The following is a 52,087-nucleotide window of genomic DNA, read 5'->3' on the forward strand; positions in this document are numbered from 1 at the left end:
GTGTTTGTCATTGGGAGAATCCAAAAATTATGACGAAGAAGAAAAATTCTTGCTGTTGATTAAATGTTTTCAATGGGAGTGAACAATAATGAGGTCTGTCAGTTATGTTCATGGTTCTCAGCAAATTGTGTCCAGCTGCCTCCTTCCTCATACAGTATATAAATCCTGCTTGTAGACATTGTAACATCTTCAGAACAGTGTTAAATGGCTATTCATGTTTACAGTTGGTTATACAGCATGTCACTTATACAGATAGTGTACAAAAACAAATTGTGCAGCATTCATCCAATTCTGTAGTAAGTAATATAAGCCATGACCAGATGGCTATAGTGGCCATAAATAAAACTATTTTGTACAAGTGTTATTAACAGCTAATTTGCAACATCAATTGTCAGTCTGACGTCCACTAGCAGACCTGCATTTCCAGGCACAGCACAGTACACACTGCCTTCAAAGCATATAATTATTACATGCATGCTGCAAGTTCATCCAAATCTAGTTGATGGAATCAACCACCCACTTTTTTAAAACAAAAATCTGTCGTCTTGTTTGAATAATTGACCCTTCAAAAACAATAAGTGTCGGTTGGTTGCTTTTGAAAATGTTAGCCATATTTGTATCTTATGTAAGATGATTCATTTTCGGAGTTTATTTTGACTGAAAGTAATAGTATAATATAGTAAGAAATACATTTGATCCCTGTTTTTAGTAGTACATGTACATGTATGTGTGGTCATTGTATACAGACAGAAGAAGGTAAATAAAGATCAAAGAGAGACACATTCTGAAACTTTCAAAGTAGCACTTTATTACAACCCGTTTACAAACTCCAACAACCATTCCAACTGGGACAAACACTGTTTTTGTTTTGTTTTTAATTTCTTTTAAATATCCTAATTATCAACTGTTTTTTATTTTGGGTCCTATGAGTCTTGTATTGAAAATAAGAATGATATTTTCAAGCTCTGATATTTTAAACTTCAAAAAGCAAATCCCTTTTCCACCAAAAAAAATTATCGATAAATCTGTGTTTTTCGATATTTCTTTTCTTAACCCTAAAGACCTGTTAAACTTCAAAAGACCAAATTTTTACAGTTGAAAACACTTTTGTTAACGCCAGCAGTCTTGTTATAAAAGAAAATATGCAGCTTATGTTTGTTTCAAGCTGTAATCTGTAAAACGTGCCTTGAAACTGAAATCAAAACTTGCATTTAATATACATTTATCGAAGTTTCTATCCACCCAGGTTTTTATCCACTATGATAAAAGTTTGTGCAAATGTATGAAACAATTCCACCCCCTTCCCCTCCAAAAAAATCAGAGATCCCACCTCTTGAATTGACAAGTCCAAGCATACTGACATTGCTCCTTTGGAACACTCGAGACAAGTATTATAAGCACTGCTATAAAGGTTGGACTTGCTTTTTGTAGAGTCGGATAATTATTTTGCAATCGCTAAAACTCAACTCTCGTTATAAACCACACTTTTATAAAGAGGTTCTGCTTATAAAGATCAAATTCTGAGGGCCAAAATCTCAGGTTCTCTTTGTGATTCTTTGTTTCGTTCTCCTTTTATAACAACATTCCTGTTATAAAGAGGTAATTTGGCTAGTCCCATCGACCTTGTTATAACGAGAGTCGACTGTACACTGTACTTGTTAATTTTATAACACACGGCAGTATTTACGGGGTGACAAACGCAATGTGATGATTTTCGATTCCAATACCCAATCTGACAATGAAATTTAAAAGCACCTGCTTGCTATTAACTGAGTTTTTTGTGGTCTTGTACAATAGCCCAGTTGAATGTATCTAACCCAAATAAACACATGTTAAAAAATAAATACACTGTTAGTCCTCTTGGCAATAAGGTAAACTGTTTAAGAAAAAACAAATCAGTTTAATGGCCTTTAAAGCTTTAAAGCTACAATAACTACTGTGAACTCAAGAACAAATGAACAATGAACAATGTAATTTCCTTTCTCGAAATGTATCCGACTTGATTAAAACATGAAACTTCTGCCTCACTTTTTCTGACAAATTGTCGGTACATATTAATATTCCAGTAATAGTCCAGTAAGAATTGACAATGACCCAGAAAATCATACTGTTCACAATCATATTATTTCAGTTTAACTCTTTTACACTGCCAATATCCCAAAAACATGTTAGTAATAATTGCTGTATCATACATACTGATGGCATGCTGCATGTACATGTATATCTGCTTTGTGTAGGTATCAATGCATGTTACATACAAAATGTAATCTGAAGACTGCAAACAGAACTAGAAGACCTCCATGTCCTCAAGTCGTTGGACATTATTTTTGCATTTTATCAGATAACAAGTCATGCACCATGTGCACACCAACAAATGTAAAAATTACTAATAATTATTTTTGGGAAACACCTCCAGTGCCAAATTGTACAATACTGGGATAGTTTGAAAAAGGTTATCATTGGGGTTGCTTATTTGACTGACACTTATAACTTTTCCATCACCAACAAAAATGAACTTTAAAAATCCAATTTTGTAGATCTGATCCATTTGACAAATGATATATTTGCGCAGCAAACAAGGACAATCGTCAGTAATTCCTAACTCTGAAATCCCACTTTCACATAGCTGTAGGTACTGTGATACATGCTTTGAAAATGCTGAAAGAATATGTTACCTTAACATGAAAACTTTCAATGGACGTCTCCAGCATACTGCACTTATCATTCCTAGTTGCATCACTGTTAAATTGATCGTTCACAAATGCCACTTACAAACCACGTTAGCCACGAATATTTGTAATGTGATCTCGATGCATTCTCTTGTTTTGCTAAGTGTGTTTAAAAATCCGGGCATCCAAGGATTTATATTCAGATGTCTGATTTAGATACACTTCATGTCAATTATTCGTGAAGTCTAGCCTTACCTACAAATTTCAATTTAAAAGTTTGGCAATACAGTCCCGTACAATTGCCTTAAATACCATGGCATTAACTCTAATGTGTAACGGGTAAAGTGTGAATCCGTGCAACGTTTGATTTGTTCAGTTTTACAACAAACACTAGCGTATACCTGGGCAAAGTTGGAATCATGACCTAATTAGAGTATGTTGAAGGCTTTCTAAGTTTCTACTAGTACAGGGCGTGCACGGTCGAAGCAAGAATCGTATTTGATTTGCAATGTTTTGTGGGTCTTGCAAACAAGAACAGAACGTGTAGCACGTAAGCCTAGAGTTAACGTTAGAGAGATTTTCACACAACTGAAAAGGGTACAGCATTGAATCAATTCCTGTCTAAAGGAATTGAGCGCCATGAAATCGACAGAAGCTACCACAATGTACTACTACAAGTCTACAAGCAACCAGTGAAGTTGATAAATTGCGGTATCTTAAAGTTACAGAACATTGTCGGACTGTACCTGCAAGGAGGTGTTTTGGAAAACAACTATAAGAAACATTCCCTCTGTCTGCATGCAAAGTTTACTTTGAAAGGATTACAACCTTTTGTGCATTTTGTGATGAAAGCAACACATTTTGCATATTGGGGCATCACTGATTGTCATTTGAGGGACATTCTTTGTTTTCGTATTGCAGTGTGCACAAACAATGATGCTAATTAAGGACTACATGTATTAGCATTCTGGGGCAATCCAACGCTACTTCATTACACTTCCGTACTTCAACCACGAAGGTAACTTAGCGCAATTTTTATTCAGTTGCGTAATGTCATGTTGACATGTCATGAATATGACCACTACAGGTGCTAATGTTATGCATATTTTATGCATATTTATGGCCTAAATGAATTATTTTGAAAATGTTTAAATAATGATTTATTAGGCGATGCTCCACAGACCATTCATCCAAAAATATTACATGTCAACACCCATCCCGTGTTACGATAGAAGTAGGCGAATGAAAACAATGTTTTGAATCCCCACAGTTGCTGTTGACAGACACAAAATATTTCATTACTTGGACCTTTCGAAACTTCCACAATTCAGTGAATGTGCATAAAATATACGCAAGAATAGCAACATCTAAACGAGAAGCAATCACAGAATCAGCAATTACCCATTGTCTAGGTTCGTTCACAATGTATTTGTCTATCTTTGTGCCAAATTTGGTGCTATGATCACAAATTGCACAATTACTGCCAATATTGTTGTTTACCTTTGTGTTTTTCCATGGAGCTTCAAATCCACGCTCCATGGTCCCCATCATAAGTGCACACAGAAACAAAGTCATCGCTACAGCACTCTGTTGCATTTGCATTTTGCTGCTCAATATGGAAAATTCCATTTGTACAGTTGGCTTGTTCATAATTTGCAGATTCTCACATTGTATCTGAGACTTTGATGAGAGTTGTAAGTACAGTACATTTGTAACAATTTTACACCAACCCAAAGCCGTAACTATTTCTGATTGCCGTTACGAACGTTGGTGTGAATGCAGATGAGTCACATGACCTGGGCAATGTGATGCGGTGAATACAGGTGGATACCCTGGGCAGCATGTCATTGTGAAACTCCAAGGTTGGTTGGTCTTCATACCCCCTAGCCCCATAAATGTGGCCTATTTACTGGACTGCCTCCGTAAACATAGGCCACACATCCACATGTACAAAAATCGTGTCGACTTTGCCAAATTTTGATTTTCACATTTAGGCTTAGTTTGTAGGGGTTTTTTGCTTGAGAAGCATACTCACCCTCTTTATAGGCTAATCAGAAAGTGCTGCCTTTTTCAGATGTATATTTTTCGTGAAATTTCCAGATTCATTTTTACACGTTTGCGTATCAAAATTTCAACACGAAATTTCACAAAAATTAGACATCTGAAAAAGGCAGCACTTTCTGACTAGCCCATAAAGAGGGTGAGTATGCTTCTAAAGCAAAAAAATCCTACAAACTAAGCCTAAATGTGAAAATCTAAATTTGGCAAAGTCGACACGATTTTTGTACATGTGGATGTGTGGCCTATGTTTACGGAGGCAGTCCAGTAAATAGGCCACATTTATGGGGCTACATACCCCCCAGCAATAGCTGTTTGGATCCCGTGAAGAATTCTAAAAAATCTTCTAATGTGAATCCACCAGCGTCAGCATCTAAAAGGTAAAGAAATGTTTTTATTAACTTCAACTTTGGAAGTAATGCCATAAACTCCCACACTGAATTCTTTCATAGTATAATTTTTTTTTATCTATTATTGATGCTTGGTAACATTTTCTCTGTATATCCACCTTGTCCCTATTGTGTTTGAATGATACAATATCAGTAAGTGTTTAATAGCCATGGTTCCAGTTCCTTTTAAATTCCAAGAATACTTTCCTATTATGGCTAGGGTACAATACTGCAGATGATGCATTGGGTGTAGTATAAAGTGGCACCCAGTAATATATCCACATTTTGTCTAGAGGGGGAGGAACATGGCCATTTTCAAGGGGGCTAGTGAATTTTTTGCCCCAGAAATTTCAGCATCCACTTTTAACAAATGTCATTTTAAAAGTGTGAGTGTCCAAGTAAAATAATGTCCAAAGCAGATGGGGGCACTTTGTCTACAGCTCAGCAATGTTAACAAAAGTATGTAACCCTTACATCCAAACTAGATGCATATCACACTACACTTGGCATGCAAAACAAATTCACCCAAAAAAATTCTACAAAACAAGAACAATATGAATATCGAGGAGGGAGGGGGGAACAGGATGTGGGTAGGGAGCTGTTGCTAAAATGTCTAGTCCAAACATAGGAAGTGTTCTTGGCCCCTTGTTGTTCAATATTTACCCGATGGACCTGTTCAAGATTACCAAGAATTCACTGAACGACTACGCTGACAATGTAAACTCCGATTGTGATAGTTGATTGACCTCAGTCGCATTGACAGGGTACTCCATACTGCCCGATTTCTTTATGATGGCAATGCTCTGTGTGATCTGGGCCATGGACGTAATGGCAGTAATGTATTTATGCTGTACAAGATACGGTCCAATCCAGTGTTGGAGCAAAGGCTTTGACCCTCAAGGCCAAGGCCAAGGCTTTGACCCTCAAGCCTCGAGGCCAAGGCCAAGGCCCTGTTTTATGAAATGACCACTGATATAGAACTAATTATAGTCACATGAGTGACACATCATCACGCAAGGGCGGATCCAGAACACAATTTGGGGGGGGGGGGAAGAAATGTTGTTCCCCCCCCCTCCAAAAAAAATAAGTGGTTCAAAAAATTACGGCTTGGGCAAAAAATTTTGGATTCGAGATGCTCTGTGGTGCGATTTGAGGCAATTTCTGACCACTTTAACCAATGTTTTTTGAGGAAAAGATGGTGGGGTACTCATTGCCTGCCTTTATTACGACGTCACATAAAAACAAATGGTTTCGGGTTTTTTTTGGGGGGGGGGCATGGCCCCTTTTGGCCCCCCTGGATCCGCCCTTATCATCACAAATTGCTCGTTACGAAGAACAACATTTCTTTAATTGCAATCAACATGCTCGCATAGGCCTACACCGTTTTATGACTGCACTGTATCTATTAAAGTATAAGTTCAGGTCTTCAATATGGTTTAACTAAACAAAATAATGATTTACTTCTATATTGACACACAATTCTCCCAAGTGTAACAAAAGGGGATCCAAGAAACTGATTTGCGAAATTTATATTTGCTGGCCCAACATGGTCAGAAATATCAGCATTAAAAACAGATACATGCAAATCTTTAGCACTTATCAGGGAGACATAATATACAACCAATCAGATCTATTCCATAGTTATATGCAATTAAAGTGATCATCTCATTAGCCCCACAAGTGTACGGAATATTTTTGCAGCAAATCTACTACAATGGTAACAAAATGTGATGCTACACAAGTGGAAGTGTGGCCAACACACAAATCTATAGGATGCTTCCCTCCTCCATGGTGATACGATAAAAATGGTAACAGCAAAATTTCGAACAGATTTATCTGGAAAATTCAAAAATCTATGGGCCTTGAAGAGCCTTGACTCAAAATTGCAAGGCCCTGAACCCTCAAGGCCAAGGCTTTTGCCCTCAAGCCTCGAGGCCAAGGCCAAGGCCCTAAAATCCAGCCTTAAGGCAGCCTTAAGGCCAAGGCCCAGCATCAAGGCACTACATCACTGGTCCAATCTGCTTCATCCCCTGAACAATTATGTCCCTGAGCCGTATGTGCCGTCAAGAAATACTCGACTTGCATCGTCTCTGCATCGGCTTACTCTGCAGCCGATGAGATGTCGCACCAGCCAGTTCCAGCGTTGTGTCTTGCCCAGTGCCGTACAGCTATGGAATTCCTTACATGGTGACATATGTGCAGCAGGCAGTGTACATACTTTTAAGTCAATGGGCCAACAGGTGTGTGGGGGTTGCTGTAAAGCAACTGAAAGTGCTTGACATCATCGCCATAGACAAACAACGACGTGAGGCTAAAATAATCGAAGTCAGTATTCCTGCAGACGGCAACATCAGAAGGAAGTTTGCCAAGAAATGAGACAAACACTAAGACCTTAGGATGGAGATCCAGAAAATGTGGCATGTCAAGGCCACCATACATCCTGTCATCGGTTCAATTGGTCTCATGCTGAAGGAAACAGTTCAACAGGCTGAACACCTTAGGGTAAAGACACACCTTCTCCAACGGACAGTCATCCTCCAAACATGCAACATCATCCGTCGCTTCCTAAAACCAAACCATCTAGCTCCTGGTGCATCATCAACTGCGATGGAAACCTACGACGGACAAAGTGGCTAAACTGCTTTTTCTTTGGACTAATCATAGTCTCCAAAAAATGTAGTCCACTGGCTGATAAGCTATGTTTACTAGAAATAATAATAATAATGAGGATTAGGGGCAAGGGGGTCCTCTGAGGGGGAGATGGGAGGTGATGCAAACTGTTAATGATACAATCAATAACAAAAATAGATCACAATCTGTCATTGACCTCACCTCCAGTACCACATTTCTCCAAGAAATCTAGGAAATGCATTGTTGTTGCTTCCTCTTTCTCTCTGTTGTTGCTTCCCTCTTCACTGTATTTGATATCAAAGAGGTCAAATACCTGGTCTGCATCAAGTTTGCGGTCAGCAACACTGCCAAAGATACTCCGTATGCAATCTAGATAAATAACAGACACCAAAGTATGACAGATTGCTACATATGGAGAAAAATCAACAAATCTCCAAACTTTAACACCCCAGGTAAACTTGTGGGTCTTTCCATTGTGCTGGTTGTTCATCTTGTTGAATATCTACCTTACTGTCACTCAAATTGGTTTCCAAACTGAAATTTATAAGAGTCATTTCGTGTAATTACTTCATATATGTGTCCACACAAAAAAAAAAAATGCTTCTATGCTTTGTGGTATGAAAGAACTTGGGGAACAAGTAACCAAAAAATGTTTTTTAATCTGTTATTTTGCCCGTTGCCATGTTACGGGCCATTACGTTTTTTGGCCATTCATTTAGGCAATTTTGAGGTTGCAAAAATTCATTTTTTGCGTTATTGTCAAAGGTCGTCAAGCCAAACTGCGAAGTAATGTCAACAAAAGTAACTATATCACGACAAAGTATCATCCTTACCCTTACAAGAAAAAATATAAAAACTCTTCTGAAAAAATCCCCTTTATATTAGTCCCTAACCGTACAATACAGCATGTTTTTGCAAGTAGCAAAACTGCATTTTGTAACCCATTTTTAACCATCCAAAGTGGCACTTGCCAGGGCACTCGAATAATTTCCCTTCAGCTAAGGTAAGTTCAGACATTGGTCTTTTCATATCTGGTGAGAAAATCTTGGGTTATTGTATATCCTTTGTATGGGCGTAGCCAGCGGGGGTAAGGGGGATATTTACACCCCCCCCCAATATTTTCTAAATACTGTCCTTTTCCATTCAAATGACCTTTTTTCACCAGCGCTTACCTGCCCCCCCCCCCCAATATTTGTGAAGAGTGCCCTTTTTTTTAACAAGTCCCCTTTTTCTGAGCAAGTGCCCTTTTTAAAAAGAAGTCGTGCCCTTTGTTGTCCCATAGGCCGTTCCGGGTGCCTTTTGGGGGGGGGGGGGGGGAATTACGTGCATGTATCGCCCTCAAAAGCACCATATAGTGTCTATTAGTGTGCACAACCGTCGGTTTTGAAGAGCGCCCCCATCGATAGATGGTACCAGCCCACCCCCCTGCCGCCCCTCTTCCTACTCCAGTGCTCATTATGAGCAATGACCCCTCCCCTCCCAAAGAATTCAACATGTTTTATTGTTCCCTCCTTTGTTAACTTCCAATACCTTGGGGAGTGAATATCATCTGTCCGCTCTCAAACCACGTTATATTTGTATACTATTTTACCTGGATATGACTGGGCATATTGCTTCATGCCATAGAAGTCCATTCCTCTTAGCAGTGTGTTCAACTGTGCATGCTGGTCGAATATCAGGTAGTGTTTGCATGCAGCACCGATTAGTTCTTTCTTGTTGGCAAGATTTAGCACCTTCCTCCAGTTGACCTCCGTCAACACGAGGTCACATCCTTCCTGCTGACATGCATTTTGAATGTCCTCTTCTGTAGTGGCGTCATTGACCTGTTAACACACAAAAAAAAAACCATCAGTCCACATGGAAACATATGCTGATGCGGGTCCGGCCCCAAAGACTTTAACAGGTAAATTCGTCATAAACCAAATTTTCCCCTCAAATATTAAAAACAAAATATGGCTTGTTAATGGAGCACCCACACTGTTGAAAGGGCAACCATGGTTACCTTATAATAGACAAGTGGCTGTCCCATTTACTACATTCAATTACAAATTACAATAAAAATGAAATTGAACTCTCATCAATTTGACAATGACCTTAATCAAAAATGAAATCAATAAATACCAGAAAAATAATTGGAAAGAATTTTGTATATGGGATTGCCTTCACTTATTTTGCAAAAAATGACTCGTCGAGTAACAAGAAATGCAAATCTATTAAATAAAGAGACTGACTTTGTGCACGAGGGCTAAGGTGTGTGTAACCGACAGACAACTTAATATCACTCAATGACATATTTAAGCCCACATGACTTCAGTGATTAATAAGAAAGCCTTTGACCTTGTTTGGCAAGAGGGTCTGTGTGCAATCCTGAGAAAATTGAACGTCAGCAAGGGAATTGTGAATGCCATTGAAACCCTGTAGAAAGCATCTCAAAGTGCAGTCCTATATGGAGATCAGATCAGAGAATGGTTCCAGACACGGCACAAAAAGGATTTAAGGCAAGGCTGCCTTTTGTCTCCAACAATCTGCAACATATTCCTTGAAAACATCATAACAGAAGCTCTACCAGATTTTCAGGGCTCAGTCAAGAAAGGATGTATAACAGTGTCAAACTTGAGATTTGCTGATGACATGACCTTGTAGCAGGATTGGCAGAAGAACCGAGAGAGATAACAACAAAGTTGAAGCGAAGTGCAAGGAATTATGGGATGGAGATTAGCCTCAGTCAAAAGCAAAGTTATGAAGATGGGGTCAGATGAAGAAGTCGAAGACTCAGTAGTCACCCAGTTTAAGTAACTTGGCTCAACAATCACAAAGGATGCAAGATCTGTAGCTGAAAAATCAAAATGAGGATTGCAACTGCCACCTCAGCCTTAGCAAAATTGAAACACCTCTGGGGTGACAAGAACATCTCCATGGCATCAAAAACGCAGCTACTGTGGGCCCTGATAACATCTATCTTCTCTTATGGTTGTGAGACCTGGACAATAACAGCAGAGACAGAGTAGAAAATCAACGCCTTTGAGATGAATTGTACGCGGAGACTGCTGCAAGTTCATTACTCAAGCCACACCACTAACCAAGTTGTACGTGAGCTAATGGACAGCTATATTGGCAAACGAGAGATTATTCACAGTCGTCAAAAAAAGAGAAAACTCCACTGGTTTGGAAACATGGTCAGATGGAAGCGGAGTCTCGCAAACACAATCATGGAGGGTGGAACAGATGGTAGAAAATTAAAACAGCAAAAATGTGGGCAGACAACATCAAGGAGTGGATTGGTCTTAACTGGGCAGAACTTCTTAGAACAGCAGAAGACCGAAACAAATGGAGGAACTGTGTGACAAAAACCATCATAACGTCGCCCCTACGGCCCTAAAACTATGGGACAGAAGGAAGGAAGGATATATCCTTCAATACTGCATCCTACCTTTTGAAGCCCATTTCTCCTTGATGCTTCAGCAATCCAGGAAATATGCAGTGTTGGGTTTTCTTCACTGATGAGTAGCTCAGCTATTACTGGGTGTAAGAATGGTAGTGACTGCCTCCCATGCAGCACCGCGGCGGCAAATATTTTTCCAACTGCATGCAATGTGCCGTCAGCAATGGCACTGGCACTCCCCCTAGGGAGCATCATCCCTGAGAAAAACAAAATATCCATTTCATCTGTAAATCAATAGACAACATCTGGAAACACTAGGCTAGTATAATATACAAATAATGAATGTTTAGGAGTGCAATGGTGAGAATATTTTCATGAGTTGAAAGATTGAATTTTCCATTGAACGAGGTGAAGCCGAGTTGAATGGAACATTCAAACTTTCAAGGAATGAAAATATTCTCACCATTGCATGAATGCAAAACATGCAATCAATGACAAGATTTAACTGGGTGTTATATAACAGTAATCGACAATGCAAAAATAATTGCATAACATTATATCAACCTACTAACAGTTATTTGTAGGTACTCAGCTGCTCAGCAAGTGCCAGTGAAATGGCATTATCAACATAAAGAGCTCCGTTATCTCCCACCCCCTGTACATTATTTTTCAAGCACACAAACAAAATGTGGCAATTGCTTTTTGAAAAAAATGTCTCAACACATAGAGTGTGGTTGTCAGGTCAACATGAACAACACGACCTCTTGATGTCATGAGTGAAAAAAAAATACCAACTAGCATCCCATTTGTGGTGGATGGTTACATTGGATGGAAATACTAAAACAGGAGATGGGAGTGAACTTCCGTCGAGTAAAACCATTTCCCAAGGGGATGACAAACTTGAACATATCTAAAATGTATGCTTACCAGGATCGCCACATAGAAAATGATCCCTTAGTTGAGGAAGAACAAGATTGAAGAGTTCCCTGGTTAACCCTCCGGTGTCAACACCACTCTCACCAACAAAGTACACGTTCAAGGCATTGTCTCCTTTAAGGCTCCTATTCTTAAAAGCTCGGAGTGTGTCATCTTTAACATGCCTCCTACGGACAACAACTCTAGACGTATCCTCGCTTGATGTGCACTGAGTTGCGTGCCACTGCAACAAGCTTACTCGCATTGTGCTTTGGTCACTGCGTGTGTAAAAATGAACATTAAATCATTTTATTGCAATATTTAATAAGTTAAACTCCAAAAAAAAGGAAGCATATGAACAGGACACATATGGTGAAACTCATTTTCATATTACCATCACAATGCAAAAATATGTTAATCTGTCCTTTTAGTGGAAAAAAATGGGTCTTTTCAACGCTTACAAAATTTCTTTCACTTTCAATGGGGACTTTTTAATGTCCACTATTAAAGCTTCAGGGGCATATGAGGCTTCTATTGCATTCAGGACAGGTACAAGGTGTACAATACCAATATGGGCGGTTTAAAAAAGGGCAAAGCAAAATACACCATATCCATGCATGTCAATTTACACCATGGGTCTGAGTAATTTGATGATGTACATTGAGGACAGGGAAGAAAGCAATGCCATATCCTCAATTGGCAAACTCGCCTTGATTTGAAAACTTGCAGAAAGAGCAATAAGAAAGACATGTACTAAACTGGAAAGCACTAACAAGGTGAATATCAACGTATTTCAACAGGTTTTTTTTCTCTTTTCCCCCCTTTTTTAGATAAAAAAAGGCTGAAAAGTGGCATCTCTTTTAATATTTTTCTCTATATGAATTTCAGTCAGTGCTGTACACAACCTTTAATAAAAGTAGCCTGGTGGCCCGCCAAGCTTGGCAAAACTCCTGTCATGTTTACAATGCTGCCGCCAATCTTTAAAATTCAGATCCAAACCAGGCATCTGTTTGGACAGGTGTATAATTTGTGCATGGCAGTTTGAAGGCAGGGACACTTCCACAGTTTTGACCTGTATAACCTTAGGATGGTTTAACAGGTCCATTTCAGATCTAAATTGCATGGTCTGCATATTAATATTTTTCAAATTTTTATTTTTACAGCCCCTCCAAGATCCCCCCCTTCAATATGGGCCATTTATCAGCCTTGAGATTTAAAACTTTATCCCATCAACCACATTGACAACTGATCTATTTGGCATTGCCACAGTTGTTAGGGTATAGTTTAACTTTTATGACACTGACATGTGCAATTAAACTTACACTGTTGCAGGGACATCTTCTGAATTCAATGTACTTGGAATTTCATCCGGTTCTTCGAGTTCAGGAGTTTCGTCCTCCAGCAAGTTCATATAAGTCCTATAAAGAAACAGTGAACAACTGTTAACATCCAGAAACATTCATCTGCTGCCACTACAAGACCCACCCTTCCCGAAGGCACTGAACAATACAAAGGAAACATAAGAAAACGCTGTTTCCAAAGATTCAACAAGTGCTGTGAAGGGTATGTGAAATGTCATACAGTGGTGTTTTCTTCATTAAAGTTTCACATGAACAACAAAGAATGATATGCATTAAGTCCACTGGGCTGGTGGGACTGAACATGGGGTTTAGAAAAAAGAACATCTACACCATTTCACTAATAGATTGAAATATAGTCATTTCTGTCCATCTGAGGCAAGAAACTAAGGTGCTGCATCGAAGACGTATAATAAAATTATAAAATTTACTGTGGCGCAGTGTATTATTTACAGTGCCTTAGGTATGATGGACATGTGCTGACAGAAATTTTAGAAATATGCTCTTACTGGTAGAATGGGGAGAAACATGCAGTTGGTGGCCAAGTGACTGTACTTGTAGTTGGTGGCCGAGTGACTGTACTGGTAGTTGGTGGCCAAGTGACTGTACTTGTAGTTGGTGGCCGAGTGACTGTACTGGTAGTTGGTGGCTGAGAGACTGTACTGGTAGTTGGTGGCTGAGAGACTGTACTGGTAGTAGGGCTAGTGAACTTTTTTTTAAATGGTTGTATTTGTTTAAGAGATTGCTTTCATTGTGAAGCCCACCCAAAAAGAAAACAAATGATGGTAAAATTGCAAAAATTGACCCGTGCAATCCAAAGTTATGGCCAAATATATGTCGATCAAATGACGTTATTTTGTATAGGAAATGTGTACGAAAATGGTGTATTTTTGTGAAATTGAATAAAAAGGCATATTTGAACATCTGTTGTGGTGTAAATAAACACTTTGGTAAACTTCAACTTGTTTTTGTCCATTGTTTATCACAAATACTATTGGTTTCAGTTGGTTTTGAGTTAATAAAAAACTTGATATGCAATAAAATGATTGTTAAAAATGTACTTTTACACTAAAAATCATGAACGGCAAGGTTGAAAAATGACTAAGTCCTACCCAAAAAGCACTAAAAGTAACAAAACTTCCATTCACTAGAACATATTTTCACCAAATTTGGATGACACAAGGATTGTGTGTAGATACAGCATGTGGACCAAAAAAAGACCAAAAAAAAATCTAAAATCTAAAAAAAAACCTTCTTTTTTTTGCTAATTTTTGGCCAAAATGGAGAAATTTCAGTCTGGCATGCGTAAACGTGTAAACTGGCCCAAGCCGAAGTCCAATTCTCAATGCCCCAAATCCCCAAATTTGACAAAAATTTAAACAAAGATATAAAACTTGGGTATCCCATTTAGGTTATAAAACGAAGTTTCTCTCATATTTGGGTTATTTTATCCCATTTTGGTGCAAATCTCATAAGCCTAGTAATTTAGTAAAAAAAAAGTATGCGCTGTGCGTAATGATTTTCCTGCGTAATTCCAATGGCCTAACGTTACATCAGTGCCCATCACATTTGTACACAAAAATCGTACATGCTATAGCCACCCAACAAACTGTAAAAACATCAGATTTCACTCTCAAAAACGGCCACAAAGTTATTAGATATGCTACCTGAGATACAAGGAGAGATCGATTATTAAGATCGAGGAACTACGATGTGGGCAAAAAGTGAAATGATCGCCGGTACTGCGGTAGCAAAAACACTCCGAGTTCCATTTCGTTTACACCACGTGCGATGGAGTCTGGACGGTTTCCGAAAACGAAGAACTTACACCGGTATCCACTGACATATTCTGACCGTACGGGCCATGAAGGGAACCAGTGTAGAATATGCATTACGCGACGCCTCACGTGACAATGTTTTGGCTGCACTCGATCTCAAACGTGATAATTTTCTGTTGCGTTTACATTATCACGTGCCGGGAACGAAACAGTGATGCTCACACGACGCGCGCTGTCAAACAGAAGGCGCCATGATGAAAATACATCGCGACACAAATGTGTCTATAACTCTAAAATACAATCATATTTTGAAGGTTTTTAAAAAAGCATTTCAAGCTTCGATATCACTTATTACAATTTTCAAGGTTCCATTATTATTTTCAATGTATTTCGTGATGAAAAAGTTTTGGGAAAAACAAAAAGAATCGTAACTTTGCAACGCGTAGGCCGATTATCATGGAACGTGGATGGTTGAATGGCATTTTCAATAAGCTTTCGACTGACGTATGGTTTCTTGACGTCTGCTATGCTACACTACTGTCAAGACCGAGTTAAACACAGTCACCAGGGCAGACAATTCTTGCCGTGGATCTTGAACGCATGGACCGGTCTGTGCGCGCCGCATGGCCCGTGAACGTAACATGTCATGCGCGCAGCATTTTTCGTACTCGGAGTTAAAATGAGACTTTTCAAACAGCAAAAACAAGTGTAATTTCGACTCAAATCACAATCACAATGGGAAAATATGTAAGTTTATTACATCATTGAACTATCATCATAAATTACGAGGAATATTTCAAAATTTTAACTTATAAATGGGGAATGAAAACATCCGGCTTTTTGAAACAAAATCACCGGGCGTGTGTATGTTGCGCGCATTCGTTTTGTACACAAAGTGATCACCGGCAGCAAACAGCGAGTGCACGAGCCCTACTGGTAGTTGGTGGCTGAGAGACTGTACTGGTAGTTGGTGGCTGAGAGACTGTACTGGTAGTTGGTGGCTGAGAGACTGTACTGGTAGTTGGTGGCTGAGAGACTGTACTGGTAGTTGGTGGCTGAGAGACTGTACTGGTAGTTGGTGGCTGAGAGACTGTACTGGTAGTTGGTGGCTGAGAGACTGTACTGGTAGTTGGTGGCTGAGAGACTGTACTGGTAGTTGGTGGCTGAGAGACTGTACTGGTGGAAGGTGCTGGGCTGGTGTTTCTCACCGGAGCAGCTATGGAAACTTGAGGAAGATCTTCATCATCACTAAAATCCTGTGAAGAGAGTCACACGAATAACACTTTGTAGCTGAAAGCATGACATAGAACAAGATTTAGGGGTTGTGCCATTTCTAACTTTCACATCCTCTGTGTGATTTTGACTCAAGTTTTGTAAAGATGTGGGCTAGTGCTCATGTGCAAATGTACACATCATCAACCATGCAATTGTTCATTTTATCAGGAGTGTGTAATGTTACAAAGGTTTCAATAAGGAAACATTTATAATAATAATAATAATAATAACTGGATTTGTATAGCGCCAAATTACCAAAGGATACAAGGCGCTAGAAAAGAAGAAAGAGGAATAGAAGACAAAAAACAACAAAAGAAGGACATGCAGCTACGTTTTGGGGAAAAGGTAGGTCTTGAGAGCCTTTTTGAAGGAAAAGACACTGCATGAGTTTCTGATGGAGATGGGCAGGTTCATTTTACACTGGCCTTATTCGCACATGTAACAAGATGTCACAAACCCCTAGGGGGGTTGATGAGAAGTGAGAATGTAGTATGAGTAGCCTACTCTTTCATTTTTCTTTTCAAATACCATCAAATCCAATTATCACATTCTGTTCAATACAGAACTATGTAATTAATATTCTCCAACAAAAATATTGAATCACATTTCCATGTAATCACAACCCATGCTCAAAAACTTGTGATGTAACTGTGCAATTACACAACTAAAAGTACACTGAAATATTCATAAGTCAAACATCAAGGGAACAGGTTCCAAATTTGACCTTAGCAGAGTTTTCAGTTAAGCAGGGTTGTACATGTTCTACAAAATCACACAATTACTGACACACAGAGGGAGAACAACAGATCCTTTCAGTCCTCGGGAGTTGGGTCTTTTCTTGGAAACGATCCTCTGTAGTACATGTAGGTTTGTGTTTTTGGTCGATGGGAGAGTGTTATATTACATGTTAAAAGGGAAACACAAAGTATTGGCCTCAACAGTATAGTAAAACAGGACTGTTTATGTATACATATGTATATTGAAGGCAATGGATTCTTTGTTTTACTAAACAGTTGCTTTGAGTTATCAGAGTTCGACTTATAGAGATTTCACTGTTTGCACTTTTTAATAAAGTATTGAACTACACTGTTACAGATGCCCCATTACACACGCTTGTGAGGCACCGTGTGTAGAAAAAAATATGTAAAAGGTTATAGCATGACAATGAAAGATCATTACAATTAATGTAGAGTCCTACCAGTTCAGACGTCAGTCTCCTCTTTTTCCCATCACCGCAGTCTAGTGTTTCCCAAGACAGAGAATACAGTGTAACTGTCATTCACATTGTTGGTACTAACAAATGGAGAATAACTAGTCAGTTTAATGGTACACATTGGTTATTATTCGATGATGTTCATCTATTGACTAAATAATAATATACAGATTTAAGCATTGATAATGTGTTATGAATGCATGATTCTTGACTGGCACATGACTGAGCTTTGTCAAACACCTATTTTTGTCTCAGTTGTTGCTATTCGGGCTACGCTTAGAAGTGAAACCACAAAAATGGAGGGGGAACTGTGAACATTCACGTAAAATCATACTTCAAAACAGGCGGTATACTATTTAACAATGAAGTTGAATTTACAACTCTATAGATCTTCAAATTATCAACTTTACCTCAAAGAAATTTTCCGATGTGACATCGTACTGAGCATCACACATAATATAAAGGCACCCTTGACCACAAATGGATAGTACCTCAGCTCCACTCCATTGAAAGCTAGGAGACACATTCGGGCGCTGCATTTTTTTCCCGCTTCCTGGTATACCACTATAGTGATTTAAAAAAAAAAAAAAGTGACTAAATGTAATTATGTGGAGTAGCACAGCTTTGTGTACATGTGTAAATGTCTAACCAAAATCCAAAGATTAATTGACAGCCCTCCAACCCACATTTTTGGGGGGAGGGGGAAAGAGAGAGAAAAACAATCCGAAGCAATCAATTACTAGCTTTTAACCTCGACTGCGAGCAGACATCCATATATGATGAAAACAACACAAAATGACAAAACAAAAACAAAGCCCTTCCTGCCTAGTTACCCTATTTCAATTACCCCATTTAATTGGAAGCAGATATGTTTGTTTTTCACCTAAGCCAGCAAACTGCAAAGCAAGATTATACATTGTTAATAGCAACTTTGTTCAGTTTATATCAGTCCACTTCGTGATTCAACAATGTAAATGACTATAGGGCAAGGCAAATTAAATTAAACATCAGTTTCAGCAGTACCAACCACTTCCTTTTGATTCCTTTTTGGGAGGGGTTATACTCTTCTTAATAATCCAAATGGTAAAAGCAACATTTCACAGGAGATGAATAGCATCCAACTTATGTTATGTTTGTTAAATAGATGCCAGTCTTGAAAGAGGCCAGTCTCAGTCCAAGCCATGTTTAAACAAGAGGGTAGGCCTCGTCTATCTTGGCAAAGTGATGCTTGGGAGGATCCCCATTTTTCAAAAAACAAAAACACAGGCTACATCATGCTCATAAAAGAAATGCAAAAGCTAACATACATACATGCAGTCATCTTTCTGCAACGGAATAGAATGTGTCAAAATAGAATGTGTCACATTGACATGGGTCTGGGTACATTACTTCACTCAATCAAAAAGAAATCTAATGGCTGTTACACCTGCACAAAACACAATTAAAAACAACTAAGGGGTGGACAAACCTCAGATACTCAAAAACAAATGGACGACCATCCGGCAGTTGGAATGCCCGTTGAAACAACGAGGTAATTTCCTCATTCACCTCATTAGGAGACTGATCTCTTGACAGCATTACTTTCCCGGCCATCCCAGAAACTGCCAAACGTTCACGACACCGGCCTCTTGGTATGGGGACCACAGACTTATGATCATAGGGCAGACAAAAAATGTCCTTTGAAACTAATTTTGCCTTGGCTTTCGTAGCCTTGCCCCGTCCAGGTCTTCTCATCATAGATGGCATTGGCCATTGATGTATCTGCAAAGTGCAAAATGCAATTTGTTACAGGATGTTTGGATAATGTACACAGATTGTTATCATACAGGTTTCTGCTCAGGATGTAAGGTTTGCAAACTGTTGAGGGTGCTATACTGTTAGGTACGGAGCTCTTAAATTGCCATCCCTCTTGTAGAGATTCTTACATAACTGCGGCCAAGTGAAAGAAAAAGGGAAAATGTCCATACTGAGTCACCACTTTATCTACCGCCAAACATATCAATTTTCACCTCACCTTGTGATTTCAACCAAGAGGAAACCAAAAAATTAGGCAAAATGTATTTTTAGAGCACATTTTGGATGCACACGTCGCGCAGAACTAAGTAGAAGCAGCCGGTCAAAACTGATTAAAGTGGCTGGAAGACAGGGGTACGTTGTACGCATGACATCGACACGACGTCGCATGAGCCGGCCAATAGTGCAATACGTCATTATGAATATTTATTTTCTCAGGAATATTTAGTTTATTTCAATGGCTACTTCAAATACGACCAAAGATTGAATATTGCAACAGCGATCATGCGCGGCCTAGCGGTTAAGAGTCTTGTGTTCCAAGCAAGAGTCCAAAGTTCGAATTTCGATGAAGTAAGTGACTGATTAATAAATAGAAATAAAGGAAAGGAGAGGGTGAGAGTAGAGGAGGGAAAGTGGAGGGAATAACCATTAAGGATGCAACTTTTGGCGCTTGAAAATTAATTGAAAAACAATTGTGATCCAGTATGGATTATTTTTCCAGGCTCATTCCCCTCTAATGTCTTCGGTAAATCACATGGTGGCGCTATTTTCAAGATGGCCGCGAAATGCATAAGGCCAGGGAAATAATTGGGAAAGAATTTTACATACTTTTTCCCTTCCTTCCTTCTATAACATGTGTAAAGTGCACGGACTTCTGTGATGAGAAGAACAATGGGAAGACCCTGCAATGACCTATGCCATCAAAAAGCGATTAAACGTCCTAAACTGGGAAAATACACATCAGTCCTACTTAAGTTTATCCTAAGCATGGTCCCATGGACAATATTGAATATACAAGTTACAATTTATCAGACTAGTCTGATAGTACAAGTTTACACTTTTTATAGGAGTGTGTGTACGGTGTCAAGTTATGCTCGGCTACGAAATTCTTTCCCCATTATTTTTAACCTCTCTCAGTCTCACTAGTATACAAAAATGTACTTATATTACTACCTTACCCTTGGCCTTGCCGTGCTAGTACTTCCACTGGCCATGCTGGCAGTGGCAGTAGCACCTGTACTCCTGGGCATGCCGGGGGACGTGCAAATAGTGGGACCCGAGACGGAGTCTTGCCTTACCGTCGATGTACATTCAGGCCTCGATTGATGGGCAATTTCGCTTGAGATCTGAGCGACAGCTGCTGATATTATTTCCTGCAGCCTATTATTGTTGCCAGAGTTTTGAGCCATTTAAAAAATTAGCTCTCAAAACTACACTCAAGTTAGCTGGTACTAATTTTCCCGGCAAAACGACATCACGCCTCAAACGAAAAGGACATGAATAATGCATTTCAGTATACGTACGTACGCATACAACTTCTGATATGAATATTTAAAACATAGGCGTGTCCTACAGTAGGTAATTTGCATGCAAGTTTCATTATTTAGCTCAGAAAACCATTATATATATAATGGTTTTCTGCAGTCTGGTTCCCTGGTTCGCTGAAAACCATTATTTATAAATCATAGCCTCGTTCGCTTTGCAGCGAACCAATTATAAAATAAATAATGCATTATAAAATAAATAATGCATTATATAATAAATAATGCATTATATAATAAATAATGCATTATATAATAAATAATGCATTATATAATAAATAATGCATTATATAATAAATAATGCATTATATAATAAAATAATGCATTATATAATAAATAATGAATTATATAATAAATAATGCATTATATAATAAATAATGCATTATATAATAAATAATGCATTATATAATAAATAATGCATTATATAATCAATAATGCATTATATAATAAATAATGAATTATATAATAAATAATGAAATATATAATAAATAATGCATTATATAATAAATAATGCATTATATAATAAATAATGCATTATATAATAAATAATGCATTATATAATAAATAATGCATTATATAATAAATAATGCATTATATAATAAATAATGAATTATATAATAAATAATCAAAGTGTGCTGAAAAATATATATAAATAATAAGTTACCAAATAAATTATATAATAAATAATTAAAGTGTGCAAAAAATTATATATTAATAATGAGGTACCAAATAAATTATATAATATATAATTAAAACGTGCACAAAACTATTATATATAAATAATAAGGTACCAAATAAATTATATAATATATAATTAAAGCGTGCACAAAATTATATATAAATAATAAGGTACCAAATAAATTATATAATATATAATTAAAGCGTGCACAAAATTATATATAAATAATGAGGTACCAAATAAATTATATGTAAATAAATAAAGTGTGCAAAAAATTATATATAAATAATAAGGTACCAAATAAATTATATATAAATAAATAAAGTGTGCAAAAATTATATATAAATAAAAAGATTCCCAATAAATTATATATAAATAAAAAAAGTGTGCAAAAATTATATATAAATAATCAGTTTGCAAATAAATTATATATAAATAAAAAAAGGGTGCATAAAATTATATATAAATAATGAGGTTGCAAAGAAATTATATATAAATAATTCTAGTTTGCCCGAAATTATATGTAAATAATTAGGTTTCCAAAAAAATTATATATAAATAATGCAGTGAGAAATAAATTTATTTACATATAATGCAAACTGCCAAACAATTATTTACATATAATTGTCCGGAAAAAAAGAATTATATAATAAATAATGAATTATATATAAATAATTTGGTTAAATAATTTATTTACACATGGCGCCTCATAGTTATCATAACCTTCTTTGAGCGTTCGCCACCCTGAATAGGCTGTCTTAAAAGCTTCTTGAAAGGTCACATCTGTTAAAATGGGGAAGTATTACATTTCCAATATCCTCTTCCTCTCCTAGGAAGAGAGGAAGGGTTAAAGTTAAAAACAACACCATCATGGTCTGAGAAGTAGACAGGCACATGCGAAATGGTAATAAACTTCAAAGAATTAGTAATATAAAATCGGTCCAGCCGACTACAAATGGTATTTGAGGCATTTCTCCAAGTAAAATATCTATCTTCAGGATAGGTGGTACTCCAAGGGTCTATCAGATAAAAATTGCCACACACGGAGCGAAGTTCCTGGTGACCGATGTCGCAGGTGACAGAAGATGTACCTATTCTGTCCAAGGCGGAATTAAGAACACAGTTAAAATCACCCGCTAAGATGAATGGACAATTCCCAGTAAAGTACTGGGAAAGGTTATTGTAAAAATTCTTTTTATGAAGGGGGTCATTAGGAGCATAGACTGAAATCAGTCTAAAGCGACCACCTGACCCATCTAAAAAACAGCTAGCAATTCTTCCTTGCAAATCACATTGAACATCTTCAGTTTATAAGAAGAACGTGGATTTAAAAGAATGGCAGTGCCACAAGAAGAAGAAGTACCGTAACTGGCCAAAATGTCCCCTTTCCACTCCGATTTCCAGGGTTGCAGGTCTACGGGGCCAGTTATATGACACTCCTGCAAAAAACAAACGTCATAATCAAGACAAAGGTTAAAAACTTGCTGGCGTTTGTGAAAATCACGCATACCATTTACATTAAGGGTAAAAATAGTAATTATTAGGTTAAAAAGGAAGAATGCCTGGAGAATTGCCATTTAATTAAGAGTAAAATTTAAAGGAATTCCTTGAAGAAATCCGCCTGTTTCAAGATGGCGTCAGCAGCGTGTCTCCGGCAAATGTGCCGGCTCCACCTGCTTGGCGTATACGCTATGAACTGGCACCAGGGACACTTAAGTTGGATAAGTGTGGTGTCCCTGTGCACCGATGAGACGTGTCGGACTAGGCCCGACCATGCAGGACAGGTAAAAGAACAGGACAAAACTTTGCATCTTGCTGGCTCGCTGATTCCAGGGAGATTCAGCGAGCTAATATGTTTTGAACATTTTTTCCGTCTTCACAGGGTCCACTCCATCGACTTCGTTAGCGGTGGAATCACCCTCGGACTCGACATCCGACAAGTCAGATGACGAGCTAGAGGAGGAGGAGGAGGAGGAGTGGGAAGAACCAGAAGAAGATACTGTTTTTTTTCTTTTGGTTTTACCTGGTCGTGCTCCATTGACGAGTCGCTGGAGCCAAAGAGATCCGAAGCAGAAGGAGCGGGTTTTTTGCTGGCAGGAGCGTCCGGCGGTGATCGGGTCCGTTTTGCAGAACCCTTTCTCCTCCGAACGACTCGAAACCCGTCGTCCTGGGCAGGGGCTAACACTTGTCTGCAGATGTTCCTGTCACATACAAGGGAGGGTGGACCATTTGTGCCCTTACAGAGGGCGCACTCGAGAACTCTGAAAGATTCAGAAAGAAGAGAACCCTTGCATGAAAAGCAAACAATGCTAGGGTGAAAAGGCCCTGACATTTTTTTACACTTGGGACATTCTTTGGCTGAAAGTTCTTGTTCATCCGCCTCACTCACGCTAAGCCGCTCCCCTGCTGGCTGTGGTGGAGAAGGAGGAGGAGGAGGAGCCGTAGTCGATTTACTCCATGCTTTCTCTGGTTGAACTTTTCTGGCGAAGGATTTGGGGCAGGCCCGAAAGCCATGCCCCTCCTCCCTGCAGATGGTGCATTTTGTGCTATTTTGGGCATTCATTTGCCACATGGCCGACCTGCAAGCTTTTAAAACATTTTACATTATTGCATTCCCGGGCATAATGCTCCTGTTGGCCACAACGGGCACAAGTTCGGACTTGCCCGGGATATGAAATCCAGGCATTACGATCCCCAATCCTGAGTACTGTTAGGATGGCAGAGGTCACCTTCATCCGGTACTGCCTGGTACCATTAAATACAGTGGGGTTGTCCCCATACGTGGTGAATCTCCCTGCGATAACTTGACCAAACCTGCCTAAGATATTTCTGACAATGCTATCATGGATGGCCATACTTACGTAGTGAACGGTTACAATGACAATGTCGTTAAAGGGAATGTACATCATTGGCTTTTGCTGAAATTTTCAGAAATGAACTATTTGAGGGGTTAGTATAATAGTTCAAATATTGTTACACTGACATGTTTAAAGTTTTGAGTTCGAAAAATACTGGAAAAACCAAGAAAAACGAAAATGTTCAAGTAGTCTGGTTCCCTGACTTCACTAAGGATAAAATGGATCAATTTATAGATGCCGGAAAATTGTAAGGTAAGGGAACCAGTGTAGCTGGCCTGCACCCGTTCATGAACATGTTACCAATAGCAAACAAAATTTGAACTGAAAAAATGGTAAATTTGAAGCAGAAGTTAAAAAATAGTTAGGTTTTTCCAACGGTGATCGGCCGACCACTGTTGGAAATGTATACAAAAATACCAATTTCTTGAAAATGACTTCACACCAGGAGCCATAATTTTACAGGATGCTTTTGACTGTCATTTACCAACATCCAAGTAAGGTATTTCGTAAAAACTTGATAGTTTTATTTTTCGATATTTGCAAATGTTGTATATTCCCTTTAAACTTGGTGACAATGCACCCATCTATGTCGGCTACTTTAGGGTAAAAATCCCTACATACCTGAGCACTCTTAAAGACTACTTCAAATTTGTTTCCCTGCAAGGGCTGCACCGCCACCAAGTGTCGAGCCGCCTCAATGCCAATTCCCCTGAACTTGTCGAACACTGACTTCGGTGTCGTAGCCTCTTCAAACTTAACCTCCAAGGCCTTGTCTTTATGCAAGGCATCGGCCATGGCGATCAAAGTACTCTCTTCTAATATAGAAATATCAAAAACTGAGAATTATATGAGGCGTCAGTCACAGTTGCTGACTGACGAAAGAAGTAACAAAAGTAATAAGGTCCCGGGCTATCTGCACGGGGAAAGGGCGTTAAGAATATACAACGGGAATAAGGGGCGTAGCTACTCGCTACTACTATGGAAGATTTACACAAATATAATGCACCTTGAGCTACCTGCTCAGGAAAGAAGTGAAGGAATTAATATACAGAAGGGGGCTACAGGATATATATATAACTGAGCAACTTGCTCAGAAGGGATAGAAATATACAAAAAGGGAAAGCCTTTACTACGGTCAAAAAAACCAAAATGGCCTTCAAACTGCTGTATAGGAATTACACGGGGCTACGCACTGCCACAGCCCCACGTAAAGCTAAGGTATGGGAGCCGCACGCTGCTACGGCTCCGAACAAAAGACTAGAACAAAAGAGAACTGCAATAAAAGAAGGTGCTGTCGTGTGGCGTACTCCGCAAACACGAGGCAGCAAAAAATGGAACTAAAAACCCTTCAAATGTCTCTCAAAATGCAAAATATGAAAAAATAAAGATGACTACAATAATCTACGTTCACTTAGCAAATTGCTGGTGTAGGATTGGTCTCAGGTGGGACCTCCACTCTCCAGTTTTTGATAGAAGATCACGGAGCCGAAAAAACGCGTTCTGAAAGAACAGATACGGTTTTTAAATGGTTTATTTCTTGTGAAAAAAACCTTCATCAATATATACAATTTTACAAAAACAAATTTACAGATTGAAAAAAAAATACACATCAAAATTACAACACCTTATTTGCCTAAGTTTGTAGCAAAACAAAACCTCTTACTTTAGATATGAATCGATATTTCAAATATTTAGAAAATCAGTTTGCTATTTAACCCACCACCGAATAAATACAATTTTGACCAAAACAATTTACATTGAAAGTTCAAAGAAAATTCTCTCTTCAAAAGGGGACAATTTCTTCAAGATTCTCGAATTACAGAGACAAAGGAAAACAAACCCACCATTGCTATCAACCTCTCTTCAATTTTCTAGTTATCTAAGTTTGTTGAAAAACTGTCGAAACGAAAATCTGAATCAGTCAAAACAAAGTCAAAACAAAGAATGTACTGGTGCGGCGTGTTTCGCAGCATTTCCAGCAAACCAAATTGTCCTTCTAAAGATACTTAACTGTCGTGCCGTCTCAACCTCCGGTGCTTTAATTTTTGGCTTTGGAAACAGCGAGTAGATAAGCGTGTCCGTGTCGGGCGGGTACGCGCGTGTTTTATTTAACCCGCCCAAGTAATGACCGAGCCACTGGCCCACCGGCTTGACCACACCGCACTCGACGAAAACATGCTCTAACATCTCAAGCCGAGCACATTGTGGACACAGACCCCGGTCTTTGGACTGTTTACGGAGTCTGTGGCCGGTGGGCAGCACGCTGTGTACAACTCGAAAGTTTAGTGAGGCGTGAGTATTGGACAATTTACTACACAGCGTGCGTGACCATGCCGTGGCCCAGTCTTTACCGGGGCGGGAGCGCTGTACCCGGGGCTCTAATCCTTTGGACTCGATTATGGTTGCAAGGTGTTCTTTGAGTTTAACCCGTCGCCAGTCTTCAACGAAATCTTTGTGTTTCCGAAAATTGAACAAAATAGAACGATAAAAGACGGGTTGGGTATCACAGTGTGGCAGGTTCTCGCGCGCCAGCGACGGGTCTACACTCCGTAGAGACAGACCGCACCAGTAGCGCGCAAGAACCCGCCACTTACCGGGTTTGTTTAAAAGAATACTGGCGACGTGAACACCCTGCAAGGCGGCAATCTTACTGTCGATGTCGACCATCCCCATCCCTCCCTGAGAGGAAGGAATGTACATGGTCTCCCGGCTGACATATTCTGTTTTGTGCCCCCAAATGAAACTGAAAATCAACTTGTTGATTTTTCGAAGTTTCTCCTTTGGGGGCGGGGCAACTTCAGCCAAATACCAAATTTTCGAAAAAAAACGAACGTATTAAACACTTGAACCCTCCTCTTCATCGAAAAATCACAATCCTCCCAATCCTCAATGCACTTTCCCAATTTGCCCAATTTCTCCTCCCACATGTTATTATTGATGTCCCCATAACCAAAAGAAATAAAAACAATTTTGACTGAAGTTACCCAAGAAATGTCAACCGGGCCACTTGGTCGATGTTTCCATCGACCAAGGAACACGCCACTCGTTTTCTGCTGGTTCAGCTTTGCGCCTGATGCGCGCTCGTATCTCTCGACCAGCGGAAAACTACGGACGATAGATCTATCGTCCGTCAATATGAGGGTGGTATCATCAGCATACATCGAAACCCTGGCTTCGGTGCCCCCCGGTAATTTAACACCCTTGATTTTGGGGTCGGCCCTAATCGCGCACCCTAGGGGTTCGAGGGCAAGGATGTGCAGTGGCGGCGAAAGCGAACAGCCCTGTCGAACCCCCCCGGGATAGCGAAAAGGGCCGGGAGATGTGCCCTTTGCAAATCACACTACTCTCAATATCAGTGTACAAAATTGTCACCCATTTTCTGAAATTTTCACCGAAGCCAAGGGTCCCGAGGATCTGCTGAAGTTTCCCCGAATCGACTCTGTCAAAGGCTTTTTGCTGGTCGAGCGATACGAACGCAGCGCACATGTTTTTTCTGATCTACGTAACTCTGAACGTTGCGAAGGAGATGGGCATTGTCCAATATGCTTCTCCCCGCCACCGAGCATGTCTGATCTTCGTGGCCAATGCTTGGCAAAATTTTGCGCATTCTGGTGGCGAGGATTTTAGCAATGATTTTGTAATCGACGTTCAACAGTGATATGGGCCGCCAATTAGTTAACTCCTCCCGACTACCCGACTTCTTGTACAACAACGTGACGAGACCCAACCTTTGACTTTGACTAAGACTGCCATTTTGAAACACACCATTGACCATGTCACAGATATCTTGGCCCATATCTCTGAAGAACGTCTTGTAGAATTCAGCGGTCAAGCCATCCGAACCCGGTGACTTGCCCTCCGACATATCAAACAACGCCCGCCTCACCTCGCTGACAGTAACCGGCCCCTCGAGCAACAAGATGGCGTGAAAGGCAAGGCTTTTTGCCTTTACGCTATACAAAAAACAACAAGAACACAAAATCACGTAGAGTTACGCACACGACTGTTGTTACGCAACACCACGGGTAACTGAATAAGAAGAAAGGAAATGCTGACACTGCCCGGCGTGAACAAAAGAAGAGTCGAACAAAGCTACGAAAACCCACCCAAAAATCCTCAAAAATCCACCCAAAATCCAAACATTTTCAAACGAAAAGTAGACAGACTTTGTCTATAAAATGACCAAACCCCTGGTAGAAAATTTGACTTGGGAAAAGCTTTGAAGAATGACTGCGCTGCATGTCAAATCGGCCGCAAGGTAGAGGTTGCAAGGCCCCAAGGTGATTGGCCGGGATAATCCCGACCCCCTTGAGAGCCTTGAAAACATAACTTGACGTCTACTTGCCCCCGAAACTAAGTTCGAAGGCTCGGAGACGCCTGGCTTCGCTTGCGTTGGACGCATGCTAAGCCGAGAGAGAAAAAAGAAAGGAAAAATCCGACTTGGATTTCTTTCACAAAATAAAAAATACCGTTACAAGCTTGTAACGGTATTAACTATATTAAATATATACAACGAAGAGTGAGTCACAACTGCCGACTCACTCAACAAAAATATAAATCACAGGTAGCAACTGCCTACCTGTGATTAAGAAAGAAAAATGAACGCGGAGGCCAGGCCCCGCAGACCCGAGATTCCCCACCGGTGTAGTGCAGAGAACCCCGAGCCTACAGGCCCGCAATACCCGCGCTACGGCTCGCTCCCCGCTGCCGACCCACCACCTAGTGTAACGGCGGTAGCCGGCTGCGTAACGGGTCACAAGCCGCAGCACAAGCACACGGGTCCCAACCCCGCAAACGCTAGAGAAAGGAAAATTATTCCCCCAACAAAGGACTTCACGGGGCTATGCACACGCACAGCCCCACCCAAATGAATAGGGCCGTGCGTGCTGCCACGGCCTAAACAAGGAACGTGTAGAAACGAATGGGCCGTGCACGCTGCCACGGCCCAAACAAAGGACATGTAGAAATAAATAGGCTGGCGTGTACAGCACTGCGTACACAGCCAGCAACGAAAAACCATCACCAAAAAACACCCAAAATATCACCAAAAATGCAACAAAAATCTCTAAAAACTAGACCTGCTTGGTCTATAAACTAAGACAAAAAGGAAGATAGCAAAATTATTGCCTCACGCGATCGAAAACTCGAATATCGTCGCAGACAACCCGCAGCTCCGGAGAGGCGTGGCTGTCTGGAAGAACAGATACTGTTTTTTGATTTGGGACAAAGAAGGTCCCGGGCAGGTCGACTTACCAATGCGCCGAAGTACAGTGTGCTGGGGTCTCAAGCCCCCCTGCCCTAAACCAGAATAAACACAAACACCAAAAAGGACAAACACCTGAGAACAGAAAAGTCACCGAACGACGAAAATGTCACAAACGACGAAAAATTTCCCTATCTGATTTCAAGAATCTCTAAAATGAATACACAGATAACATTGATAAAAAGACTAGCGGTTAAAAAGCTAAAAATACATTACAAACAGGAATTTAAAAACTTTAAAAACACGAAGAAAACATTAAATCGATAATGTTTATTGAAGAAAAAAATCACCGCTAAAATACCTCATTATGCAAGAAAAAATACCAGTTCCAAGAAAATTTCCAAAAAAATTGTTCTTCGGGGAAGTCCCGCTGCAAAAGAAGAAAAACAGTTAGACAAAACATGCACAACAGAAGAAGACAAAGAGGCAGATAAAAAAAAATTAACAACGGCAATAAACAATAAAGAATACTAAGTCCGTCTCCCAAACCTCGGTATGGGGATACGCCTGTCCCGCTGCAGGAGACCCGCAGCATCGGTGATGTCTCGATCTTTCCAGGGGACAGGCGCCTCTACTCCTTAACCTGAAAAAAGGGGAAAAAAACTAAAATTAACCCTGACAGACTTAGCATCAAACTACACTAAATAACTATGGGGGAATAAAGCTGTTGTGGGCAAGACTAGAAATTGATGAGAACGCGGTCGTCTCTGATAGAAACAACAGAGCCGCCGACTTCCACAAAAGAAAAAAACTTGATTCGGTCTAAACGTAAAAAATCTGCCTCTATGCGCTTATGAAGAAAAGACTTAGAAGAACGGAGAACGGTCAGAGGGTCAACGTAGTTGCCGTCGAACAAGGCTTGGCAGCGGGACTTCCAAATCTGCCACTTCAAAACAGAAATCAAAAACCAGACGAAGCGGTGGTTCTTATTTGTGGGGTTAAAACCCTCTGCGAGAAATACCACTGCTGGGGAGATGGAAAAAGTGGGCCCGTAAACACGTACACCCATGTACGTGGCCCAATCCCACAGCATGGTAACAAAGGAACAGTCCCATAGCAAATGCAGAAGCGACTCATTATTGTTACAATTAGGCCGGAAAATTATTCAGGGTTGAAATTGGGCTTTTAAGTTATGCAATTGTTCTACGCATGCAGAGTCTCCGTGATCAATTTGATTTTGCAAGAGATTGATTTGTCTCAAGAGTTCCTTACGTTCAGAGCTACGTTTTCGTGCTTCACCAGCAGAAAACGCAATCAATGCACTCTTTAGATGGATTTTTTCCCCTGTCCCACCACTCAACTAAATTTTCAAATTCCCCTTTTCTTGTAACCCAATCATTCCATTCTGAACTGACAAAGTGTTGAAAATCTTCCCTCCCCAAAAAAGAAGTATTCAATTTCCAGTAACCCCGCCCAGCGTTTTGAATTTGATTCGAAAAAACCACAGAAATTAAATCGTGGTCAGACAGGGGACATGCAGTGATTGCGCTATTAATTAAAGTGAACCCGCGGACAATTCGCGTGACATGTATAGGCGGTCGATTCTTGTTGCCTTTTGGTTATTTTTGGAGTGCCAAGTAAATCGTTTTTCATTTGGGTTTTGAACCCGCCATACATCGAGCAGGCTGCTCTCCCGCACGGTTTTCTGAATTTCTTTATTTCCCCGGGTGCTTTGATAATTTGAAATCCCCTCTTTAGAATCAAGAACCAAATTGTCAATACAATTAAAGTCACCCCCAAAATAACATGTCTCATACCCCGTGTGTGGTTACATAACTCAGACTGAAAGAAATTTTGTCTATCGTGCGGATCATTGGGGCCATAGACATTAACAATACGAATTTTTGTCTTTGTGTTGGGCAACGAAGGACAGCAGCCTACCCATATTGTCACGCAAATAGTCCGTAGGACACCACGAGTGGCGTGAAGACAGCAAGATGGCCGCCCCACAACTCGAGGTTGATCCAAAAGGCCAGAACCCAACGCCGCCAAATTCCCGGGCCCACGCTCTGGCTTCGGAGAAGCCCGAGACGTAAGTTTCCTGCAACAGCAGAATATCAAATTTCAAGTTCCCCTAGCGGCCCGCCCGATGGTCGGGGCGACCTCCCGCAGCATGAGTCCCTCCGTCTTCAACTCTTCGTCGTTCATCTTCTTCATCTGGGGAACAGCCCCGCTTGCTGCTTACAGCACTGGCCATGCTAGCGACCGAGAATGTGGAGGCGCCGGAGTCCGAGTCCGAGTCCGGGTCCAAGCCCCCGGCCTCGCCGTGGAAAACCTCCTCCGCCTCCCGGGCTAACTCGTCCTCTAGTCCGTCGAATGGGTTGGGCGTTGTTACAGCTGCTGCCCATTCCCTCACCCGTCGTTTCGATGCCTCCTCGGTGGTGAAAACTGGCTGTTCGCCATAGTCCACGGTTGTCGTGAGGAGCATACTGGACACTCACAAAGGTAAGACCTCTTCCTGCTATTGTCACAGTCACTGGGTTTCCTCTGATTTCCATTTCTGCACGAGCTAACTTGGTCGCTAACATCTCGTTCGTCGTGGTCACCATCCATTTCCTATCGGTAAGCTGTTGCACACATTCAACCTCGGCTTCTTTCAGCTGACTCTTCAGTAGGGCAAAAACATTGCCTGGCTCAGTCCTCTCGACGAGGTGCAGGGCAACTGTTCGGTTGCGATTGAGGGTCATTTTAGTAGTAGTAGAGAGTGGCCAGAACTATGATCTTAGCCAAAAGGCAGAGAAGCCATAACGATTAATTTTAAAAACAATAGCGCGGAAAGGGATTATTCGCCTGGAAATACTGTATGCCATTGTTCTTCTTATTATTAATTTTTGCTTTTTTTGTTTCCTGGTGTGAAAAAAAAAACTCCTGCGCGTCCACCGCAACTCAACGAAACCCGTGGAGAGAGAGAGATGAGCAAAAAAATCTCCGGCTTTCTCAGATTATCAGAGACATATACATGTACATTCTTAAAAATATTTCTATAATGCATTTTCATACACCTCGATCATATTATACCAAAAATCTTGTTTAAAAAATAAATCCAGACAAAAAAAATGGGATCAATGCATTAGTGAGCGACAGCACAGCGTCGGCACTAAATACCGTACGTACGATGTACCGGGACAAGCATATCAATAGATGGCGCCCTTCAACACTCCCGGTCATCGCGCCTCGGCGTTTCCCATCTGGGTATTTCTCAGGCCCTGCCAATGGGTCCAACATTGGGGGCGGGGAAATACTTCAGTTTGTCAGTAAGCTCCGTGGCCGAGTGGTAAGAAAGCACATGTAGAAAGCAATAGACCGTGGGTTCGAGTCCCAGCCTGCCGCTTTCCTTTAATTGCTTGGTTAATGGTTTGGTTTTTTTCCCTTACTTATTTCCCCTTTTTCTAATAATTACTATTTAATTGCATTGATGTATTGTTTATTTCGTCATGAAGTTATAAGAAGAAAATTCGAAAGAAAAGAAAACAATCGTCATACCGTTTTCATTTTCACTTATAATACTAACCGGACCCTTAGTGTTTCCGGCCTTCTTCTGACCTTTTCCGCTAACTTTGGGAGCCATACTGGAGGACTTGGAATGTATCGGATCGTGCGATCGAATGAAAGACCAGCACGTCTCAGCTTGGATTCTGACCACCCATGCATCGTCCACTTTCCCGCCAGTGACCGCTTACCCATGCGTGAAGAAAGCGGTATGCCTGCATAGTTATACAATGCACGCACGGCACAAACTCGGCTAGGGTAACCCACCCCCCCGCTTCTTGCAATGCCATGACGGCAGAACTCTGGAATCGCAGTTCAGTTTTGAAATCCTGTGCAATTTCACGCACAAGTCTCTGGAATGGCAGCTTTCGGATCAGCAGTTCGGTGCTCTTCTGGTAGCGGCGAATCTCACGGAGGGCGACGGTTCCCGGTCGGTACCGATGGGGTTTCTTGACACTCTTGAAGTATTTTACATTGCATGTCGTTACTTCCTGGAATAAAAATGCCCTGAATTCCCTTGTCGTTGCGGACAGCCGCAGCGAAGGGCTAAAAAAATGGCATAGACAAGAGGTGACAGGGGGCATCCCTGTCTAACACCTTTCTGTAAGGAAAACGGATTAGAAAGGAAACCGTTAGCAAGAACTTGGCTAAAAATATCCGTATATAAGATTTGTGCAGCACTTTGTAAAGAAATGACCAATTCACTCGATCAAACGCTTTCTGCTGATCCAGCGAGATGAGCAGAGTGTTTAAATTACTAAGCTGCTCTCTCCATTCACCTAAAATAAGACCTTTAGACTTTGTTACATTAAGGCGAGAACCGCTAGCTCCTTGAAACATGCTGATGATATTAAATACTCTGTGAAGAGAAGGAACATTTCGAACGATACAAGTTGTAGCGTCCGCATATTGAAGTATTTTACACTGCATGTCGTTACTTCCTGGAATAAAAATGCCTTGAATTCCCTTGTCGTTGCGGACAGCCGCAGCGAAGGGCTCAATAAAAATGACATAGAGAAGAGGTGACGGGGGCATCCCTGTCTAACACCTTTCTGTAAGGAAAACGGATTAGAAAGGAAACCGGTAGCAAGAACTTGGCTAAAAGTATCCGTATATAAGATTTGTGCAGCACTTTGTAAAGAAATGACCAATTCACTCGATCAAACGCCTTCTGCTGATCCAGCGAGATGAGCAGAGTGTTTAAATTTCTCTCCTCTTCATAAAACACGAGGTCCCGCAGAAGTCGGGCGTTATCCTGTATGGATCTCCCTTTGACTCCGCAGGTCTGAAAAGGACTAATAATCGTGGATAAAACAGAAGAAAGACGGTTAAAAAGCGTTTTGGCAAGAATTTTATAATCTACATTCAATAATGAAATCGGCCTTTTGTTTTGAGGCAAAGAAGGGTCGCCGGGCTTATCCAACAAGGTGATAATGCCGGTCCTCTGTGAATTTGCTAAAATATGAAGATCAAAAGAAGTGTTAAAAACACTAAGTAGATCAGGACAAATAAGATCCCAAAAAGTGGAATAAAATTCCTTCGGTAATCCATCGCTACCAGGGCTTTTGCCCTTTAGCATGCCCCCAAATGCTGCATCAAATTCATTAGTAGCGAGAGGAACCTCCAAATTATTAATGTTCTCTTCTGTAAGAGTGCTCGAAATCTGATCTAAAAAGGAAGATTGAAAGCTATCAACAGTATCGTCTGCTGAAAAAAGAGATGCATAAAAAATCTTTATAAATATTAACAATTTCTAAAGGTGAAAAAGAAACAGACCCGTCAGGGCGTTTAACTGTGGGGATGGAAGAAGCTTTCTTGTGATTAAATTCAGTGCGAAAAAATTGCTAGATGGGTGCTCTCCTTCATTTAGATGAAAAATGCGAGATCGCACCCTCGCTCCTTCAGCTACAAAATTATCTAACTCAGAAAGTTGAAGCTTAATCTGGTTATACTTTGCAAGAATGTTTTTATCTTTATTCCCTTGGTTAAGAAGGGCGGTAACCCGTTCCAAGGAAGCAAGAAGACGAACTTTCTCTTTCTTTCTATTATTTGAAAGACGGCAAGAATGGGCTATAATCAGTTTTTTGCTGCGAAGCTTCACTTCTTCCCACCAATCTAATTCGTTATCAAAACCTTCTTTTAGAGTTCTCCACCCTGTATATGCTCTCTTAAAATCTGTTTGAAAAAGGGGATCGGTTAAAGTAGAAGTGTTACATTTCCAGTACCCCTTTCCTCTTTCTGGAAGAGGAGAAGGATTAATATTTAAAACGACTCCATCATGATCTGAGAAATAAACAGACAAATGTGTAATAGAGCAAAAATGTAAGATATTGGAAATGTAGAATCGGTCAAGCCGACTGCAAATATTATTTGAAGCATTTCTCCAGGTAAAATATCTATCTTGAGGATAGGTAGTCCTCCAGGGATCTATGAGAGAAAATTCGTCACACACGGAACGAAGTTCCTGGTGACCTATGTCGCATGTAACAGAGGAATTAACTATTCTGTCAAGAGTAGAATTAAAAACACAATTGAAATCTCCAGCTAAAATGAATGGGCAGTTACCTGAAAGGTACTGCGAAAGATTATTAAAAAAGTTCTTTTTATGAAGGGGGTCGTTTGGCGCAAAAACTGAAATGAGTTTTATGCGTCCACCTGACTCTTCTAAAAAACAGCTCACTATTCTCCCCTGAGAATCAAAATTAAACGCCGGACAATTTAAAAGAAGCACGTGGATTAGAAATAATAACAGTGCCGCAAGAAGAGGATGTGCCATAGCTGGCAAAAATTTCCCCTTTCCACTCCGTTTTCCAAAGTTGGAGATCGGAGGGGCATGTAATGTGGCACTCCTGTAAAAAACATATATCGTAATTTAGACAAAGATTAAAAATTTGCTGACGTTTATTAAAATCACGCATACCATTAACATTTAAAGTTAAAATGGAGATCATTGTGCTAAAAAGGATAAAAAAAAAAACCTTGTAGAAAGTTCATTAAAAATCAAAAAGGGTTATTTACAGGTTTTTTTTTATAGAAATCTGCCTGCTTCCGCAGGGCTTTGTCTGGGTGCTGCCGAGCAATGTGCCGGGTCCACCTAGTGGGAAGACACGCCGAGTGTGGACACCAGGGGCACTTCGCCTGAGTAAGTGAAGAGTCTTTGTGCACACTCGACGTGTGTCTTAGAAAGCCCAGACCACGTCTGGCATGCACTCTAAAAAAAATATGGTTAAATTTCACCAGTCTGGTTGAAATTTCACCAGATTCCTTGTCCGTATACCACCCACTCTTTCCTGGTTAATTTCACCAGGATTTCCTGGTGAATGTACGTCAACCAAAATCCTGGTAAAAATTACCAGGACACATTGGTGAAATTTCCTGGTTATTTTTTACCACATTCCTGGTTAAAGTTATCATGATTCCCTGGTGAATTTCACCAGGATTCTGGTTTACATTGTGGAACTATATACCACATTCCTGGTTAAATTTACCAGGATTTCCTTGTTAATTCCACCAGGACCCTGGTTGTAAATGTAGAGTGATACACCACATTCCTGGTTAAATTTACCAGGATTTCCTTGTTAATTCCACCAGGACCCTGGTTGTAAATGTAGAGTGATACACCACATTCCTGGTTGAATTTACCAGGATTTCCTTGTTAATTCCACCAGGAACCTGGTTGTAAATGTAGAGTGATACACCACATTCCTGGTTAAATTTACCAGGATTTCCTTGTTAATTCCACCAGGACCCTGGTTATAAATGTAGAGTGATACACCACATTCCTGGTTAAATGTACCAGGCTCTGGTAAACATTGCAGAGTGACACCACATTCCTGGTTAATTCAACCAGAAACATGGTTTATATCCTAGAACAATCCATAGCATTTCTGATTCATTTCACCTAGAACTAACGGAGTAGTATACACCGCCTTTCACTACTTGGTTAATAGGCTATGGTATTTGGGAGCCCTAAATATTACATTCACATTATGCTAATTCACATTCACATTATGCTAATGAAGGAAAAGCAAACCATATATAATTAAACGCATTTTATTCTAAGCAAACATGTAAAATATTGAAATAAAGTCTTAACAATGAGTGAGAATAATTCCCCCCCCCCTTCCATTTGTTTTGTGAAGTACTGATGCCCGAATGGCGAATGCCATATGTTAGAATGCATCTAACTGGTAGATTAACCGAGTACAACTTTACTCATACTTTTGATATCATAATATCAATATCAAACATACACATTGTCTACAGAAGCTTTTGTTATCTATTACAATTAGAGTACTGATTTTTTCTTGAATTTTTTTCATGTCACTTTCTTAAATCTTCAGAACTTTGACATATCCTTGTTTGATGAAGAGAAGTATATTAAGGAGGACAACAAAAGCTTTCAGGTCAAACAATAACTATAACATCACAAATTTTGTTTGATGTCTCACGAAGGGTATAATATAATATAATGAGGACAACAAAAGCTTTCAGGTCAAACTATAACTATAACATCACAGAATTTGTCAGATGTCTCATGAAAGGTATAATGTAAACAAACTTTGAATTTCAACAACTCAAAACTGGCTGCAGCATTGCCATGAGGTAATTCCATTCGAAACAAGAAAAGGATTGGTAGGTCAACTCCTAGATTTTGCTGATTTTCAAATTATTTGTAGATCATTATGAGAAAGGAAGTCGTGCAGAATTTCAGCATTCTCGGTTACACACTTTTATGGTCTTCCAAAAGTCAGGGTGTTGGTCCAAGTTTCAGCTGACTAGTTCGACCACTATCACCTAGTGCCATGTCTGGGACCTTATAACAGCATTATCATCAGAACATTATCAAAGAGGGATTTTTAAATGAGAGTATTTCAAAAATGAACAGGCCAATCCACAATTGAAGCCCTGACTTTGGAAGGCCATAACTCAAAAAGTATGTACCTGAGAGCACTCAAATTTGGCATATATCTCGTTATTATCTACAAATAATACTGACTGAAATCAGCAAAATCTAAGAGGAGACTTGCCATTTTGTTCTGAAACTTTGTTGATTTCGTATGAATCTACCCCATGGGAGTTCATCATTTAGTTCACTTTTGTCTTCTTAGATATCAGAAATCAGTCGGTTTTCAAAGTACCAGCCTCGCTCTCTAGTCATGGATACTACTTTGCAACATGTTTCAATGCTGTCCGCATGGCTATCACAGCTGGGGAGGTTTTGCTGTGGCTATTGTGATCTTCTAGCCCGAACACAACTTTCTGGAAATACTCCCATGTGGTGGCACACTGCCATGGGTAGTTTACGTCCAAAACATAGAACAGTTTAAAACACACATCCAATGCCTTCAACAGTGACATCTGCTGAAGGGCCTTCCGCTCGACAATCACGAAGCATTGTAGTGGTTCCATCAGCGAACCCAGTATCAAGACGAATGGCTGCTTATTTGCCACCTCTTCTAAATACTTTGGCATGTTTGTACCAATCTAGAAAGAAAACAAAAGATATTCCTTGTTATTAACATCTATTTCCCACCAAGGTGCAAAATGGGCAATTTTTTTGTTTAATAACAGCCCCTGGGTTCACAGGATTTCATTGAGAGCCAGCGGAATGCTGCATGACACTGGGGCTCATTGATTTTCGTTCATAGAAAGAAACTAACTCTAAGAGAGGAATACAGCATGCCCTCATCCTTCACCTGATCTCACCCCATCATTAAGCTTTCCTGGCACATTTTTCGGCTAAATTAAGATGTTACCAGTAGTGTGCCTCTCTTACTGACTATTACAGGGCTTGGAGATAGGCATTTTGAATCAAAATTGAAGTCAAAAATAGTTTGAGTTTGAAATTGCTTGTTTCCCTGGAGCCCTTCTGTGTTTTCCTCCTACAAATATTTGAAGCTGAACATTTAATTGACATCGAGTCATGAAGATAATTTTTCAAACCACTTCCAGATTAAAGCTGTGAGCTACAGTAGCCAGGCTATACTGCTTTAGTGAATAATTTTCTTCTCATGTTAGGGCTTTAGCAGTATAAGCCCTAGATATTTCATGGCCAACTAGAGAGTAAGGTTGTTCAGCGGTGCAATGGGTCAATCAGGTGACCAGGTGACCAGCATTTACCCTATGCAGTGATAACCACTAGTTGGTGTTTGCATAGTACCAGACAAGACAAGAAATGCTCCACAACCGAGTGAAATTGCTACAATTTCAGACGTGAATGGCAGTTTATTAGCAAGGAATCAAAAGGAGTATAATCTAAGCAATCAGGTGGTAGTTGCATTTAATCTCGAATTTTTGTCATCAAGGTATTGATCTTTAAAGTTGGAACGTTGTCCCAACTGTGAACTTCAAACAAACAAGTGTAATTACAGAGCCTCAAATTCACATCACAAAAAAAAACAATTGTTGTGTTTTTAAAATGGAACCAATTTGCCAAAACATTTCCAACACAATTTATATGGATTTCACACCTTTATAATAGAGACAGTTACACCCTTACCCAATTGAATGCCAAAACAACATATTGAAAAACAAAGGAAATGCAAAACTGTTCTTATGAAACGGAGGCTATGATTTCATGCTTTCAAGTTAACAGTTTGTACAGAACGCCCTAATGCATATCTCAGAAAACAATTGAATGCAACTACCGAAAGAATGTTAAGATTATTGATCTGTTATCTATAAATTTGTTTCTTACCGGTTCAACGGCAATGTAGGATGCCATAGCTTCATCAATACTGGCCCTCTTATTCCCCTTTCTGCCAGGTGGCAGAATACATGGGAGAAGGCCCAACGAAACATTTGTCTTCTTGTCATCCGAGTCTGAAATATATCAAACAAAATATGAACATGTGATAAATGAAAAACATCAAACCCAAGCTTATCAAATCTATTAACAATCTTGAAGACCTGAACTAATTCCCCCTTAGATGCCCAAGCTCGAGTGTAGTGAGACCTAAGCGCTGCTAATATGGCAAGTCCTGAATAGAACTGATTATCTTGGTAGCACGTCTCTGCACCTGCTTCAGCAAGAGCTTGTGTCTAGTTGAATAGGGATTCCAAGCCTGAGCAGCATACTCCAGGCCTCACCTTCTGCTTTATAGAAGTCCAAGAACAACATCTTCATGCAGAAACTTGACATGACGTTTAATTAAAGCCAAAATCCAATTCCCTCTTCTGGCAGACCTGCGCATTACTTAAATATCTTCATGGAGGAGTCTAAATGAATGACCAGCTCCTTTACCCGCTCAAAGACTTGTAAATTCCTACCATCTATATTGTATCCAGAGTATTATCCCCCTAGTAGGAAAATGTACATGTGATGTAAACAACAGACCTGTACGATCGCATAGAAATCAGCAACTCTCCTACTGTGTATCCAATTTGTTACAGTAGCTTACATGAATATAACCTGTTTTTCATGTGCTCATTTATGTGCTTACTCATTTTGGACGGATCAATATGCAAGTAAGATTGCCATTTCCCTTGCAGACTGGCATACTTCAGCACCTCATTAGTGTAGGTTGAAGTCCACAGCATGTAGAGGTTATCGGCCACCTCCGCAAATAGGGCCCGAAAATCCAATTCCACCTGTATCACAGTGAAAATACATATTCATATATTAGTAAATACAATTTGAAAACAATCAGTCAATACCAACATCTCAAATGCATAATACAAATTTTAACAGAGATCCGGTACATCACCATACAAGTAACATTATACCAAGTTAAGAGTTTGACCTTCTACTCACTATAATACATACCAAATAGGAAATACCTTCTTGTTGACCAAACACTGTACACTGATCGTGAAATAATATCAAATTAAACAATCAACACAACGGTCATTGATATTTTTGTTAAATGGACATACACAGGGGACAACAGCTCAAATAAGCCATATAAATATTTGAGGACCGATATTTCTGCTGAGTCACAACCGCATTTCAGGCTCATGAGCTACCAGTTAATATTGTTTAATATTTCTTAAAAGTTTACAGGATGAGTTTTTCATCATTTCAACAGTTCTAGAGGAGTAGGAGCATGGCATTCGAGGAGCCACCCAACAAAACAGCCATGCCGAAACACCAGTTCACACAATCCAAATCGACCCACCTATACAACAATGCCAGAAATTCTGAAACCATCAACAACTGCATTTCACTTTTTCCAGTCAGGTCCAACCGCGACTGGTAGTGGAGTCAAAACAAGGTCTTCAGAGGGGATGAACAGTCACTCAATCCACAACACCACCCTAACATCTTAGGGCAAGGTTTGTCATTCTTGCAATCATCTTCTATGGCAGGCAGGTTGAAAGGTTACATAGGGAGGGGTGCCTGCACCAGTAACCACCACAGGTTACATGACCAAAATTAAGCCCCAAGGTGGTAGGTACAGTAGGCTAACACTGCTGGGCAGTGGTGCCCTATTTGCTTTGTGTGTGATTGGTACTAACCATGCCAGGTGTGTCAAAGAGCCGTGGATATTCTTGTAGGATGTTGTCAAATGGTTGACCAGGGTTGTTGCGAATCCACTCTGCCCTCTTGACAGCAGTCTTTTCCATGAAGGATGTCACCTGAGCTACTGGTGCCAAGTTGTGCTTCAGCCACTCTGCCATACTCTTACACTGTTCGTCAGAGAGATCAGATTCTGTGAAAGTTAACAAAAGATACATACACCTAAGCACACATGCATATGTATTCAATTTAACAGTGGAATGGCATAATTTAAAATATTGTATATAACAAAGTACTTGATTCCATTTTGTGGATCTCCAACAAAAAATTAATTCCTGTACCTATGTAGACCAGAGGTGAAGAAGAAATAACATGTTGAAAACTTGGCACATCAACCTGAAGATCATACAATGCCAACAAATGCTTATTTATGGAATTCATTGAACAAAGGCAGTATTGGGAGAAACAGTGAACCCATTCCTGAGGGAATAGAGTGCGATGGTGATACACCATAGTGTTCAGCATTCCATCAGTGTTGTCATCACAGTCACGCCCCATTCTTGACCAATCCCTAGATATAGCTCAGATGAGTTGAGGGTGTACTCATCCCTATTAATCACCTACCCGGTAAAGTGGCAGCAATCAATGTATTTTTGCTTGGATGAGTTATGGGAGTTATGGTCGTTTTGGTTCCAGTCTCATTGCGCCGGACGTTCCTCAGTCGTTCCACCCAGTTGACGAATGACATCCTTTTCCCGGAGTGTACCAGGCTTCCTGTAGGGCAGAGAAATCCAAACAATTCATTACAAGATAAATTAGAGCACCAAGGTTGCAGAAGCTATACACAAAAATATGATACGCATGTACGCATGCAGTCAATTTGGAAATGTCATACCCAACAAACATTCAGGCATCAAACACTTATACAGCAAAAAATATTCCTTGGACATACATGTAACACAAGTCGCGCGACTGTTTCAGGACAGGTTTTGACCCATTGTATAAAGGGCCAAATACTGACCATGAGAAGAATTTTACCTTGGATGACCTCTAAAATTTCTTCAAAAAAATTCAGCTCTGAATGTTGACTACATGTACAAAGTTTCATGTACATGCACCAGTATTAGGATATTTTTAGAATTGTAGTCCATACTGGGTGGGTCACACAGCTCGAGCGGGACCTTGGACCCAAGAATCCTGAACACCCCGAGGGAAGCAATATCTTGACAAACTCCCAACATTGTAGCATATGATTTGCATTTTGTGTGATTGAAGTGAAACGGCCATAGGGCCCAAGTTGGACCCCAACTCGCTGATTACCACAGATGATCCACCATCCAATGATCCTTGTGACCAAGTCAGACCGGAAAACCCCTTATACATGTATGAGCAAAATTTATACATTTACGATCGTCCATAAAGTAACATTTGTTGACCGAAAAATTTGACGATTTAGAGAACCGGTTAATGGTGGCCGAGACGTGAAAGTGTTTTATTGTTTTGCTAGCATTCAAATACAGATGATTAATTGGAACATTATACGTTTTGTTGATCCATTGGTATTAACAATTATTTACTGTCATTGTCACTGCATGACCCATCTATTGAGAATTGTGCTGTTTTGAATTGGCTCAGGACCTGGATGAGTACCTCTCCCACACATAATTTGACAAGCATGCAGGAAATAAATTGTTGCATATACTTACAAAACCTTGACCTTCATCATCTTTCAGAGATGGGAAATCATCAATGATGGCCTGAGCCATCCTAGTCTTCACGTCACCTTTGGGCCTGTTGATGTAATAGAAGATGTAAAGTAAAGAAAATTAAACCTACCAATACGGATGAAAGAATTTGACAGGCTTTGAAGTAACACCAGCCAGACATACATAAATTTAAGAGTTTGTCACTTACTTCATCAGTTTAAAAGGCTACAGTAGTTTAAAACTGACCACCAGGAAAAGTTTATATGACGAAAATATGGATGGCCTTGTCACCGATGAACTAATGTTGTCATGTCACTCTTATAGAACTAGCATATGACTACAGCCAGGATGGTGTAGAAGCCAAGAAGCTTAGTGATTACAGTATGTAGCAGCACAGCAAAATGCTATCCAAATGAGTGAAATGGTGTAGGATATCAAACTATCCATGAGCAGAATTCAAATTTGACCAAAATAATGTCAATAATTGGAAAGCTGCCACACAAGTTTAGCTTCAATTCAATGCTGGCCGCGTCACACTCTGATCTCATACTGCATATTTTGCCCGGTACAGATTTTCATAACTAAGATGAAAATATGCTTGAAATGCTCAAAATTGTTTACTCAATTCCCTCCTCACAGTGACAAACAAATGAATTTCAATGTACCCACATGGGGTGTGTATGATGATGGTGTTATTTTCATTGCACTGGTTGATCTCACCATTCTACATCTAAGCCCTCTGAATTTTTCCAGGATGCTGACGTTGATCTACTGTGGCTACAACAATGAGCCAGATATAATGATAATTAGCTCAATTTTGATTTCATCATGCTGAATGTCTCTTTTGGGACCATCACAGTGGAGATGGTTAAACCGAAAGATGCTGTTGTTGAATGACCACTCTGTTTCATAATCATAATCTGGTTATCTAAATTGCACCTAAGTCCTAACACCATATCGGATACAATATAAAATGATGTATAACATACCGATCTCCATAGTGCTCGATTATATGTGCAACAACAATTCTAACAAGCTTCAGTCTGCTTTTCCGTGTCAACTCTCCTTCCTCAATCTCTGAAATAATGGCTCTACCAACTGAACTCTCTTCCAGCAATGCTCGGGCACTCTGAGAATGAAATGTAGTGGTCGGCCCTGCTGTCTTATTCAGAGGGGGGAGACTCGTCCACCAGTTAAGGAGGATGGGAGGCAATCACCAAGCGTGGACAATCATCATCGGTTTCTGTCATTAGTTGATTGGTTGATTTATTGATGATCCAGTTGAGATACAATATTTCAATGGAATATAAAAACCCTGTACAATGAAATAGAAAAGCAGACGCTGTGTATTAAAGTTTGCATGTCACAGCGTACACACTATACGTACAATACAACCCCAATACAGGCAGTTGGTATTTTGCGGAACTCGCAGAACGTGCAGAACTCTGCGGAACTCTGCAAAATTGTTAATAAAACACTAAATTAAGATGAAATACTGGCTTTCAAAGTACAGCAAGGGCCAAATCTCATTAAAAAGTCCCAAAATCGCCATAATCTGTCCTTAAATGAATTGAAAATAAAAGATTTTCCACCTGTTTGTGCCGTCGTATAATAATTGTGTGCAGTATTTGCAGAACAGTGCAGAACACATGCTGTACAGGGATACATGCCGTTTACAAACCAAGGGTGCAGCTTTGACTCAGTGCTCTGTGAAGCACGTGTTTTAAACAGTTGATAGGGGGATAATGTACCGCTGCAGAACGAATTCTGCCGAAGTAACATTATGGAATGATCGTAATGTTTTATTTGCAATGTCGACAAGTGTCTTATATCCTCCACATGTTCATGGGAAGGCCCTCTGTATTTAATAGTTCCATGTTTTACCCAGGCAACGCGATCAATGGGTGCGGGCCTCCAAGAGTTTCGCGTTTGACACAGGCAGAATCAAAATTAAAAATCATCACAATGTTATAATTTTAATCTGAATAAATGTATTATATTCTCAACAACTCCTCTGAATTTTTTCTTTCAGAAATTCACCCGGGAAGACCTTTTAAAATGAGAGTTCCGCGTTTTACCCACCTAGGATTTTTGTGCAAATAGGCCCAATTGCACGGTATATGCAGTATACGCGTACGTGCTCCGATGCCGTAGGAGGGGGCATCTTTAGCGCTGCAGAACCAACATTACAAATCGTCACAATCTTTTAAATTTAATCTGGATAAATGTATTATATTCTCAACAACTCCTGTGATTTTTTTCTTTCCGAAATTCACCCGGGAAGACCTTTTAAAATGAGAGTTCCGCGTTTTACCCACCTAGGTTTTTTGTGCAAATAGGCCTATGCACGGTATGTGCAGTATACGCGTACTGGCTCCGATGCCGTATGAGGGGGCATCTTTAGCGCTGCAGAACCAACATTAAAAATCGTCACAATCTTTTAAATTTAATCTGGATAAATGTATTATATTCTCAACAACTCCCCTGATTTTTTTCTTTCCGAAATTCACCCGGGAAGATCTTTTAAAATGAGAGTTCCGCGTTTTACCCACCTAGGTTTTTTGTGCAAATAGGCCTATGCACGGTATGTGCAGTATACGCGTACTGGCTCCGATGCCGTATGAGGGGGCATCTTTAGCGCTGCAGAACCAACATTAAAAATCGTCACAATCTTTTAAATTTAATCTGGATAAATGTATTATATTCTCAACAACTCCCCTGATTTTTTTCTTTCCGAAATTCACCCGGGAAGATCTTTTAAAATGAGAGTTCCGCGTTTTACCCACCTAGGTTTTTTGTGCAAATAGGCCTATGCACGGTATGTGCAGTATACGCGTACTGGCTCCGATGCCGTAGGAGGGGGTATCTTTAGCGCTGCAGAACCAACATTAAAAATCGTCACAATGTTTTAATTTTAATATGGATAAATGTATTATATTCTCAACAACTCCTGTGATTTTTTTCTTTCAGAAATTCACCCGGGAAGACCTTTTAAAATGAGAGTTCCGCGTTTTACCCACCTAGGATTTTTGTGCAAATAGGCCCAATTGCACGGTATATGCAGTATACGCGATACTGGCTCCGATGCCGTAGGAGGGGGCATCTTTAGCGCTGCAGAACCAACATTAAAAATCGTCACAATGTTTTAATTTTAATCTGAATAAATGTATTATATTCTCAACAACTCCTGTGATTTTTTTCTTTCCGAAATTCACCCGGAAAGACCTTTTAAAATGAGAGTTCCGCGTTTTACCCACCTAGGTTTTTTTGTCCAAGTAGGCCTATGCACGTTATGTGCAGTGTACACGTACTGGCTCCGATGCCGTAGGAGGGGGCATCTTTAGCGCTGCAGAACCAACATTAAAAATCGTCACAATATTTTAATTTTAATCTGGGTAAGTGTATTATATTCTCAACAACTCCTGTGGTTTTTTTCTTTCCGAAATTCACCCGGGAAGACCTTTTAAAATGAGAGTTCCGCGTTTTACCCACCTAGGTTTTTTTGTCCAAGTAGGCCTATGCACGTTATGTGCAGTGTACACGTACTGGCTCCGGTGCCGTAGGAGGGGGCATCTTTAGCGCTGCAGAACCAACATTAAAAATCGTCACAATCTTTTAATTTTAATCTGAATAAATGTATTATATTCTCAACAACTCCTGTGATTTTTTTCTTTCCGAAATTCACCCGGGAAGACCTTTTAAAATGAGAGTTCCGCGTTTTACCCACCTAGGTTTTTTTGTCCAAATAGGCCTATTGCACGGTATGTGCAGTATACGCGTACTGGCTCCGATACAGTAGGAGGGGGCATCTTTAGCGCTGCAGAACCAACATTAAAAATCGTCACAATCTTTTAATTTTAATCTGGATAAATGTATTATATTCTCAACAACTCCTGTGATTTTTTTCTTTCGGAAATTCACCCGGGAAGACCTTTTAAAATGAGAGTTCCGCGTTTTACCCACCTAGGTTTTTTGTGTCCAAACCGGCCTATTGCACGGTATATGCAGTATACGCGTACTGGCTCCGATGCCGTAGGAGGGGGCATATTTATCGCTGCAGAACCAACATTAAAAATCGTCACAATGTTCTAATTTTAATCTGGATAAATGTATTATATTCTCAACAACTCCTGTGATTTTTTTCTTTCCGAAATTCACCCGGGAAGACCTTTTAAAATGAGAGTTCCGCGTTTTACCCACCTAGTTTTTTTTTGTCCAAATAGGCCTGTTGCACGGTATGTGCAGTATACGCGTACTGGCTCCGATGCCGTAGGAGGGGGCATATTTAGCGCTGCAGAACCAACATTACAAATCGTCACAATCTTTTAAATTTAATCTGGATAAATGTATTATATTCTCAACAACTCCTGTGATTTTTTTCTTTCCGAAATTCACCCGGGAAGACCTTTTAAAATGAGAGTTCCGCGTTTTACCCACCTAGGTTTTTTGTGCAAATAGGCCTATGCACGGTATGTGCAGTATACGCGTACTGGCTCCGATGCCGTATGAGGGGGCATCTTTAGCGCTGCAGAACCAACATTAAAAATCGTCACAATCTTTTAAATTTAATCTGGATAAATGTATTATATTCTCAACAACTCCCCTGATTTTTTTCTTTCCGAAATTCACCCGGGAAGATCTTTTAAAATGAGAGTTCCGCGTTTTACCCACCTAGGTTTTTTGTGCAAATAGGCCTATGCACGGTATGTGCAGTATACGCGTACTGGCTCCGATGCCGTATGAGGGGGCATCTTTAGCGCTGCAGAACCAACATTAAAAATCGTCACAATCTTTTAAATTTAATCTGGATAAATGTATTATATTCTCAACAACTCCCCTGATTTTTTTCTTTCCGAAATTCACCCGGGAAGATCTTTTAAAATGAGAGTTCCGCGTTTTACCCACCTAGGTTTTTTGTGCAAATAGGCCTATGCACGGTATGTGCAGTATACGCGTACTGGCTCCGATGCCGTAGGAGGGGGTATCTTTAGCGCTGCAGAACCAACATTAAAAATCGTCACAATGTTTTAATTTTAATATGGATAAATGTATTATATTCTCAACAACTCCTGTGATTTTTTTCTTTCAGAAATTCACCCGGGAAGACCTTTTAAAATGAGAGTTCCGCGTTTTACCCACCTAGGATTTTTGTGCAAATAGGCCCAATTGCACGGTATATGCAGTATACGCGATACTGGCTCCGATGCCGTAGGAGGGGGCATCTTTAGCGCTGCAGAACCAACATTAAAAATCGTCACAATGTTTTAATTTTAATCTGAATAAATGTATTATATTCTCAACAACTCCTGTGATTTTTTTCTTTCCGAAATTCACCCGGAAAGACCTTTTAAAATGAGTTCCGCGTTTTACCCACCTAGGTTTTTTTGTCCAAGTAGGCCTATGCACGTTATGTGCAGTGTACACGTACTGGCTCCGATGCCGTAGGAGGGGGCATCTTTAGCGCTGCAGAACCAACATTAAAAATCGTCACAATATTTTAATTTTAATCTGGGTAAGTGTATTATATTCTCAACAACTCCTGTGGTTTTTTTCTTTCCGAAATTCACCCGGGAAGACCTTTTAAAATGAGAGTTCCGCGTTTTACCCACCTAGGTTTTTTTGTCCAAGTAGGCCTATGCACGTTATGTGCAGTGTACACGTACTGGCTCCGGTGCCGTAGGAGGGGGCATCTTTAGCGCTGCAGAACCAACATTAAAAATCGTCACAATCTTTTAATTTTAATCTGAATAAATGTATTATATTCTCAACAACTCCTGTGATTTTTTTCTTTCCGAAATTCACCCGGGAAGACCTTTTAAAATGAGAGTTCCGCGTTTTACCCACCTAGGTTTTTTGTCCAAATAGGCCTATTGCACGGTATGTGCAGTATACGCGTACTGGCTCCGATACAGTAGGAGGGGGCATCTTTAGCGCTGCAGAACCAACATTAAAAATCGTCACAATCTTTTAATTTTAATCTGGATAAATGTATTATATTCTCAACAACTCCTGTGATTTTTTTCTTTCGGAAATTCACCCGGGAAGACCTTTTAAAATGAGAGTTCCGCGTTTTACCCACCTAGGTTTTTTGTGTCCAAACCGGCCTATTGCACGGTATATGCAGTATACGCGTACTGGCTCCGATGCCGTAGGAGGGGGCATATTTATCGCTGCAGAACCAACATTAAAAATCGTCACAATGTTCTAATTTTAATCTGGATAAATGTATTATATTCTCAACAACTCCTGTGATTTTTTTCTTTCCGAAATTCACCCGGGAAGACCTTTTAAAATGAGAGTTCCGCGTTTTACCCACCTAGGTTTTTTTTTGTCCAAATAGGCCTGTTGCACGGTATGTGCAGTATACGCGTACTGGCTCCGATGCCGTAGGAGGGGGCATATTTAGCGCTGCAGAACCAACATTAAAAATCGTCACAATATTTTAATTTTAATCTGGATAAGTGTATTATATTCTCAACAACTCCTGTGGTTTTTTTCTTTCCGAAATTCACCCGGGAAGACCTTTTAAAATGAGAGTTCCGCGTTTTACCCACCTAGGTTTTTTGTCCAAGTAGGCCTATGCACGTTATGTGCAGTGTACACGTGGCTCCGCTCCGGTGCCGTAGGAGGGGGCATCTTTATCGCTGCAGAACCAACATTAAAAATCGTCACAATCTTTTAATTTTAATCTGGATAAATGTATTATATTCTCAACAACTCCTCTGATTTTTTTCTTTCCGAAATTCACCCGGAAAGACCTTTTAAAATGAGAGTTCCGCGTTTTACCCACCTAGGTTTTTTTGTCCAAGTAGGCCTATGCACGTTATGTGCAGTGTACACGTACTGGCTCCGATGCCGTAGGAGGGGGCATGTTTAGCGCTGCAGAACCAACATTAAAAATCGTCACAATATTTTAATTTTAATCTGGATAAGTGTATTATATTCTCAACAACTCCTGTGGTTTTTTTCTTTCCGAAATTCACCCGGGAAGACCTTTAAAATGAGAGTTCCGCGTTTTACCCACCTAGGTTTTTTTGTCCAAGTAGGCCTATGCACGTTATGTGCAGTGTACACGTACTGGCTCCGGTGCCGTAGGAGGGGGCATCTTTATCGCTGCAGAACCAACATTAAAAATCGTCACAATCTTTTAATTTTAATCTGGATAAGTGTATTATATTCTCAACAACTCCTCTGATTTTTTTCTTTCCGAAATTCACCCGGGAAGACCTTTAAAATGAGAGTTCCGCGTTTTACCCACCTAGGGTTTTTGTGTCCAAACAGGCCTATTGCACGGTATATGCAGTATACGCGTACTGGCTCCGATGCCGTAGGAGGGGGCATATTTATCGCTGCAGAACCAACATTAAAAATCGTCACAATGTTCTAATTTTAATCTGGATAAATGTATTATATTCTCAACAACTCCTGTGATTTTTTTCTTTCCGAAATTCACCAGGGAAGATTTTTTAAAATGAGAGTTCCGCGTTTTACCCACCTAGATATTTTTTTTGCAAATAGGCCTATGCACGTTATGTGCAGTATACGCGTACGTGCTCCGATGCCGTAGGAGGGGGCATCTTTAGCGCTGCAGAACCAACATTAAAAATCGTCACAATCTTTAATTTAATCTGAATAAATGTATTATATTCTCAACAACTCCTGTGATTTTTTTCTTTCCGAAATTCACCCGGGAAGACCTTTTAAAATGAGAGTTCCGCGTTTTACCCACCTCGGTTTTTGTGCAAATTGGCCTATTGCACGGTATGTGCATTATACGCGTACTGGCTCCGATGCCGTAGGAGGGGGCATCTTTATCGCTGCAGAACCAACATTAAAAATCGTCACAATCTTTTAATTTGAATCTGGATAAATGTATTATATTCTCAACAACTCCTCTGATTTTTTCTTTCCGAATTCACCCGGGAAGACCTTTTAAAATGAGAGTTCCGCGTTTTACCCACCTAGGTTTTTTTGTCCAAGTAGGCCTATGCACGTTATGTGCAGTGTACACGTACTGGCTCCGGTGCCGTAGGAGGGGGCATGTTTATCGCTGCAGAAACCAACATTAAAAATCGTCACAATCTTTTAATTTTAATCTGGATAAGTGTATTATATTCTCAACAACTCCTCTGATTTTTTCTTTCGGAAATTCACCCGGGAAGACCTTTGAAGATGAGAGTTCCGCGTTTTACCCACCCAGGTTTTTTTGTGCAAATAGGCCTGTTGCACGGTATGCGCAGTATACGCGTACTGGCTCCGATGCTGTAGGAGGGGGCATCTTTCATTTTCGTTCATTTTCCCGAGGCGAAAATAGAATGTCCATGGATCACCCGTAAAATAGCTGTTTACTATGTGTGTAAATATGTAAATTCTAAATTCATAAATTTGATTTTTAGCCAATATCCCGGTCAATATTGCAGCTAATGTTGACAGAAGGGTTTTTGATAAGCAGTAATGATCAAAGTTTATTTTATGCCATCATGTTCAAAATAAACTGTAATTTTAGCTGAAATTGAATATAATATTGGCTGAAAATCAAATTTTTGATAAACCGGCAATTGAGAATTTACATATTTCATGCCAAAGACACACATGGTTACTTCGTGTGGTCTTCTTATGATATCTGAC

The 52,087-nt window shown here is 40.0% G+C and overlaps 2 protein-coding genes and 1 pseudogene across 2 annotated transcripts; all 3 read right to left on the minus strand.

Annotated features, from left to right (window-relative positions):
* Window positions 1-4,992: 4,992 nt before the first annotated feature.
* LOC119733122 lies at window positions 4,993-19,696 on the minus strand. Its single transcript, XM_038206698.1, has 11 exons — window positions 19,137-19,696; window positions 18,079-18,232; window positions 17,654-17,748; window positions 16,095-16,436; window positions 13,912-14,111; window positions 13,367-13,462; window positions 12,057-12,322; window positions 11,178-11,386; window positions 9,339-9,570; window positions 7,949-8,116; window positions 4,993-5,100 (listed from the first exon to the last, which is right to left on the minus strand). The coding sequence occupies exons 3-11, from the start codon at window positions 17,732-17,734 to the stop codon at window positions 5,018-5,020; spliced, it is 1,677 nt and encodes a 558-aa protein (XP_038062626.1). The 5' UTR covers window positions 17,735-17,748; window positions 18,079-18,232; window positions 19,137-19,696; the 3' UTR covers window positions 4,993-5,017.
* A 3,144-nt stretch (window positions 19,697-22,840) lies between these two features.
* Window positions 22,841-24,588, minus strand: LOC119732767 (annotated as a pseudogene).
* Window positions 24,589-36,175: 11,587 nt separating this feature from the next.
* Window positions 36,176-44,846, minus strand: LOC119733429. The gene is made up of 7 exons (XM_038207000.1): window positions 44,449-44,846; window positions 43,460-43,544; window positions 42,378-42,527; window positions 41,753-41,946; window positions 40,738-40,885; window positions 39,993-40,117; window positions 36,176-38,779 (listed from the first exon to the last, which is right to left on the minus strand). Exons 3-7 carry the CDS (start codon window positions 42,499-42,501, stop codon window positions 38,459-38,461), a joined length of 912 nt encoding a protein of 303 aa, XP_038062928.1. The 5' UTR covers window positions 42,502-42,527; window positions 43,460-43,544; window positions 44,449-44,846; the 3' UTR covers window positions 36,176-38,458.
* Window positions 44,847-52,087: the final 7,241 nt, after the last annotated feature.

Source organism: Patiria miniata, unplaced genomic scaffold (assembly GCF_015706575.1).
Source record: "Patiria miniata isolate m_02_andy unplaced genomic scaffold, ASM1570657v1 HiC_scaffold_25, whole genome shotgun sequence".
NCBI classification, from domain to species: Eukaryota; Metazoa; Echinodermata; class Asteroidea; order Valvatida; family Asterinidae; genus Patiria; species Patiria miniata.

Bases quoted from the DNA above. Each gene is read 5' to 3' on its own strand.
- LOC119733122 (XM_038206698.1), bottom strand. From the start codon at position 17,734: ATGACAGTTACACTGTATTCTCTGTCTTGGGAAACACTAGACTGCGGT. The intron at 14,112-16,094 runs GTTTGCTGCCGG...TTTAAAAAAAAG, and splicing joins GTAGGGCTCGTGCACTCGCT to TTCACTAGCCCTACTACCAG. The intron at 13,463-13,911 runs GTAAGAGCATAT...GTTTCTTTATAG, and splicing joins TGTTTCTCCCCATTCTACCA to GACTTATATGAACTTGCTGG.
- LOC119733429 (XM_038207000.1), bottom strand. From the start codon at position 42,501: ATGTCATTCGTCAACTGGGTGGAACGACTGAGGAACGTCCGGCGCAAT. The intron at 41,947-42,377 runs GTAGGTGATTAA...TAACTTTCACAG, and splicing joins GATTGCTGCCACTTTACCGG to AATCTGATCTCTCTGACGAA. The intron at 40,886-41,752 runs GTTAGTACCAAT...ACTGTGATACAG, and splicing joins TCTTTGACACACCTGGCATG to GTGGAATTGGATTTTCGGGC.